This window comes from Vigna umbellata, chromosome 11 (genome assembly GCF_029865625.1).
Source record: "Vigna umbellata cultivar VRB3 chromosome 11, Vumbellata_1.0, whole genome shotgun sequence".
Classification (NCBI taxonomy): Eukaryota; Viridiplantae; Streptophyta; class Magnoliopsida; order Fabales; family Fabaceae; genus Vigna; species Vigna umbellata.
The window spans coordinates 6,711,844-6,783,932 of NC_142175.1; the positions used below are offsets into that span (position 1 = coordinate 6,711,844).

At 34.6% G+C, this 72,089-nt stretch overlaps 3 protein-coding genes and 1 pseudogene across 5 annotated transcripts; 3 read left to right on the forward strand and 1 right to left on the reverse strand.

Annotated features, from left to right (window-relative positions):
* Positions 1–18,838: 18,838 nt before the first annotated feature.
* On the forward strand, positions 18,839–19,993 carry LOC148190859 (germin-like protein subfamily 1 member 20). Its single transcript, XM_088101939.1, has 2 exons — positions 18,839–19,052; positions 19,318–19,993. Exons 1-2 carry the CDS (start codon positions 18,839–18,841, stop codon positions 19,863–19,865), a joined length of 762 nt encoding a protein of 253 aa, XP_087958065.1. The 3' UTR covers positions 19,866–19,993.
* A 12,602-nt stretch (positions 19,994–32,595) lies between these two features.
* Positions 32,596–36,336, forward strand: LOC148190860 (protein trichome birefringence-like 34). Of its 2 annotated transcripts, none has more exons than XM_088102177.1 (5): positions 32,596–33,020; positions 33,269–33,432; positions 34,511–34,707; positions 34,932–35,090; positions 35,842–36,336. In XM_088102177.1, exons 1-5 carry the CDS (start codon positions 32,822–32,824, stop codon positions 36,188–36,190), a joined length of 1,068 nt encoding a protein of 355 aa, XP_087958303.1. In that variant the 5' UTR covers positions 32,596–32,821; the 3' UTR covers positions 36,191–36,336. The 2 variants fall into 2 exon arrangements, with proteins under 2 accessions (XP_087958303.1, XP_087958302.1); XM_088102176.1 differs by having other exon boundaries at positions 32,680–33,020; positions 33,255–33,432.
* A 20,640-nt stretch (positions 36,337–56,976) lies between these two features.
* On the reverse strand, positions 56,977–60,349 carry LOC124830486 (proteasome subunit alpha type-4). 2 transcript variants are annotated; one of them, XM_088102439.1, is made up of 2 exons: positions 60,196–60,349; positions 56,977–58,031 (listed from the first exon to the last, which is right to left on the reverse strand). In XM_088102439.1, the coding sequence occupies exon 2, from the start codon at positions 58,008–58,010 to the stop codon at positions 57,258–57,260; it is 753 nt and encodes a 250-aa protein (XP_087958565.1). In that variant the 5' UTR covers positions 58,011–58,031; positions 60,196–60,349; the 3' UTR covers positions 56,977–57,257. The 2 variants fall into 2 exon arrangements, with proteins under 2 accessions (XP_087958565.1, XP_087958566.1); XM_088102440.1 differs by having other exon boundaries at positions 56,977–58,026; positions 60,196–60,338.
* A 5,440-nt stretch (positions 60,350–65,789) lies between these two features.
* LOC148190861 (uncharacterized) lies at positions 65,790–66,983 on the forward strand (annotated as a pseudogene).
* The last annotated feature ends 5,106 nt before the right edge of the window (positions 66,984–72,089 follow it).

Sequence of the window (72,089 nt, forward strand, 5' to 3'; positions counted from 1 at the left end):
AGCAAGAAGTCGATTATGACTGTGATCAAATTGATTGAGTTTCGACATTGGTTTGAAGTTTCCAAACTTGGAATATCTATTATCTTTAAACCTTGTTTTATATTCTGATTGAATGTTTTTTTTTGCTTATATCTCTATGCTTATCCGCTGTATCTATGTTTTGAGATGATAATGTGTTTGATGATTGAAATTGTAGCAACTGTGTTGTGTTAATACTGCTATACATGTGCTCTGATACAATGCTGGAATATGCTATTACATGCTCTAATATGTGCTTTAATATATACTCTGATTATACTACATTGTGCATATGTGACTTGAGATTAAAATATGCATAATGACAAGGGGAGCATTGCATTTTGTTGATTTATTTCACATGTTTTCATCTCTTAAAATCATGTGGATATTAATGACAGGGGGAGCATCATAATCTGTTTTGATTATTATATCTTATGCATCTTAAGATTGTTGATTATCTGTGTATCAATTACAATGTGCTTACCTTTTTTGCTAATGCCCAAAGGGGGATAATTATGATGATTTTTGTAATTGAAGATAATCTGTATGATTTGTGCCACATGGTTATTTATTAATCAGAGTTGTGCATCATCAAAAAAGGGAGAGATTGTTGAGATTGTTGATAGGGGGAGCACATGTTTTTCTTAACCCAATCTCAGAAATATCTCTGTTTTCGATGATGACAACACAAACTTAATAACACATGTATATTTTGTGTTTACATGTTATATGTTGTTCTACATGTTATATGATGATCTTTACTGTGTTAAATCTGTATGAGCATATATAAGAACATGATTATGTTGTTCATTGCATGTCATTGTGTTAAATATGTGTATGCATGACATATTTTTGGAAAAGGAAAATCACATGCACTTTAGTTGAAATTTAGATATGTGGCAAAATAGCAGTTTTAAGTCGATTACATTATGGGGTGAATCGATTAAAATTCACGTGTTTGCACAGAATCTTTTCAAGTGTGTTGTGAGATTTTTAAAGAAGAAAAGTTTTCAAAATTGTACTAAGTATTGTTGCTTAATCGATTGCATGTGATTTGTAATCGACTAAGTTGGTTGATGTTTTGAAAAACTGTTAAATTCTTGTCACAACTAACATAACAGTCATATTTTTAATTGTGTTGACCAAACATTAAATGATAGTCAATTGCATTAATTGTACATTCAATTAATTGTTGTGATTGTTGCTAAACTGTTATAACTGAATGGTGTATTCGATTACGTTAGTAGCAAAGTCGATTAAAATGCGTCTAATATGTGTTTAACTATAAATTGCCACTAATTTGAATTCTGCAAGAACTTATGTGATTCTAACACTTTCGTATTTTTACAGAAAGCTGTGTGATCTAGAGAAGGAAAAAGCTCCAAGAATCAAGATTGATCGTGGTGATCAAGGATTCTGAGATTTGTTGAGGAGTAGGACTTGTTGTGTTTCAAACGTCTGATCAGTCTGCACATTTTGGTGTTTACTGCGTGATCAGGATTTGTAATCTTTTGAAGATTGGCTTGGTTTCCCTGTTGTGATTACAGGAAGAAGAACGATGGTGTTCTTGACTTTGAGGATGCCTTAAAGGGTTAAACAGTAGAAGAGAGTGTTCTTTCTTCTGGTCTTGTTGTTTACTGCCTATATTAGATTAGAGGGTTAGACAGGTGTCTTATATTTTTTATGTGAGGTCTCTATAAAAATCTTGTTGTAAAAACCTTGTTGTAAAAACCTTGATCTTTATAGTGCATTTGCTTCCTATGGTTGGAAGGACTTTGGATGTAGGCTTGGTCGAACCAGTATAAAAACACAGCGTTTGAATTTTCTGATCCCTACTCTCTTTTATTCATTCGATTAAGTTCATTGCATATTCAATTAATTTTCCGCTGCATTTGCTAATCATTTACCTTGCGATTCAAGAAAAGTGTAAAGGCATCACATTTTTGTGGAAAACATTTTAAAAACTTTTGCTTTTTCACTTCACCAATTCACCCCATCTTGGTCTGAGAAATTTAGCCATTATATTTTAACACAAGGGAAGGAAAACAACTTTCTCCTCGTGGTAGTCAACAACAACCACCTATAATGCAGCGGAACAAAGCGCTTTAGTGAAACAATAGAAGAATGAATGCAAATAATGAATTAGGAAAAGGGAAAATTTAACTTAAATAAATGCAGGGCATAGGAATGAAAAAAGCCTCCTCCTAACGATAGTCAGAAATAGTCACTTGTGTAGGGAATGGAGCTACGTAGGTGGTTTCAATGAAGGAACACTAAAAAAGAATTTGGGAAGAAAATACCTAAGTTAAATCATCAATCAAGTTATCAATGGGATATAGCCCGTCGATAAAATAAATATCTACCTTACGAACGGATATATATGTCGATAATTTAATCGAAAACTAATTTTTATCGACGGAACGAGATCCTTCAGTATAAGCTTGTCGGTAATATGCATTTTTACTGTGGTGATTAAATCAATATGTTTGACTCTTTAAATGATAGAGAGTCTTTGAATTCTCCTCAGTTTCAAAAACTTTTTTGGTGTAGGTTATACAAAGCCAAAGTAATCAATATAAGCTTTAGAAAAATAGATTTTATGATTAAAAATGATAAAAGATTCTCATTGACTTATAATTGAACCTATTGCGAATATAGAAAACTTATTATTTATAAATATTATAAAAGGATTGAAAATGATAACCATAAAGATTATGTAATCTTCAATTACTACTTATATGCATAAATTATGCATCCTTAATGATGTCATGTAATATGAAAAAAAAAATACTAGCCAACATTATCCTTTTCCAATAATGTTTAAAATATCAAGTTTATTTATCAAGCTAGTCCTTTTAATTTTGTATTATTCTCTACCTAGAAACATGTCTTGCATTTTTTTTATTTTTTAACCAATCAACACTAATGAGAATAAATACTGTCAGCTAATCCTCACAACATCATTAATATATTTTTATATTTTTTTTAGTTTTATAATATAGAATTAACGTCCTCTAGCTGATGTTAATGGAGATAAAATAATGTTGACATGCCCTCACAAAATAAATAGTATAATTATAAAGTATTTTCAATCTTATAATATCTAATTAGAGTCCTTGAATCGATGTTATTGAAGATAAAATAATGTTGGTTAACATACTCCAGTCGACAATGAATATGAATAAAATAGGTGCAACTAACTCTCACAAATTAGCTACACTACTGCAGTAAAGGGAAACAACAGCGGTTATTTTTTCCCATAGGCAGCATTTCCTAAACCGAGACATATACAGGCAAGGCAAAAAGGGGTAGGCTTTTTGTCTCGGTTCACTATCGAGGCAAAAACGGGTAGGTTTTCGCCTCGGTTCCTTCTGAACCGAGGAAATATCTTAGACTCTACTGCCTCGGTTAGGACTTGAACCGAGGCAGTAAAGTGTTTTTATTTTTCTTTTTGCTTTTTCGCTTTCTATATCTTAGCATCTGGCTTTAAACCCTGACATATCAAATAAATCTCTCTTGACGAAGGCTTTGTAGCTTTAGGTCTCAGCCATTATGTATTCTTAAAAAGTAGTTTAGAAAGCTAGTTAAATTTCTGCAACAAATAAAAATTCAAAGAAATCAACAACACATAAGACAAATTGTAATTTGGGATTAAACAGAAAAGTTAAACTTTTCCAAATGAACACACCAGATTGTATTTTTGGCACATATCAATGACATTATTTAGAGAAGTAAGCAAGGAAGCACCTTTGGCATCTGCACTCTCGAGAAGGTTGATAACAAGGTGCCACCAATCCTCAACACTCCATCACTAATACAAAAATCGCGTACAACATCGAATATTTTGGGCTTTTAACAGCGAATTCGCGAACGACGTCATATCAGGAGACGTTAAATTTACGTCAAATTAAAAAAATTTGATGTGAAATTAAGGTCGAATTTTATTAATATATGACGATAACTTAACGTCGAAATTTGTCAATATTCGATGTTAATCAATTTTTTTTTTGTTTTTTTAAAATTAATTGTGATCCTTTTTTACAACTCTATGAGATTGTTAAGATCTCGGCAAGTGTACCAAATCTATCAAGTAATATAAAATGGTAAGACCAAGTATCGTATGTCAGAAGACTCACGACACTACACAATCGTATAATTACTTAACTAATTAAGACTGAGAAACTATTTTGTGGGGTTTTAAATGCAAATGCAATAAAAATAAATATGAATGCAAGTTGATCAATTGAGGCTAAAACAAGAATGAATCAATGATATTAATGATATGAGATGATTATGTTGTTTGGGTTTATATTTCACCATCCTTACTCTCATGCATATAAGAATTCACCGTCAATTATTATTGTTACTCTCTAAATTACTTAAAACTCGATCCCTCAGCGAAGAAAGTCGATCCTTAATTATTGGACCATAATCCCTTGCATCCCTAATAATTAATTCTGCATTATGAACAGAAGCTTAAGACAACCAAACCTCCTATCCCCATCCTTGGGTAATATTGCTTTTGGGAGAAATTCTCCAAATCGTGGTTTCTAGGTATTTCCCAATAACAAAGAAGACCATAAAATCATGCCATGAATAATTAAAACATAACAAGCATAGAGAAAAGGAGAAATCCCTAACAATTAATGAAAGAACCATATAATAATTCAAAACAAATTCAAATACATGAGAGTTTAGAGGTTACATCTTCCCCAACAACAAATAAAGTTTAGTTCCCCATCGTCATGGAGAACCTTGGTGAATAATGGAAGAATGAGATAAAAACCCTAGAAAGAGAAGAGGAGAGCTCCCACATCCCCAAATCTACCTCCAAAGGGGCGAAAAGTGTGTGTCTAAGCTTTAGCCATCAAAAGATATCAACCCTAGGTCGGGCAAGTCCTTAAACAGATCAAAATTGGATCATGGGCCAACGTCACTGGCGCTCAGCGCCCCTGGAAGGGTGCCCAGACATGCTGCAGTGCTGAGTGGGCTGAGGGCCCTTGAAAAGGGCAACCAGGCGCCCATCGCTGGCCTTCACTACCCCTAAAATGGCAACAAGGCGCCATGCGCCTTCTTCGACCTTTTTTCTGGTGCTTTTCTTGTCCCTCTTGAGTTCCGACTCCTTTATACTTTTGCTCCCCTTCCAAAACATACCAATAACCTACAAAATTAAGGGAATTTAGTGATAAAATCATAAAGTATAACCTCGATTCACTTATTCACATAATTAAACTAAAAACAAGAGTTCAAGCAAGCTTCTAAGTCAAAAAGAATTGATTTAGTATCAAAATTGCATCACAGATAACGTTAAATTCAACCGTTATCAAAGACCTGAAAAGCAGAAAAACAACAAATATCAGTTTTTGGTATTTTATAAAGCATGAACTATGAACGTGTAGTGTAGTATCAAAGCAAACAATAATAACCAACAACAAACAAGTTCAATCAAACAACAACAAACAAGTTCAACAAAGAAAACAACAAACAAATTCAACAAATAAGTTCTTCAAAACGAAAACGAAAACTAACCGTCAAAAGGTGGGTTCGTCGGAATAAAGTTTCGTCAGAGTGAGAGAGAAATCAGAATGCGCCTATGAAGGACAAGAGCACAAAAATAATCGGTTAAAACAAACAAAAATCATATCTCAAGTAATTAATTAACATGCATTTACTAGTGTAGAATTGGCCTTTAACGTCACCCCGTAGACGTTGGACCTCAAAATAACCAATGTAAATTATTGACCGGTGGCATTTTCGTAGATAAGTTGGGCATATAGACGTCGGTTAGGGGGGTCCCCGACGTCTATAATATTATAGACGTCGGTGCCCTCCTAACAGACGTTTATATGTCTGACAAGTAGATGAAAAGTTCTTTTTTCTGCCATATAGACGTCTGATCCCGCCATCCCGACGTCGACCCCCCTGTCACAAACGTCTATATGCTTGACAGGTAGGTGAAAAGTTTTTTTTTCGCTATATAGACATCTGATCCCGCCATCCGACGTCTAAATGGCCTGACAGAGTAGGTGAAAAGTTGTTTTGGACGTCGGCTCCCCTTACGTCCGACATCGATATAAACCACAAATATTAATTTTTAAATTGAATGGACGTCATATTAGTGAGGTCCCCGACGTCTAGTCGAGAATAGACGTCGGTGCCCCCTGTGCCCGACGTCTTGTTTCCTGTTATATCAGAAATTGAACTCGTGGTTACGCACACTTCATCGTGTTCCTTCTCGCCTTTTCTCTCTGCAGCATCACATTTCTCGGTGTGTTTTGTCTCTTTTGAACCGTTTACACTTACTTTTACTCTGATTAAATTAGTCTTTGATGGATTATCTTCCATTTGAACTGATTAAAATGAGTTTTCGTTGTGTTTTGGTGCAGTTTTTCTCGTGTCTTTGGGTAGTGTAGTAACACCTTCTCCCTTTGCTAGTTTCCTTGTAAGGAAAGCTTGTGTCTTTTGGATGTCTTATAACATTTCAACCCAAAACCAAACCTAGATGGGCCTAGTTCTCATGTCACGGAATTCGTTTTTATTGCCGGTTGGAATGGAACTAGGCAAGGACCCAGATTCAGTTTTCGGTTGAAATGCCATAAGAGATCCAAAAGATGCAAGCTTTTCTTACGACGAAACTAGTAAAGGAAGAAGGTGTTACTACGCTACCCAAAGACACGAGCTGCAATAGAAGTTGGTTAATGCCATGCCTGACGTCTATAGTGTCCTTAGATGTCGGTTTTGGTGTAATCTGACGTCTTTATAGACGTTAGTTTTGGTGTAAGCCGACGTCTTTATAGACGTCGAACTCTATAGAGTTTAATGTCCCATTAACGTCACCCATAAAGACGTCGGATCAGGATCTGACGTTAAAAGCCCAAAATAAGAGACGTTTAAAGCCCTTTCTGCACTAGTGATTTGTATCAAATGAAAGAAAGATTACATGTGATGCTCGTCAAACTTCGTTCGAGAAAAGTTTGAGAAGAGAAGAGGGTATCACGCGCTAAGATAAAGTGAATGAATTTTCAATCTTCTGCTCAAATTTTTATTGTATTCACTAACCTTTTAACGTCGAATTTAAAAGTCATTTGACGTTATATATCCTTTTACGTCGAGTTACAATTCTAAACGACATTTAATAATTCCATTTATTTACAATAATGTCACCGCTCATTTTTAGCGTTGCTTATTTAGTGGTTGGACGTTGAACGCGTGACATTATACACTATTTTTGTACTAGTACATTCACACATCGGACCCCACCCAACAAATGTGCCACCTTTATTGGACTACCACAGGCCACCATGCGAAGTCTTCTTCTCCAACGCGTCACAACCACCATCTTTGCAAGTTCCACAATGAATCTACCATGCGCTGCCGGCAATCATCACCAGTATGTCCTGCTGATGCAACCAGGCCCAACTGGCCCAAATTCTTTCCGCCTCTGCCAATCCAGCCCATGCAGCCTACAAAGCACTCTATTGCTAGCCATAGAAACACACATGGCTACTCCACTAGCACAACCATAAACAACCCTCATAGACCAGAATAATGCAAACGGATCCCCAATAAGAAATTCCCCAAACTCAAAACCCTAACTTTCTCAATCTGAAATTTAACCCCAATATTGGAATAAACTCCAAAACGTGTTTCAATCCTTGCGTCATTGTCGTATCCCGTCGCGCCTCCGCCGCACTTTCGTAGTGCTCTCGTCGCCTCTGCCATTGAGACGCCTACTGGCCGCCAATAATGAACGTTGCATCTGAGCCGTCGCGTCGCCGCAACCAGAATAAAACTAGAAAGAGAAGATGGAAAAAGAAGAACAACTAATCGCCGCACGAACTCCGCCTGTCACGCCATCTCCACACCATCGCCGTGAGGTCGTTGCCTCTGCTCAAGACACAGGTCATCCTTGCTCCAACGTTGGCTCGTCTACAATGAAGAGAAATTGCAGAAGCTTCAAACATCTAGCTTGTTCGAGATGAGGTATAATGAGAGAAAAGTATTCAAAAAGTTATTTCAGGGTGTTAGGCATCAGTTGGAATTTTAACCGAGGTCATATGGTGTATATGCCTCGGGTCCCAAGTGAACCGAGGCAGTAGATTGATAACGGTTGATTTAACCATTATTTGAGAGTAAATTTTGATAACAAATGAACCTTTTTTGACTTAGAAACATGCTTGTTCTCTTGTTTTTAGCTTATTTTTCTAAATAAGAGAGTTGAGGTTATACTTGAAGATTTTTTTCACTAAATTCCCTTGATTTTGTAGGAAATTGGGATGAATTAGAAGAGGAGTTAAATGTCAAGAATTTGGAAATCAAAAAGGACAGAAAGAGCACCAGAAGAGAAGGCTGCTGAAGGTCACAGGACACTTGGGAGCCCTCCTTTGGGGCCCTCATTGCAGGAGTCTCGCAATCACGCCTGGGCACCCTTTTTGGGGCATTGAGCGCCAATCTTCCTGTAACGTTTCACGCTTGGGCGTCCTAAGTAGGGGCGCTGAGAGGTGTCAACATTGGTCCATGATCCAATTCAGCCCTATTTAAGGATTTGCTTGACCTAGAGGGAGTATCTTTTGATAGAATTGACACAAACTCAGATTTTTCCAACTCTTTGGAGGCAGAAGTGGATGCGAAAGCTCTCCTCTTCAGTTTTTAGGGTTCATCTTTCATTCTCATTCCATTGTTCATCTAGTTTCTCCATGACAAGGGAAAACTAAATTCAATTTGTTGTTGGGGGATGATGTAACCTTGTGAACTCTCATGTATTCGAATTAATTCCAATTTATTTATGCTTCTTTCATTAATTATTAGGGTTATTCTTCTTTTCTCTATTATTCTTATGTTTAACTCATTCCTAACATGAGCATTGGTTTTCTTGATATGGACACATACGGGGAAACCTAGATCTAGAGAATTTTCTCCCAAAAGAAGTATTTCCTAGAAATAGGGATATGAGTTTTGGTTATCTTAAGCTTATAATTGTAATGCAGAATTAATTACTAGTGATACAAGACATTGTGATCTAGTAATTAAGGATAGACTTTCTTCTCGAGACATCGAGTTTTAAGTAATTTAGAAAGTGATATTAACATTAATGAAGAAGATGAATTCATATATGCATAAGAGTAAACTAGGTGAAATCTAAACCCCAACAACATATTCATCTCATATTTTCAATATCATGCATTCATATTTGTGTTTTCTTCTTGTTTTGCATTCAAAACCCTAAAATTGTTCTTCAAAGTCTTAATTAGTTAAGTAATTACATGATTGTCTAGTGTCGTGAGACTCGTGGTTTAAACTATACTTTTGTGTGATTCTTAACCAATTAGACTTTATCTTTAATTTTATCTTTTTATCTTTTATTTTTATCATTTTATCTTTAGTTTTTATTTTGTCTTTAATTTTATCTTTTCTATCTATTAGTGCTAATTGGGTACTCTATTGTTTGGTTCTCTAGTGTATGCATAGTAAAATTCGGACTAGAAGCACAAAAGTTTTTGAACCTCTTCTTGCAGGTTTGGATAACAGTCGAAGAAAAAGAAGGAACAGGACGTCCATAGAAATTTTCCCTTCTCCTAAGACTCTTTTACAGCCTTCACCTTAAAGATATGAGCAGGAAATAGAAAATATGGCTGAAGAGGAAAATGATAGATGTACCTTGGAAGATTATGCAATAGTCATTGGCCCTCGTCATTTTAATAGCATTGCAAGGCCGATGGTTAATGCTGCAAACATGGAGATGAAACCTGCTTTGATTCAATTGGTGAAGAACAACCAATTAAATGGATTATCACATGAAAATCCATATGAGCATCTAACCACATTCAATGAGATATGCAATACTGTAAAGATCAATGGTGTGGCAGATGAAGCTATTAGATTGAGCTTGTTTCCTTTCTCTTTGGGAGGCAATGCTAAGATATGGTTGAACTCTTTTCTAGAGAACAACTTTATTGAGTGGGAAGCCGTGGTTGCAAAGTTTCTGAACAAATACTTCCCACAGTCAAAAGTAAATAAAGGTAAGCAGGAAATTTCTTCTTTCAGGTAGGGCATGGATGAAACATTAGGTCAAGCATGGGACCGATATAAAGGCTTTTTGAGAAAGACGCCTACTCATGGTTTTGATGAACCTACAATAGTCATTTTATTCCTTGGAGGTCTAAGCTCACAAACTAAATTGATGCTAGATGCCTCAGCTGGAGGTAATATCAAGTGCAAGACTCCAAAGGAAGCTTATGATTTGATTGAAAATATGGCTACAAAGAAGAAATATTTAGATCGGGGAACAATTGAAGTACAGGGAAATCGTAGTGTGATTTTGCAGAAGACATTTCCTCCTAAAGTCAAAGATCCGGGAAGTTTTACTATTCCTTGCACTATTGGGAATTGTGATGTAGGAAAAGCTCTAATTGATTTAGGGGCTAGTATCAATTTGATGCCCTTATCAATGCTAAAGAAGATTTGTGGTCTTAAGGTCAAACCTACAAAGATGGTGTTGCAAATGGCGGATAGATCTACCAAGAATCCCTACAGTATAGTGGAGGATGTTGTGGTACAAGTTGACAAACTTAAATTCCCAGTGGATTTTGTGGTGATCGAGATGGGGGAGGATTTGAAAATCCCTATCATTCTTGGAAGGCCATTCATGAAGAGAGCTAAGGTTGTCATCAATGTAGATGATGGAGTTTTAATGCTTAAACACCAAGATGAAGAGGTGATTTTCATGTCTTTGATGATGGGCAACCGATTCAAGAGAAGAAGACTATCCCAAAAGATACAAAGTTGTTAAAGACTAGTGTATCTAAACAAGTTGTTGCCTCAGTCAAAGGAGGTAAGAATTGTTTCTTGTCACAAGAAAAGGAAGAGGAGAAAAAGATTACAGAGAGGATAGTCCACCAAGACTTGAAGTGAGAAGAGGAAGAATTCAAACCTGGCACACCAGTCAAGTACAGGAACATGTTATGGGTTATGAAGGAGATTAAAGTGAATGGATTGATTGAGATTAAGCTCCACATTCTAGAAGAGTTAAGAAGGTGGACCGGAAGTTGTTGAAGATAAGCTGGTGTGATGAAAGCAAGAGAAACACCAACATCAAGGCTTTGAACTGAACATTATGGCGTTAGGCTCGTGACCTTAAACAAGCTCTTGCTGGGAGGCAACCTAGTGTTTTTGAGAACTTTTATTTTTTGATTGATTTGATGTGTTTGTTATTTAGTTACATTAGGGATGCTTGTGTGGATGTATGGTGTGCATCGAGAGTTAATTATTTTAAGTGTGATATGTTAAGCTTGAGTTGGAAAGTGGAAAGCTTGAAAGAGCAAAAATTTGAAAAATTAAGGGTTGAAACTAAGGGATCATACCTAAAACCACTTAGGGAAAGAAAGAAATGAAGGGAAAAAAACTCACGCGCCACATTGAGCGCCCCTCATAAGGGCGTTGAGCGCCAGCAACACTATTTGAATTTTTGGGCTTTTAAAGCTCAGCGTCATTAGGTCCATTTCACTTTTTTAACCCTAAAGTGAGCGATTTCTTCCTCACTTCTTACTCCCGCACTTTCCAACCACCAAAGAGCATTGATTAGGGTTCTTTACTCCTTCCCTCTTTCATCCCTTCACCAAAAATCACCATTTCCACTACTCTTTGCTTCATTCCATCTACTAAGTTTGGGGTTCTTGGTGTGCTGTAGTTATTGTTCATAGAAGCCCTAAGTTTCCACAAGTCCTTTGTGCACATTTTGAAAGATTTGAACTCCACTCAGGTAAGCATCTTGCATTTTCAATTTTTACTCTTGATAGATTCGATTTTTGATGTCTATGCATGATATGTGTTGGATCTGCTGAATAAACTGTTTCTGGATGGATATTGGATGATTATTGCAATGTGGAAAGTATGTGTGTGAAGTATTTGGCTAGCTAGGGCCATAAAGTGTTTTCTGGTGTGGCGTTGAGGGCCACTGATTGACGCTCAGCGCCGACGCGGCTGGTTCATGGTGGTTGTGTTGTGTTTTCTGGTTATTTTGGTTGTGTGCAGGTGCCGCTGAGGGCCCCTTGATTGGCCCACAACGTTGAAAAAAAAAATATTTTGATGGTGATTGGTGTGCTAAAATTGAGTTGCTTATGTTTGAGGAGTTATGTTGAGAATGTGAATTGTGAATGGAGATTATAGATGACTCATTAGTGGAATGTATTGTGTTTGATTGTGGTACAGATATGGCTTCATCATCTGGAAAGAGTATTAAGCACACTGCTTATAGAGGACAGAAGAGAAAAGAGCAGATATATTCCAACAAGTTCCTCTCACACATGCATGAGAGGCACTTTCAGACGGTGTAGAATAGGGGGCTTTTGATTGAAAGAAAGGTGGGAATGATACCCACCATGGCACCTGAATTTGGGAGAGAGCTGGAAAGGAGGCAGTGGGAGAATCTAGCTTCTTACCCCTCACCTGCCAACATAGAGGTGGTGAAGGAGTTTTACATGAATGCTAGGACATTTGGTGGTGCTACTCATCAGATGTATGCAAGCTATGTGAGGGGAAAGAGGATCCCTTTTGATGTTGCCACTATAAATTCTTTCTTGGGTGCTGAATGGGCAGGAGAGCAGTGTCAGTTTGCTTTAGCCATGGAGGAGGACATTAACTATGCTGATGTGGAGAGGACCTTGTGCATGGTAGGTAGACAGTTTTAGAGGAACAGGAATGACACATCAATCCATATCAGAGGGCCTAGTTGACTCCTTTAGCAAAATATTGGATGGCATTCACTCATGCCAACATACAGTCATGCTCTCATGTGTTAGAAATCACGACACATAGAGTTGTCTTCCTCTATTGTGTGCTTTGAGGTCTTAATATTAATGTGGGGTAGGTGATAGCAAATGAAATTAAGCAATGTGCATATGCCGTCAGCAACAAGTCACCTATGGGGAATCCCTCTCTCATTACTCAATTATGTGAGCTAGCTGGGGCGAATACCTCTACTCCTCCACTTGTGCGACCCAGGAAGGAGATAGATGCCTCCTATTATACCCAGTATTGCATGTTGGATGAGGCAGGACTTCCTATACCAGCATCACATCCTCCTAGGTCTCATAGGAGAGCACCACAGTAAGATCAACAGGAGCAAGCCCAAGATGTTGCACCCTTCCAAATGAGAGACATGTATATGTCCCTAATGGAATCTAGGATGAAGGCACTGTATAGAGGGGAATAGGCTTTGCTGATGAACCTGACTTCTGCCTTTCCTAAGAGATTGTTCATGTCTTAGGAAGAATTCCAGGCTTATGTCGCATGGCCTGCAGATCCAGCTCAGGCTAATGGAGGAGCTGAAGCATCTGGAGCCACAACTATGGAGGAGGATGCTGAAGAAGGAGAAGAGGAGGAAGAGAAAGAGCAAGATGAAGAAGAGGATGACGATGATGATGATGATGAGTCTGATGACAACAGGGGTTGATCTACAGGAGAGAATCTATTGATGGATGTTGGATTTGATGAGAAGCATATACTGATGGATGCTGGATATGGAGAGTAGCATCTACTGATGGATGTTATTCTAACAGGATTTTTCTTTTGCTTTATTATTATGCATTTGTGAACATTGAATTTGGTTAATATGTACTTGGCCTAATGAGATATGTTTGGATGGTTCAACTAATATGTGTGTGATGAGTAATTATTATCTTGTGCTGCTTTATTGTGTGATTGATGTTGGGATGATGCATGGTCTAGTCTTATATACAGGTGGTTGCTCATGATTGTTAGAAACTAATGCATGATGTCAATTGTGATTAATTTGCTGGGCAGATGCTATTGAACTATGGAACTTGAGTTAACCTGTGAGAGATTGGACTCTAGAGTTTGATTGATTGAATGTTATTGCTTTGAAGCATGATTGATTTTGCCTGAGTTTCTATGATTGAACAACTTGTTTGCTTGCTACAAATGATCAAGGCCATGTTTTCTTCTCCCTTAGAGCCAATGTTAATAGGTGAACCAAACAAAGAGAAATGTTTTTCTTTAACCTTTGAACCTTGAACCTAAATTTGAAAGTTGAAAAAAAAAAAACCTTTTTGAAATCCTTACCTTGAGTTGAGTAGAGTATGTGTATGTGGTAATGGAGAATGGTTCAAGTTTGGGGTTGTGAGAAACTAGAAAGAGCTTTGTGGAATTCATAAAAGAGCATTGACCAAAAGAACAATTAAAAGAAGAAAGAAAAGGTTGAGCTCAATGAAAGTGAAGTTGGGAGTAAATTTAAAATTTGGTTTCTCACATGAAAATTAAAAGAGAGATTAATTGTTAATTTGAGTGAATGAATTATTCACTCTCTTAACTCAAGGAATTTTGTTGTCAAGAAAAACCAATTTTCTTCTTAGGCTAGCCTCAATACAAGCCACAAAATGTCCTTGTGATTATAACTTGCTTGTGAGTATGTTTGAGTTATGGTTAAATGAAAGGAAAAGTTGATTCATGGGACATTGTGATAGCAGAGTGTAAGAATGTCACCTCACTATACACTTTTAAGTGTTTGAGTGAAACACTTTTTTGAGTGCTTGAGTGAAACATTGTCTTTGGAGAGGAATAGTTCCATGCATCATAGGATAACATTCTTTCTTGGCTGTTGATCATTCATGAGTTTGCATCTATTATATGTTGTGATTAGATGAGCACCATAGTTGAAATTGATTGGCCAATGCATCAATATATCTTAACTGAGATTTGTATGATAAGCAGATATGAGTGATTACTTGTCTTGGAAGAAATTGTTTTGTGATCTGCCGAACCATTAAAATGTTATTTAGGTTGAGTTACATTGCGTTTTGCTTGGGGACAAGCAAATTTTTAAGTTCGGGGTTGTGATAACGGTTGATTTAACCATTATTTGAGAGTAAATTTTGATAACAAATGAACTTTTTTGACTTAGAAACTTGCTTGTTCTCTTGTTTTTAGCTTATTTTGGTGAATAAGAGAGTTGAGGTTATACTTGAAGATTTTATCACTAAATTCCCTTGATTTTGTAGGAAATTGGGATGAATTGGAAGAGGAGTTCAATGTCAAGAAGTTGGAACTCAGAAAGGACAGAAAGAGCACCAGAAGAGAAGGTTGTTAAAGGTCACAGATGCTTGGGCGCCCTCCTTTGGGGCCCTCAGCGCAGGAGTCTCGAGGTCACGCCTGGGCGCCCTTTTTGGGGCGCTGAGCGCCAATCTTCCTGTAACGTTTCACGCCTGGGTGCCCTTCCTGGGGCGCTGAGCGCTAGTTTTCTAACAAGCTCGCCTGGGCGCCCTAAGTAGGGGCGCTGAGCGGTGTCAACGTTGGCCCATGATCCAATTTAGTCCTATTTAAGGATTTGCTCGACCTAGAGGTAGTATCTTTTGACATAATTAACACAAACTCAGATTTTTTCCAACTCTTTGGAGGCAGAAGTGGATGCAAAAGCTCTCCTCTTCAGTTTTTAGGGTTCATCTTTCATTCTCATTCCATTGTTCATCTAGTTTCTCCATGACAAAGGAAAACTAAATTCAATTTGTTGTTGGGGGATGATGTAACCTTGTGAACTCTCATGTATTCGAATTAATTCCAATTTATTTATGCTTCTTTCATTAATTGTTAGGGTTATTCTTCTTTGCTCTATTCTTCTTATGTTTAACTCATTCCTAACATGATCATTGGTTTTCGTGATATAGACACATACGGGGAAACCTAGATCTGGAGAATTTTCTCCCAAAAGCAGTATTGCCTAGACATAGGGATATGAGTTTTGGTTATCTTAAGTTTCTAATTGTAATGCATAATTAATTACTAGTGATACAAGATATTGTGATCTAGTAATTAAGTATAGGCTTTTTTCGCTGAGACATCGGGTTTTAAGTAATTTAGAAAGTGATATTAACATTAATGAAGAAGATGAATTTGTATATGCATGAGAGTAAATTAGGTGAAATCTAAACCCCAACAACATATTCATCTCATATTTTCAATATCATCCATTCATCTTTGTGTTTTCTTCAATTGATTATATTTTTATATTTTTTGTACTTTTATAATATAGAATTAACGTTCTCCAGCTTATGTTAATGGAGATAAAATAATGTGGACATGCCCTCACAAAATAAATAGTGTAACTTTAAATTATTTTCAATCTTATAATATCTAATTAGAGTCCTTCAATCGATGTTATTGAAGATAAAATAGTGTTGGTTAACATACTCCAATCGACAATAAATAGGAATAAAATAGTGTCAACTAACTCTCACAAATTAGCTACACTAGTGCAGTCAAGGGAAACGACAACGGTTATTTTCGCCTATAGGGAGCAGTTCTTGAACCGAGGCACGTATAAGCGAGGCAAAAAGGGGTAGGTTTTTTGCCTCGATTCAAAACCGAGGCAAAAATGTGAATGTTTTCGCCTCGGTGCCTTCTGAACCGAGGTAGTATCTCGGACTTTATTACCTCGGTTGGGACCTGAATCGAGGCAATAGAGTTTTTTTTTTTTTTGCTTTCTCGCTTTCTATATCTTAGAATCTGGCTTCAAACCCTGACATATCAAATAAATATCTCTTGACGAAGGCTTTGTAGCTTTAGGTCTCAGCCATGATGCCTTCTTAATAAATGGTTTAGAAAGTTGGTTAATTTCTGCAGGAAATAACCATTCAAAGAAATCAGCAACACATAATGCAGATTGTAATTTGGGATTAAATAGAAATATCAAACTTTTTCAACTGAACACACCAGATTGTATTTTTGGCACATATCAATGACATTATTCAGAGAAGTAAGCAAGGAAGAACATTTGGCATCTGCACACTCGAGAAGCTTGATAACAAGGTGCCCACCAATATTTAACACTCCATTCTCACATCAGACCACCACCCAACAATCGTACCATCTTTATCGAACCACCATAGGCCACCACACGAAGTCTTCTTCTCTAATGTGTCATAACCACCATCTTCGCAAGTTCCACAACAAACCTACCATGCGTCGCCGATAGCCATCACCAATATGTCCTGGAGATACAATCAGGCCTAACTAGCCCAAATTCTTCTCGCCTCTGCCAATCCAACCCACACAGCCTATGAAGGACTCTGCTGCTAGCCACCGAAACCCTCATGGCTACTCCACTGGTGCAACCGTCAACAACCCTCACGGACTAGAACAGCGCTAACGGATCCCCAAAAAGAAATCCCCAAACTCAAAACCCTAACTTTCTCAATCTGAACTTTAACCCCAATATCGCAACAAAACTCCAAAACGTGTTTCAATCCTTGCGCCATCCCTGTGTCCCTTCGCGCCTCCGCCGCACTTTCGTAGTGCTCTCGTCGCCTCTGCCACTTAGGCGCCTACTGGCCGCGAATAACGAACGTTGCATATGAGCCGTCGATTTTGCATCCTCCTCATTACAAACCATAATAGAACTAGAAAGAGAAGAGGGAAGAAGAAGAATGACCAATCGCGCCGCCACGAGCAACCACGAGCGTCGCTGCGAGCCACCACGAACGTTGTCTGTCGCGCCATCTTCACACCATCGTCGTGAGGTCGTTGCCTCCGCTCAAGACGCAGATCAACCTTGCTCCAACGTTGGGTCATCTGCGGCGAAGAGAAATGGCAGAAGCTTCAAGCTTCTATCTTGTGCGGGATGAGGGATAAAGAGAGAAAAGTATTCAAAAAGATCTTTCAGAGTGTTAGACATCGATTGGAATTTTAACTGAGGTCATGTGGTGTATATGCCTCAGGTCCCCAGTGAACCGAGGTCGTAGATGAGGACTCAAAAAGTTGTCAGGCCAAAAGTCAAATCTGCAAGAATTTTCCAGGGTGTTAGGCATCGGTTGGAATTTTAACTGACGTCATATGGTGTATATGCATCGGTTCTCCTTGAACCGAGGCAGAAAAGTTCAACTAAAATACAAAAAATGCCACCGCATTCTGATAAGCTTCGGTTGCTCGTAAACCGAAGCCTATTGTGTGAGTTTAAATCCTCTTTTTTTACTAGTGCTAATATATTTTGATATTATTTTTAATTTGGTTATAAATATCTATTTAGGATTGTGATATATGATTTTGTTGTGTTTTTGTGTTCTTTTGACAGACTCTAATAGTGTCAAGATGGTAAGCGACGCTATCTTTACATCGCTAATCTCGTGTATTCTTGTAATGGATTTATAGAAAGAGGGAATCTAAAAATTTCTCGAAGAGAATTTAGTTTAGGAAAGGTTTTTATTTTCCAAAATAATTTCAAAGATAGGTAAGTATAGTCAACATTATTATCTATCTTTTTATATTTACTTAGTTTATTCATGATAGGAAAATATGGTTCAAATTCAACTTTTGCAAGACATAGTCCAATGAAAAAATTGGCCAATTTATTTTGTGAATGATTTCATGAGATCATATACATATTCAAACACTCTTCTGCTGTTGAAATAGTTGAGTGTCATTTTCTGAAGTGGTTGACAGCGGCATCAAAAAATGGTCTCTATGTTTAGCCGTGGTGAGGTGAATATATTGGATGATAAGTATGACCCAGTCCCTCACAAAAAATTTAGTATTCGACCCATTTAAAATATTGTCATGAATGTACTATATTGAGACAAAGTCTAAACTGAAATCTGATTAAGATAACGATAATCCTCTCAAAAAATAATATTACTGGAAAAAGTATAAGAAGCAAAGTCAGGTGATTAGGTAACACCGAAACACTTGCGTTTTCTTTTTCACATGGGACATCTCCTTAGTCTACTCTTTGATCAAGCACGCATGTAGTTGTTAAGGAATTGTTCCTCACTAAATAAAAAATTAATTACGGTAAATACAATCTGCAAAGCAATCGATGCTTCATCCTTATAAATACCGATCTCCAAATGAATCAAAACTCACTTCTCACAACATTACAAAGCAGAAGAACCGTTTGATACCGAAAGGGGAAAAAATGAAAGCTGTTTACTTGTTTGTTGCCGTCTTGGCTCTCACTTCTTCACTTGTCTCTGCTTATGACCCTAGTCCCCTGCAAGACTTTTGTGTTGCAATCAAGGAACGCGATGGTGGTACGTAAAAATATTCTTCAATCATATATATAGATACAATTATATATTCAAAATGATTTTATTAAATTCCTAATCACCCATTTATACAATGTAATTTTGAAAGAATTATATCTTGTTTTTACTATTTGGATATGACATAAATGAATAACATTTATTTTTTTACCAACTTTACTTTTAGATAATTTTGAATACCTCAATTTAAAAATAATTCATAATGATCTAATATATAAATCTTCTTTCTTACCATTTGGTTTGCAATTGGTAGTGTTTGTGAATGGAGAATTTTGCAAAGACCCAAAGGCAGTGAAAGCTGAAGATTTCTTCTTACATGTGGAACCTGGGAACACCGACAACCCCCTGAATGCAGAGGTGACTGCTGTGGCTGTTGATAAACTACCTGGATTGAACACGCTGGGCATATCTTTGGCTCGCATAGATTTTGCACCAAAGGGTTTAAACCCTCCCCACACCCACCCTCGTGGCACTGAGATCCTTATAGTTCTCGAAGGAACACTTTATGTTGGATTTGTATCCTCAAATCAAGATGGAAATCGCCTTTTCACCAAAGTCTTGAACAAGGGTGATGTCTTTGTCTTCCCAATTGGTCTCGTTCACTTCCAACTCAATGTCGGTTATGGAAATGCTGTTGCTATTGCTGGTCTTAGCAGTCAAAATCCAGGAACTGTTACTATTGCAAGCGCTTTGTTTAAAGCTGTTCCTCCTATTTCTGTTGAGGTTCTCGCCAGGGCTCTTCAACTCGATAACAAAGTAATTGAAGACCTTCAAAGGAGATCATGGTACGGCAAGGACTAGTTTGTCCGGGAACATCATCCATCATTTCTTATTCTATAACTATAATCAATTTCGTGTTTCTATCACACCCATGCACTGGACCTCCAACTAATTACTAATATAATAAATAAAATGCATCTTGATTGTTATACTCTAGTATTTCTTTTTTTTTTACTTTGATTTCGTTTATTCCAATGTTTGTCAATTTAATAAAACAATGTATTCTTCAAATAGTTGTGCTTGGATACAATATCAGAGTCTTTAAGATAACACGTCGTTGATTAAGTTCGGTTGTCGATGTTTTTCCTATATTGTTCCTTTTCTCCTATATATTTAGGATGTTAAAGTGAGCTATATATCGTAAACCCAATAATGAATTTCATGTTTCTATACATCACTCAATGCAGTATATTTTTATATAATTATGGGTCGTATAAGAATTAAAAAAGTGCTGGACGAAGTGAAATTTTGAACCTCTTGACATATTTATATATATTATGACCAGTAACATATTAAAACCTTGTATTTTTATCATCAAGCAAAAATATGTTCATTTGTTAACACCGTAGAAGTGTATGTAGTTTCTACTTTAGAAAATAACTTTTATTTTTAAAGTACATATGCTTTTACTTTAAAAACATTATACATTTGATGCTAATAATGATGGCATAAATATTAGAGTGCTATACTTTTATTCAAATTCAAATGGTTAGACAAAAGAGATAAGAAAGGAAAAGAAAATGAAATGAAATAAAACAAACTATTGCAAATTAAAAAATGATATGCCACAAATAAAGATAAATGTGACAAATAATAGATGTGATTGACGAAAACTGCGGTATTTGATGAATGTTCTAATATTGGAATTACACATGGTGGAATAAGAGACACATGGTTCTTGGTATGCGAATTTCACGATTTTATTATATTTAAATATATAAAATTTGAATTAATTTTATTATAGAAACAATCTTACTTTTTTAAATATTTTATTTGATGAGAGTGTTCAAATTTAATGAATTATGTGTTTTATTTAGGTAAACGATTTTTGTTACTACTAAAAATAAAAAATTGTTTATTAATTACTAAAAATATTAATGTTGATGATTTTTCTAATTGATCTAGTTTAAAGATAATTTTGGATCAAAGTTTGTCAAGCTTTTTCAATTATTATTAACAAAGATTTTTCTTGATTGATATCACTAAAATTATTTTTTGTTGATATCCATCCTTGAAATCTACCTTAGTTAAGAAAGGTGAAAATCATCCTTGAAAATGGTCTAAATCTACCTTTTGGTAGTAGTGGTCATGTGCACATACTTTATATGTATTTTTCTTGGCTCTTTTGACATTTCTTTTCTATTTTTCTCAATATTTATTCAGCACCCAAACAAAATCACTATAACATTGCACTTGAACAAGAAGAAAAGAAAATGGAAAGAAACATATTAGAATCAAAAGATAAAATATCAAACTCAAGTGGAAATCCAACTCTATGAACTTTCTAATGAACTAATAACCAGTATGAACTAAAATATGCAAAATAAAATCACTCAAAGGGACATATATATGGTCAAGTTTTGAAAATGAACATTTGTTTTCAAAGTTAACTAATAAGTAGAGGAAAAAAAGACCAAACATGACTTTAGATAACATGGAATAATTTGAACATAAAAATGACCCAAACATATGATATGACCAAATTGAAAATATGAACAAAAGACTCAAAAATCGCTAAGCACCTAAACATGTTATCCAACACATTTAGGAGAATTTAGAAGGCATAAAATAGTAGTCAAAACTGCTAAAATAGAACCTGAAAAACATTGATGATAACATTCTGGCAACTCTAATCCTTGCTCATAAATTTCTTCACAAAGGACTTTCATTTTACTATAGACACATATTTTTTTGATCTCTAAGTTAGACACAATTTAATTTTGAAAATCGTCAATATATACTACTAAAACAACGATGTTGATTTGGAATATTCAAAGATTACAAAACAAGGTTAGGAAAACGCAAGAACAAACAAAAAATAACCTAAGCTCTGATTATCAAATGATGAAATAGAGTTTAAGTTCACTTTTATGATTCAACTCTTCTTAAATATGTTTGATCATAATTAAGGGATATATAATGGTCAGTTAAAAAATAATCTAATTTGTGTTCATAAAATATTATTTTCTTCGACAAACTACATAAAATTATGAATAAGGTGAATCTCTTATTTTAGAAAATGCCACAATTCTTGTTGTTCGCAAAATATAATGACATTAAAACTGCCACACCTGTCATTTAATACACTATGCAGTGACATTTTAAATATATAAATAATTTCAATTAAAATTATAATAATTTATCTTATTAGAAAACAATTCTAGTGGAGGCAATGGCACATTAGAATGTTGTTATTCTCGTTATCTTAGGTGTTTGTAATTGTCATTTTTCCAATGAAATTATAAATGTAATACATGGTTTACTATTATAATTCAAATATTTTATTATTTTTATTTATTCATGTTGTAATATAATAAAATTTATTTTTCATAATGACAAATATATATATATATATATATATAATATTATAGAAAAAGAAAATAATTAACCAATCGTTTTCACATAACAAAGGCATGAAGAAAATGATGGGGCTACAAAAGTTGCCCCAATTAACCTCAGGGTATGAAATGTGTTTCACTTGCTCCAATTATAGATGAATGACTCGATGCATGAATGGAAAATAAAACAACTGCCCTAATGAAAGGATGAGAGGATGCTCTTGTTTGACTAATTACTCATGCTAAATTTGGAGCTTTGAAAACATGTCAACCAAAAAGAATCAACCCCAACATTTGAAAGGAAATCCTGGAACAGTTTCAAATTTTTGCTTTTTCTTTTCTTTTCTTCAATTAATTTTTAGGACAGACATACTTTCATGTCAAAATATTTTCTTTTGAATTAAAACTTTTAAAAGATAATCATCAATATTTGACTATGTGTGGGCTTTATTAGGCTTCTACCGTGACCACGACTAGGGATATGGAAAAATGGATAGAAAGGCCAAAAAATTTATGTGAGGATTTTTTGAAACAAGAATATTTTTAATAAGTTGCATTTGGTTTCTCTTTGTTCACCCTTTTTAATTTTCTTTTTTCTATTTTGGCTTTTTATTCTTCTTCCCCAAACCTTTTGCTTTCCTTTTTTGTTGTTTTTTGGCATAACAATGTTATTTCTCAAGCTTTGTTTTTCGAAATTTGTATTGGTGAACCATCGGTCAAATGCAAACATTATGTGGGAAGGTAACCCTTATTCAAGGTAATTTGAAAGAAAATTTTATTTTACTTTTTATGATTCATTTTGTAGGAATTATTTTTTTTTATTATTTTGTTGGAAAAGAAAGATGGTCACACGTTGTTAAGAAATTTTTACTACTATTGACAAAGATGTTTCTTGATTATTTTCAGTCGAGTTATTGATATTGATCATAGTTCTTTAGCTTGAGATCGGTTAGGGTTATTTTTTACAACTTTGTTGGTTAGTTTTTTTTTTTTAAATCTTATATTAATGTTGATTGAAAAATTTAGGTTTAAACTCTTGGATTGTACTCGAATTTGTAGGGGAATCTCAAGTGGGTCTCTACATTTAGGTTTAAACCCTTTTTTTTTCTTCTATTTTTGGCATTCAGGTTCTGATAAGAAAGACTCACTTAAGCCATTGCTCCCAAAAAGACAAGAAATATGTGAAAGACCCCAGCAGAAGTCTCTACGTTGCACGACTCGCGGGGTCGAAGGAAAATCAAGCAAACAACCTCAATTGATACAAATTGATTTTTCTTACCGTAGCATTGTTGAAGTTCCAATTAAACCTACCGCCTGCGACCCCTCTGGAATGGAGAATGGGAGAAAACTCTCCCTGGCGTGACAAAGAACCTTGAGGATCAACCTGAGCACACACCAAAATTATGCCTTCACTGCCTAGAACGAGAAGAAAAATTGATGGAGAATACCTAAGGCTCAAAAGGAAAGATGAAGACGGTGGAGGATGATGAAGACTTTTTTTTCAATCCTAACATTTCCAATTAAATTTTGTACCATGTCATAAACTGTTCACCTAAAAAAAATTTCACGTAATATAACACTGCTAGATCAGCATTTTAAGTGTGCATCACGTCATCATAGTTTAAAGTCGTCTGTCATCATTTAACGGAAAAGGCAAAATTGACTTAATTTTTCAAAAATTTGAATCCAATTAAGACCGTTACAAACTAGAAGACTCACTTGAGATTATCCTACAAATAAGAGAACGATCGATTAAACCAAAAATTTATCCAATAGATATTATAAAAAAGACAATCTTAGTTAATGCTAATTCAAAGTTTACGTATATAAAAAAGTGTAACAAAATTGTTGACAAAAAAAACTAACATCGGTTTCGATGATAAAAAATAATAATTGTATACATCAAAAAATATCCAATAAAAACAATAATAGTTGTTAACTAAAAAACTCTCTAGTTGTGTACGTGGTGATAATTAATTTTATATATTTTGTTTGTTTCAAATGTCACTATACACTTATGTAGTTGTTTCAGAAAAAAATTATAGATTTTGTCACCATAAAGAATAATATCACTGTCTTAATCAAATTCTTGTAATACCTGTCATTTAATATATTGTATATAAAGTGATATTTTTAAAAATTATGACAGTTTTAACAAATTGTTGTAATACCAATAATTTAATATATTGTAAAAAGTGATATTTTTAAAATTTTAAATAATGTTAATTAAAATTTTCATAATTTTATTTATTGGAAAACAATTTCAATGTAATAAGCAATGTAAGTAATTGAAGTTCAATGTTTATTCAAATAAATTAAGATAGCGACATAAAAAATTTAACTAATTTTCTCAAGTAAATTATACCTTATTAATAGAGGATGTACCAAATTAACGGTCGCTAAATATTTGGGAACATCCTATTTAAAAGTAATGTAGGCAAGGTTTGTATTTGGTTTTTGAAAGTTGTAAGCTCATTTTTCATATTCACAACCTTATCCTTCATATTTGGTGAAGTTGCACAGTACAACATTTTTTTAAATTATCTAAAAAATTTTATAGATGAAAATAAATTCGTTGATAAATTAAAATTATTGACAGATTTTATTAATAGATTTATTATCAACAAAAAAAAATTGTCTATAACTTTGTTAGTAATACATATTTCATTTATCGATAAATTTATCGATAAATGAAATATGTATTATCGATGGAGTAATTCATGGATAAAAAGAGTAGCAACTTTCTCTCTCATAAAACATTTCTTCATCTTCTCCCCTGTTGCACAACTTATCATTACTAGAACCCAAAGCCTCTAGATACATGAGAGGCAACGCCTCTTCATCTTTTTCTCCTATTCATGCCCAAACCACAAGACCACCGAGTTGCCTTGTTGGTCGAGCTACCTTTTGTTCGTTGAGACACTACACACATTCTCTAGTGTTGTAAGACCCAAGAAAATTATATCTAGAAAATGTGATAATCATGGCATTTATTATTTAAAATAAGAAAAAATAATCATTATAGAAGTGAATGGTAGAATACTTGGTTAAAGCTCCTTATTATGGATTGGTGGTCATATGTTTTATTCTTGTCGTGTGCATAATCTATATTTATTTCTTTATTTGTTTTGTGTGCATTTGTAATGTGTATTAATATTTATAATAATTGTTGTGCATTGTTTGTTAAAGTGTGAATGTTTTGTTGTGTTTATTTAACTCTAATTTTAAGTATTTCTCTTAGGTCTTATCTTAGAAAAACATAAGAAGAAGATATCATTTGTAAGTACATTTTCGGGGATGAAAACGGTTTATGGTGGGGGTTTGAGATTGTGTAATTTTTAATAATTAAGAAAGGTATACAAATGTGGTTAACTATTTTAAATAAAAAGATAAAATAGTTTGTTATTTTTATTTAAAAGGTTTTTTAATTTCTAAAAAAAATAAGATTTGGGAAAATTTTATTCAATTAGAAAAATCATTATTAGATATTGTTAGACATTTTAAAATATATTCTTGGATATTGCTATATACTAGCTACATATACAAATTAAAAGATATCTTGAGATATTATTATATATAATTAGATATTATTGTTAGATAATAATAATAAAATAGAATGTATTATTTAGGGACTTATCATAATGAATTAGAATAAAAGTATTAAGATAGAATATATTATCTAGGGATTTATTAAAATTAATTAAGTTGAAGATAATTTTATTTTATTATATTATGAAAATAATGGACTTTTATAAATATTTTAAAAATAAACTCCAAATACTTCACGAAGGATGACTTCCTCTTCCAAACACCTCCTCAAACGCACCAAGGATGAACCGGCTATTCCTCTGTCACCGTAGCAGCACTTCACCAACTCCATAGACGAGAGCTTCTCAACCCGAACAAGAACACACAATTCTCAACGATTTCTGAGTTTTAAAGCACAAGGGAGGAGTTGTTGAAAGAAAATGAGAGCCTATTTATAGACTCAAACAAAATCACTTTCGTTCTTCATTTTCAGTCATGTAACGCTTTTAATCGATTAATATGAGTACAACGACTAGTTTTAACGGTTAGAAAAGTCTAACGATCACCTTTAATCAATTAATCCACATATTAATCGATTAGTTAATCGATTAAAGAAAGTTTTAATCGATTATTACAGACGCAGTTTGAGTTTTCAGCTCCTATCCGGATTAATTGATTAAACTAGGTTTAATCGATTAATACAATGTGTTTTTTACTCTGAACATCAAATTTGAAATGTGAAAGTACATGGAATCAAAACCACTAAGAACCTAAGTTCTAAACATTAAATTACAATTATTATAAAAGCTTTTTATAATAATACAAGTCTTCAAAGGATCTTCTTGAAACTTGATATCTCTTGACTTGATTTGGACATCATCAAAACTTCATCTTCATCATTTTGCTAACATTCTCCCCCTTTTTCATGATGATCAAAAACCCCTTTGATTTTAAGCTTTTAGTAATAATCTGGAAACACAACTTATGGAAGAAAAGAGCATTAATGAATAAACACAAATAAGCAAATAAGTTTTAAACATTTTCTCCCCCTTTTTTATCATAATTAAAAAGTTGTGTTTAATGTTCTCCCCCTAAGATAATATTCCCCCTTAATAAAAGCAAGTATGCATATGAGATAAATATATTTCAAATTTAAAGATTCATTCAAACATACATAATAGGAGATTTAAAGCATATAATTTTTGGATAAAGAACTTAAAAATTGTTTAAACATACATTGAATCATACAAGATAAGAATTTTAGAGCATACAAAAGTATGACTAGTTTTTCAAATATGCAAAACTGGAACGCATTTAATCGATTAAAGTTAGGTTTAATCGATTAGCTTTAATCGATTATTTTGAAGAATAATTTATTAAAAGCGCTATTTTTCGTAAAAAGTTTAAAAATGGATCAAAATCCAATCCTAAGAGATTTCTAAAATTCTTAGATCTCTTCTAATGTTTACCCCTTTAGATATGTCTCCAATTTCGTTGTGTAATGATAATCCTCTAGGTTTTCTTTAGTTCTTCATTTTGAGGATTATTCCTTGGTTCATTTGTTGTCTTTTGCAAGTCTTCATTTTCACCTGCATCTGATTCATCTGACACAAGAGGTTTTGCCTCAAGGTAATGTCATCAAAGACAACATGCACAGATTCTTCTATTTAAATGTTTTTCGATTGAAAACTCTATATGCTTTGTTTGTTAGAGAATATCCAAGAAAAAAGTAGATTCAACAGCCTTGGAATAAAATTTTCTTAAATTTTGTTTTCCATTAAAAAAATTAAAATATTCTTAAATGTTAAACATTAGGTACCCAACTACTTTGTAGGGGTCCTTTGGGTTAGATTGAAAATTTTAAATCATTTTACAACCCAGACATATTTACCACTTGGAACATCATAATGCTTAATTTTACATTTGTTTGAAGTATGACCATTTTTCATACAATAAAAGCATGATATAACATTTCTGTTCCTATAAATTGTTCGTTTTTCTATCCAAGTTCTACGAGTTCTATTATTATGTTTATTTTTAATTTTAAGAACATACTTATTTTTATCAACCTTTTTACTTTCTATATTATTTTTGCTACATTCACCTAAGGTTGTTTGTTCTAGTAATTTCTTAAAATTGTCACAAGATGCACATTCATCACTATTAGTAAATTTACCCTTTTCATAAAATAAAATTTTTTTAAATCTTTATTTTCTTTAAAAATATTTTCAAAATTTAATTTTAAATTTTTATTTTCTTCAAGTATATTTTCAAATTTTAATTTTAATTCTTTGAAATCCTTTTTCAATTTCTCATGAGCTTTATCTAATTTTTCAGATTCTACTATTAAAGCAGCATAAGTTTCATGCAATTCATCTTCATTATATTGACAATAATTATCAAAATCGCTAGATGTACTTACTTGGCTTCCAGCAGTGTCATCATTCGCCATTAAACAGATGTTTACTTCTTTATCTGAATCGCTCAAATCAGAAATTGTTTCATTGTCATCGTCCCATGCGATGTAGGCTTTCTTTTTCTTGAAGATTTTCTTTTCTTTCATTTCTTCACCCTTCTTTTGATTTGGGTGGTCAGCTTTTAAGTGCCCACTTTCTTCGCAACCATAGCATCTATAATTTGAGGAAGATCCTTGATTTTCTCTCTGTTCGTATTTGAATCTTCCTATGTCTTTTAATTTCATGAACATGTTGAGCATTTTTATTATGAGTCTCAAATTTTCTTCATCTTCTGAGTCTTCATCTTCTATTTTGCTCTTGCTCTTTTCTACCTCGTATTTGAAGGCTAGAGTCTTTTTCTTAGTTTTTTCTTCTTCTTCATATAGTCTTCTGAGGTAAAGTTCATGCTCTCTCAACTTTCCAAATAAAGCCTCCATAGTCATTGTGTTGAGATTTTGTGACTCAGAAATTGCAGTCACTTTCGGTTGCCACGAACCTGTCTAAAGATTTCAAAATTTTTATGTTAAGCTCATCATTTTTGAAAGACTTACCTAGTCCAATGAGATGGTTTACGATGTTGGTGAAGCGTTTCTAAACGTCTGATATTGTTTCTTCTTACTTCATGTTGAACATTTCGTATTCCTAGATTAAGGCGTTCTTTCTCGCTTTCTTTACATCATATGTACTTTTGTAGGTTACTCTCAGCACTTCCTAAATTTCTTATGCAGTCTTACAAACAGAAATCCTGTAAAACTTGTCAACGGTTAATTAAAGCAGATGAAATGATATTACGAGCTTTTACATCGTTTTGAAATCTTTTCTTATCATTAGTAGTCCACTGAACACGAGGCTTTGGTTCCTGCATATTGTTAGTAGGAACAAAAGGGCCAAATGCAATAGCTTCCCAAATATCAACATCAATAGACTTAATAAATATTTGCATTCTAACCTTTCAAAATGCATAATTTTCACTTGTGAATAGGGGTGGTCTATTGATGGAAGCACCCTATGAAAAAGTTTGATATGATCATTTGAATAACTATCAAACCAAGCTCTGATGTCAATTGTCAGAGCGGCTGCAACGGAATGGTTAGCGTGGGATAACAAACCAAGAGGGGTTTTAATACAAACGTGTTCCTTTTAAATTTCTACTCAATTAAACTTACTAATCAAATAATAATAACAAATAAAGAGAGTAAGGTTGAGAGAAATTTGCATAGATGATTTTATCCCGGTTCGGATCTTACCAATCCTATGTCCAGTCGCTTATATCAAATCAAGATAAACAGTTCACTACTCACAAAACAATTAAAAATTACAATCACAAAGAAACAATTTGTAAAAGTTTAGAAAACACCTTTCTTGAAGCCACAAGAGATGAGACACACTTCCCTTAAACACACCAAGGGACGAACACCTCCTCCGAATACTTCACGAAGGATGAACACCTCTTTTGAGTCTTCACAAAGGATGAAACACTTCCTCCGAATACTTCACGAAGGATGACTTCCTCTTCCAAACACCTCCTCAAACGCACCAAGGATGAACCGGTTATTCCTCTGTCACCGTAGCAGCACTTCACCAGCTCCACAGATGAGAGTTTCTCAAGCCAAACAAGAACACACAATTCTCAATGATTTTTGAGTTTTAGACCACAAGGAAAGAGTTGTTGTTGAAAGAAAATGAGAGTCTATTTATAGACTCAAACAAAATCTCTTTCGTTCTTCGTTTTCAGCCATTTAATATTTTTAATCGATTAATATACTTGTTAATCGATTAAAATGAGTACAACGGCTTGTTTTAACGGCTAGAAAACTCTAACGGTCACCTTTAATCGATTAATCCATATATTAATCGATTAAAGCAAGTTTTAATCGATTATTATAGAGGCAATTTGAGTTTTTATCTCCTATTCGGATTAATCGATTAACACTAGGTTTAATCGATTAATATAGTGTGCTTTTGACTCTAAACATCAAATTTGAAATGTGAAAGTACATCGAATCAAAACCACTAAGAACCTAAGTCCTAAACATTAAATAACAATTATTACAAAAGTTTTCTATAACAATACAAGTCTTCAAAGGATCTTCTTGAAATTTGATATCTCTTGACTTGATTTGGACATCATCAAAACTTCATCTTCATCATTTTGCCAGCAAATTAATTTCATACATAGTTGTTATATTAGACACTTTCTATTTATATAAAAAACTCTGGCCATTAGAAAAAAAAGAAATAGAAACTTTGAGGTTGAGAGTGAAAGCTTGATTGAGTGAAGGTTTGTGAGAGTTGAGTGGTGTTTTTGAAGGGCATTGTTTATTATAGGAAAAACTCGTAATGGGAAACCCATGTAAGAGGAGCTTACCGTCTTCATTTTTGTTTTCTTGTTTTCTTTTGTTGCCTTGTGGCATGTATGTATAGATGATGAATTGAGTTAAATTGTTGTTTGTTATGATTGTCGAGCTATGTGTGTTTGTCCAAGTTGTTTGTGATGATTATTGAGTCGTAAGTATTATTGGTCATGTTTTTCTGTTTCGTTGTTGAGATGTGTGGTTGGTTGTGTGATGTTTGAACATGATTGTATTGTGTTATGTTGGTTGTATATGTGTGAGGTTAAGACAAGTTATTATGGGATCATTTCGTCGTACCTAGTAAATTCAACAATGACTCTTTTGGTCGTGCAACGCGGAAAAGTGATCCTCTTTAGTCGTGTGATATGGGAAGAGGATGAGTTTGAGTGCCAGTTCTAATGAATGGGTGGTATGGTAGGATACAGGGGATAAACCATGGGTATTTATGGTAACGTGTTTTTGTGTGATGTGAATGTAGTTGACTTTATAGATAGAGAATGAATAGTTGGTTATTGTGGATAGTTGAATAGTGTTTTATATAAACTATGGTGCTTTATATAAACTACTGCTACTACGACGACAACAAGCCCCACAAGTACATACAATTATCTGTATTATATCAATCCATCAAGAAAGAAATATTTTTTAATAAAAAGTCAGAGAAAATAAATCTTGAATTATCATTCATATATTGGATTCCAAAATACTAAAAGAAAACATCTCTCTGGGTGAGACGAAGGACTGGAATCATTAATTTCATCGAATCTCTACTCACATATACTATTTTCATACATATACTATTCACATATTTTTATGATCATGTTTTAATTTTCTATATTATGCAATTATCAAAATCTCTTAAATTTTTAAAAGAAAAAAATTAAATTATATTAACATTATCAAATATAACATTATGTGATATTCTTGTTAGTTGACATTGTACATAAATCATTGAAAACTTTGCTTAACTTTTACCATTAATCATAATTATATATTATATTGATTATGTGAATCAAATTGTTTTAAGGAATAAATAATAAAAAAATAATTTAAATTATTATATTTTAAAAAGTATAATCTTTGATTTTGAATATAACTTAATCATATTCTATATAATTGTAATTGACAAAGGATTATCTTTACAAAAATTATAATTAAAAGGGATAATTCAAAACACAATTGGAAAAAAAAAAAACTTTGTTTCATATTGCAGCAAAATCTTTTGGATATTTTAATCCCTTTTCTGTTTTCTGTTTGTGTTTGTTTAGGGAAAAGAAATGAAAAGGACCATAGGGCTCGATCTTTCTTCAAGCAATGTTCTTGGTTGAGAAAACGTCAACAACTCAACCTAATGGTTTCTCGTTTAATTGGTCTCCGTATTATGTCAAACTAAACATTGAAATAATCCATATCCATATCAAGTAGTGTTGGTAAAGTGCAAATGCAGCGAAAAACATTCTCTAACTAACAATTTCAAATTAATTAATTAGTGAAGATATCATTCCACTCTTCAAAACTAATTACAAACATTTCATATAATATATTTGATATATATTTTACATGTGTTTCCCATATGTAAAAAAGAAATAACCAGCCTATAAACATGTATATTTAATGATCAGGTATAACCTCATTAACCATAGGTACGTTATTTAAATTATTTACATAACAAAACACCCCCCCTGTATAGAATACAGGACTTTTGATCTTTTTATAAAGAATAATTTTCAACCATAAATTTTATATGAAAAATCTTTATTGCTCTAAGTGGGTGATATAAATTAGGGTTTTTCCCATGAAAATATGAATTTCAACAACATGCAAAAGCTTCTAAATGAATCATGATCCACCTACTACTTCTCACAGTTTAGCACCACATGATAAAGCTAGAAATCTTCTAGCTCACCAACATATGAGATGAGAAGAAAGATCAAAGTGAATGTAAATGGCAAAGGCACATCAGATAACAGTAGGAAGCACTTGGGGAATAAGAAACATTTTTCAATCCCTTGTAGCCATCTTAGTCACTACTCTTGTTGTCACTGCCATTTATCTAACACAAGAAGGAGATCAATGGTCTGATGAAAGAACCAAGTTACATTCATTATCAAAATGTGACTTGTTTTCTGGGAAGTGGGTTTTTGATAATGAATCATATCCACTCTACAAGGAGCAACAGTGCACGTTCATGTCTGATCAATTGGCTTGTGAGAAGTTTGGAAGAAAGGACCTTGGCTACCAGAATTGGAGGTGGAAACCACACCAATGTGACTTACCCAGGTCTTTCTATGACAGTTTTTAAATTTTATATTACATAATATTTATAAAAGTAAAGAAAATCTTAGGAGATTATATTCTTAATTTTTTTATATTTTTATAGTGAATGTTGTTATTGTTGACATTTTTGTTTTTGAAATACATATTAGTTCTTTTATGGCTACTTGTATGCTTGAATATTAAGTTTGAGAATGTGTTTTGAGTTTTGTGAATGTGGCTTGTTCTTTGTTAATAAAGGTTCAATGCTACAGCATTGCTTGAAAGGCTAAGGAACAAGAGGATGGTGTTTGTGGGGGATTCACTAAACAGAGGGCAATGGGTTTCAATGGTTTGCCTTGTGGAATCTTCTGTTCCCACAACTCTCAAATCCATGCGAACCATTGCAAATGGGTCCCTCAACATCTTCAAGGCAGAAGTAAGTCTTTAAAAGTTCTTCCATTTCAATACATATAGATACCTTTCACGTGTTTTTCCATTTGCAATCCAGATATTGACACGAAAATCAGACACATCACAAATATATAGACATTTCTAGATATATAATCTCGAAAATCAGACAAGGTTAACTATAACAATCTAAACATATTATCTCTTAATACAAAAGTAATCTAATTCATCTATCTAAAGGATAATATAATTCATTTAAGATATTTCATAATGTTCTTAATTATTATTATAAAAAAAGTAAACTTTAAGTCAAATTCAACTTCACAAAATCGGTTTAACGTTCACCTTTTAACATGTATCAAAGTCAAGAACATATTCTAGCGAGATTTGTGTTTGATGAACATATCATATCCACTATTTGGTCGTTATCGGGTCATCTATTAATGTTTAATCCTGCATACGAAATGTACATACCTCAACATGAGAAAGATGGATTGAAAGTCACACATCGACTAGAACTAAAAACAATTTACAATATATATAATTATAAATCTTATCTTATAAGTTAGTTTTATAAAATTGAGTTAAGTTTAAAATTTATTATTTAACAATTACCTTTGAAAAAAATACACAAATTAACAACTTTAAAATACTTGTCTTGACATGATGACGATGTTATAAAGTTAAATAAAAACATTTCCAATAATACATATATAACCTAAATATTTCTATCATACGGTATCTATTCTTTATTTTTATAATCATGATAAAAACTTACACATTAAGTTTATAAATTTTAAAAAATTATTGTATTTATTCTTAAATTATGTTGAAGTCATGTAAGAATCCTTTCGTAAATCCAAAAGATGAAAAAAAAATGTCTTTTTAAATTGAATATTTTACCGATACACACGGTGAGTATGATAATGTGTACGTCAAATAGATGACATACCATTTATAAGACCTGTCCAAGCTTCATCGTTAAACCACATTGAAGAAAATAAAAAATACTTTCATAATCTTATCATAATTTCAAGTATAGTCTATGTGAGATGATATCAACTAGTTGGTCATTAATTATTTGACATTATTATGATTTAATGAAGGAGTACAATGCAACGATCGAGTTCTATTGGGCTCCATTATTGGTAGAGTCAAACTCAGATGACCCTGTGAACCACAGGGTAGCTGAACGAACCGTAAGAGTGCATGCCATAGAGAAACATGCTAAGTACTGGACTGATGCAGACATTTTGGTCTTCAACACTTTCCTATGGTGGAGAAGGAAAGCAATGAATGTTTTGTAAGTAAAAACTCACCAACCCATCATTGTCTTTTCATCAACTCCAATTTCCAACACTCTCACATGTCACTTGTTCCAGTTCTTTTCACCAATTTCGTTCCATCTGCAACATGTCTTAACCACAACAATTTGCGTATGTTTGACTCACTTTTAAGGCTAAGAAGTTGGTTAAGATGGTAATTAAGTGTCGTAATCTGAATAATGACAGTCTAACCTATGAGCAGGTGGGGTTCATTTGGAGACCCAAATGGGGTGATGAAAAGGGTAGGAATGGTGAGAGTGTATGAAATGGCCTTGAGAACATGGTCGGATTGGTTGGAAGTTCATGTTAATCGCAACAAGACCAACTTGTTCTTTGTTTCTATGTCACCAACTCACCAAAAGTAAGTGTCACAAACTCCATCTTTATTCACCATCATCATGAATAAGCTTATCACCTACCTCAATGTTATAATCTGTATAATGCACGTTTGTTAGTTAGGCTAGAATGTTTAAAGCATTTTACAAGCAATATTTTTAAGTACAAAACTAATTTGAAGAAAAGTTATTTTGTGTAAGAAAACACTCAAAACAATTTTTTTTTTTCATTATGTTTCCTGTGTACAAATATTTAAAACTGAAAACAAATTTAGATATTTTTCGTACAAAAAAGAAAGTTTGGAATATTTGATGAAATTTTAGCTTTGTATACATTTACTTCATTTATTTAACTCCAATTGAATCCTAAACTTAAGTCATTCATTTAGGATATCCTAAAAAAAGAAAAAAAAAACTGATTTAATTGATGAAAATGTGAAAATAAACGAAAAAAAGTAGTGTATACAGTATAGAAAGTTTCAAAAGTGGGTAAGCTAAAACCAGGAATACATAGTAGATAAAAGGATAAAATTCACAACTATTCTTACAAAGCTACAGATTAACCGTAATTTTCACTTAATTGTGTTTTTTCCTTATATATATTGAGGTTTTAGTGAATGAGTTTCAATTGTTCAAATTGAATATCTAAGTATCACCATGTAAACATTTATTCCTTTATGCATCTTCTTTTGATTTTGTCAATGACATTTCAACTAATGATATTCTATAATCACACTATGATCCAATAAGTGGATTTTTAACATAAAAAAAATGCAGGGCACATGAATGGGGAGGAGCTAAGGGTGAGAATTGTTACGAAGAAAGAGATAAAATTAGAGAAGAAGGGTATTGGGGGAATGCTTCATATCCAAGTATGATGAGAGTGGTGGAAGATGTGATTGAAGATTTGAACGGAAGAGGGTTGAAAGTTGAATTGCTAAACATCACACAGCTCTCAGAGTATAGGAAAGAAGGGCACCCATCAATCTATAGAAAGCAATGGGACCCTCTGACCGAAGAGCAGTTATCAAACCCAAAAACTTATGCTGATTGCATACATTGGTGCCTCCCTGGTGTACCTGATGTCTGGAATGAGCTTCTTTATGCTTATATTCTCCATCCATGACTAACTTTTCCAATTTTCTTTTTGCTTTGTTATTTTTTTCATTCATGTGCTGGGGAGAGTTCAATTGTAAAGAATGCTCTCCTAATCTTTCAAATCTCATTTAACTTTGATTACTAAAATACAGATATAGTTCTCATTTCATTTTTTATGACTGTAATTTTTTTATATATATTATAAAAATTAATAATAATGATTAAATTAATTATGTTGAACAAGAATAAAGAACATATGTACAAATTTCTCTTCAATGTTTTATAAAAAAATAAGTACATTATGTTAGACAAAGATAAAGAACGCATGTACAAACTTCTCTTTAAGTTTATATTTATGTTTTATCAAATTTCAAGTATATTATAATTATCTTTTAAATAATAATTAAAATCATATTATCATATTGTAACATCCCAAAAAATACAGTAATTACCATAATTCAGAATTAATTACAATTAACAGTCACATCAAGCAGTTTTTACATTAAAAAAAAACGAAGTTCAAAAGCCAAACTACTTAAGTACAGAATTACAAGAGGTTAGGACGAACGGTTTTTCAAAACTTAAATAACCGAACGTCCAATTCAAAAGTGAACATCAAAAACTAAAAAGGACGGACGTCCTACTGCTCCGCTTTCACTTCAACTTCGACTAAGTTATCCTCCTCGATGACATCTTCCAGAGTTGCCTCGCCTTCTGCTCACATCCACACGGATGATCATTGCAAGACAGGACGAACGTACACATACGATAGACAACACAAGGAAAACGAAAGGGTAAGCTTATATAATTTAATTCATACATCAACATATACATTTAACATTTCAATTCACACACAACATGTAACTTAACATATAAATATATATATATACTAGACAGACCGTCCGGACTGTATGAATCTGTGTAGCTATAGGCGTCCTCGCACCCGAGTGATGTAGTAACTGGGATACACTCAACAGCTGCCACTCGAGGTTAGCTCTATCCAAAGTACCCCTAAGGAATAGAACCTCCTGCCATTCCCACACATGACTACTCTCCTCTACGTGAAGATGAGTATCACGGAATATCAGGATGGACCAAGCCAGCATTAGCATAACCACAGTCATACTTTACCAAATTCCATAATCAACATATATGAGTCGTTCCTCCCTGGAACGCTCGTCCAAAATCCATAATCATAAAATCATTCCATATAGTGTTCACCTTTTCAAACTTCATACTTTGTGATCATTTTCATCTTTAGTTTCAATTACTCAAAATAACGAACGTTCAGTTTTCTGAATGAAGAGGACGAACGTCAAAAGCAAGATTTAGAAGGACCCGTTACCAATCAGAATAACTCGACACATGATTATTTGACGAACGTCATTGCTACTCAATTCAGTTAAATGAACTGACTCTAGAGTGATACAATCAATATTCAGAATATTTTAAGTACCAAGATGTTAGGTCAACTCAACTTGGATGAAGATACAGCAAGACGAGTACTTAACTACATTGGGAACCTTTCGTTTAAAGGAATCGACTGCCAGTCAATGATCGAACGCGACAATGTACATTTACTAAGTATTCGGACGAACGCTATTTACATCCGTTAAGAAATCAAAGGTAAGGACGAGCGTTCGGTATAAGACCGAACACTACATTAGAACGAACGCTGGGTAGATGACCGAGCACCAATTATGACGAACGCTTGGTACAAGACCGAGCGCTACTTAAGACGAACGCTTGGTATAAGACCGAGCGCTACTTATTTTAAAGTATATGAGGTAATTTAATATTATTTAAATTAAGGTATACGGTATCACTACGTTGAGCCGAACGCTCAAACATAGTATTTTAAATGAGGACGCTCGTTCTCGAATAGAATTCTTTCCGAATGAAAGAATTTCATTTTTAAGTCATTTACTAGGAAACCGAACGGTATAAGATCGTACGATAACGAGCGTAATTTATCATAGGGAGTAATTTCCATTCAGATTTTTCATCTATCTTAACTCAATATTTCTCATATAATTCATACTTTATAACTTCATATCCATCATTATTTCACATACTTTATAGAATTCATCATATTAACAAATCAAACTATACAATAATCATCCATCTTTCAATCCATACATATCAAAATCAACATGTAGTTCAACCAACAGGAATCATATTCATTCAGTACAATAGTGCTCGTTCATGCATACTCAATCAGCCCATATCATGCATTCATACAACATACAAGTATAAATTAAATTAATAAGCTTCCCTTACCTGGATCAGTGAGTGAAACGTCCTAATGCAAGGGTATGGTTCGCCCTCTTACAGCTTTCTATCCTCAGATTCACTTAGTCTAATCACCAAAATCAGAAATAACTCAGATATATAACCTATGCATGAAACCAGAACCTGGTTTCGCATGAAACCTAATGGACGAACGGTCAGAGACGAGAACTTACCAGCTCAGATCCCAATCTGTTCGGTCCAGAATGACGCTCACGTCTCAGGAAATGTTTCTACGGTTCTGAAACGTGATCGGAGAGGAAGGTGATGAGTTACAGTAGAGAGAAGGTGAACTGGTTCTAGAGAGAAGGTGGAGAAAATGGAGAAATCAGTTTTGAGGAAGAAGGTGAGTGCATGCAGAGAATGGGAAGGAGTGTTTCAGAAAATTCAGTTCTCTTCCCCAAGTCAACCTGACGTTCTCTCACACGCGGACACCTGTCTTCCACTACTGTTTTCAGAATGTTCCAACGTGACACATGGCAGACGTGCAGCAGAGAATGTGAGTGCGTTTTAATGATACTGAGCAATGACGTGGGTGCATTAATTGAGATTTGACATATATTTGCAGCGTTAATTATCTAGGGTCTCACACATATACTGGGAAAGTGTCTCTTAATCCATTGTGTGTCTTTAGTATTGTTTTATATATTGATCATGTCTTAAATGTTGTTTTATATATTGATAATTTTTTTAATAAATCATATGATAACTTAATCTAATATCGATCTTAGAAAATTACCGAGCTTTGAATAAATCGTCAATTAAATCAACGACAACGGGAATGAGACATCATTGTTCTTGAAAACTATTGCATTTAAGGCCCGGTAAATCTTTCTTCTTAACCAAAACAATTGGTAAAATAAACAAGCTATTATGGCGGACTATGTGGTTCCTTCTTGTAACATATGATCATCTTCTTGATTTGCTTTTTCTTTTTATTTTTATTGTGAGGCTAACTATAGTGTCTCACTTTCTAAAATTTGTTTGACATTTGATAAAAATTCTTTTCAATTTGGTGTTTTCTACCATGACTGATAAAAGGCAAGGTGAAAGGATCAATGTAATGTTGTCAGTGAAATATGAATTTCAAAATGACAATGAATGACATGGATAAGCTCTATATATGTATTATGTCACTGATGAATTCATTACAGTGAAAAAAGGTTATCCAATTATAGCAACTACAAAGATAAAAAAAATGTTTAAATGCTTACTTCGTCTCCATATTAACAGGTAAATTTTTGTTTAGTATCCGATTTTAAAAATGAAAACATTGAGTCCATATGTTATGAAAAGTATATGAATAAGGTTCACAGAAATAATAAGTTCAACAAATCATCAAAGAAAAAACTAAACAAGAGAGAGAAAAAGTTAGATAACAGAAGAGAGAAAAGAAAAAGTACGATCACATCAGCATGGATTTAACGTCGTTGCTGTCAATTTAACGGACAAAACCTTATTCATACACTTTTCATAATATAAGGACTCAATGTCTTCATTTTTAAAACCAGGTACTAAACAAAAATTCATATCTTAACACGAAGACGAAGTAATCATTTAAGCCTAAAAAAAAGTAAAACACAACAAGGTACACATCTCTCTTCTTTAAGATTCTATAACTAATTGTTGCATCACAAAATCTCACATGCGTCCTCCTAACTCTTTTTAGCTTGTTTTGGAAAACTTATTACAAAAACTATCATATGTTTTGGAAATCTTTTCCAAAAAGCTCATTCCATAATACATTTCATGGGTTTTAGAAAGTTTGTTTCGGAATGCATTTCAAAAAGCTTGTTCCAAAAATTGAAGAAAGCTTGTTTCAAAAGATTTTTATAACAGATAGTCCGAAAGTCATTTTTACAACTGGTGAAACATTGTTTCGAAAAATCATGTGGGTTTAGTTAAAAATTATTAAGTACATGAAGAAAAAGCTTGTTATTAAATTAAACACTAAAGAGAATAAATAAATGCATTGGTCTAGGGTGATTTTTATGGTTAGCCCATATGCTTCATCCATTTATTAGCTTTTTCCTGCACCCCCATATATTCTTCCTATACTTTTGTATTTGGAAGAAAATCCCTTTTTTTATCCTTTTTGAATAGTATTTGAAAGTAAAAAAACTATTTTTAGACTATGTAATTCAAAAGTTAAAATGACTTTAGATTTTATAATAAAAAAACTATTTTTTTAGAAAAAGGAAAAAAAGATTCCTAGATTGTAGAAATTGAAAGTAAAAAATACTTCCAGAAGTATTTGGAACTATTTTTTGTTAAATATTTTTGTTTTTAGAATTTCATGATTTGAAAGTAATTTTTTATTTTAAGATTATAAAATCTGAAAGTCATTTTCTACTTCAAAACTGTGTTGCACAATCCGGAAAATGCAAAATGGAAAATTTCTTTTATATGGGGGTGTAGGAAGAAACATATAGACGTGAAGGAAGAAGTTGTCCGTCAATTTTAATCTTTTTTGGTTCAGCCCACTCTCTAATACTAAATCAATCGAATGAGAGAGTGTTTCATCTTACACCTCCTTACAATTTTAACTTTTAGACATCTCATGTACTTTTAACTTTTTATAAAAATTTCATTTTCAGTGTTTTATCTTGCATCTCCAATATTTCATTTACACATCTTTTTCTCTTTTTTATTAAAGTAATCATAAACATCTTTAACACTTCATCCCTTAACAAATTTTTAAAATTTTATTTTTTATTTATAATTTAATAACTATTTAATTTAATTTAAAAATCTAATATAATTTAGTATTTTTTCATATTTTAATAATTATTAAAGGGTTAAATATGTTTTTAGTCCTTAATCTATCAAGCGAATTTGTTTTTAGTCCCTCTTTCAAAGTAAGGTACATTTTAGTCTTCCTCCTTTAGGAAACTATAATTTTTAGTCCTCCAAATCCAACGGTATTAAAAAAAAGCTGACCTAGCTAATGGTGTAATGTCACGTCATTTTTTTTTCTGAGTCAATCTCCCTCCCTCACTGGTGCCGTCTCGACTCCGTCTCCAAGTAGTTCCTCCTCTCCAACCTAGCCATCCACGGCAAGACCCATCTGGACTCATTCTCGGTCTCTACCGCCCCCTACGGCCACTGGCAACAGTTCTTCCAGGAACTCTGCAACGCCTCCGATATCTAATTCCTGATCACCTCCCACGCCAACCCTCACTTCACCTCTCTCCCCCTTCCTCTCCCACGCTTCGGCCCCCACGATCTTCTCTGCACTTCCTTCACCCTAGAGCGACCCTCAGATTAGCGTGTTCTCGTTTTGCTCGATGACTTCGCCGTCAAATCCTCACACTCTCTCTTCTTCAACTCCCTCAAATCTCGAGGCTTCGATCTCCATTTCCACCTAGCCGATGACCCCCAATTTTAGAATTTGTTGATTCGGGTCATGATCCAAAACGTAATCAAGAAGAAATTTTCTGAGTTTCTGGGTTTGATTTGGGGTTTTTTGGGATGTTGCGTTTTCTGGGTTTTGTCTTGCATGTGAGGAGGAGCTTCGCCGATTGGATGTTCGACGGTGTTGCTTAGGGCGTAGGGAAAAGTCTCACGGTGTAGGTTTCCTAGAGGATTGTAGGTTTGGCGATTTTGATGGTTATGTTGTGAAGGCTCGCGACGACAGTGAATGGTTGCTCATGGTGGTGGTCCGATGCGAGCTTGTAGAGGATGACGAAGGGAGAGTGGTGGCAGAGAGATTGAACTCGTAATGGCACTACTTGTTAGGTGGTGGCGCGATGAGATTGCTCGCGTCTGGGTGTTGATGATGGAGGTGCGTGATGGAGGATGGCGGTGGCTAGCGTTTCTGCAGCGGTAGTTTCACGGCAACATGGTGGCTGGCCGGCGTGACATTGTGTTGGCAGTGTGGCATTGACGGCGAGAAAGATTGAAGTGGTAAAAAAGTTGGGAAGATTTGCTCAGGTCAGAAAAAAAAATGGCGTGACACTTCACCGTTAGCCAACTCAGTTTCTTTTTAACGCCGTTAGTTTTGGAGGACGAAAAATTAAGGTTTCCTAAAAGAGGAAGACTAAAATGTACCTTACTTTGAAAGAGAGACTAAAAGCAAATTCGCTTGATAGATTAAGGACCAAAAACATATTTAATCCATTATTAAAATATAGTTTGTATATTATAATAATTATATTAAAAAGATTAAAATTAAAATAATTAAAATAAAAATAATAAAAGTAAAAATAAAAAAGCAAAATAATAATATAAAATCTGATTTAATATATATAAAAATATAAAAATATTAAATTAAATTATTATTAAATATTAAATTGAAAATAAAATTTAAAAAAAATCATCGAATATTGATATCCAGTTATCGGATTTCCAGTTGTTTTTTATTTATAATTTATTAACTATTTAATTTAATTTAAAATTTTAATATTATTTAATATATTTTATATTTAAATAACTATTAAAATATAATTTATATTATTATAATAATAATGCTAAAAAATTTAAATTAAAGTAATAATAATTAAGAAATCTAAAAGTTTTGAAATCTTATTTCATTAATTTAATATTTTAATCTAATTTAATATATTTATATATATTAAATCAGATTTTATATTATTATTTTTATTATTTTTGTTTCTTTATTTTTATTATTATTACTTTTATTTTAATTATTTTAATTTTAACTTTTTTAATATAACTATTATAATAATACAAATTATATTTTAATAATTATTAAAATATTAAAATATATTAAATAATATTAGATTTTTAAATTAAATTACATATTTATTAAATTATAAATAAGAAACAAAGTTTTAAATTCTTTTATTAAAAGAGTGTAGAGTTGAAGAAGAGCATTATTACTTTAATAAAAAAGAGAAAAAATTAAAAAAATATTTACTAAGGTTAAGAAATGATTCTTTTTGAAAAAGTTAGAGGTGCAGAATGGAGATGAGATGTTAAAAGGTTAAAAATGAAACTTTTAGAGGTGCAGGATGAAATCTTGGAGGTGTACGATGAAACACCCATGAGCTGAAGTTTGCGGTTACACTCGGGCCTTGATTCTTTTAGAAAAAGTTAGAGGTGCAGAATGGAGATGAGATGTTAAAAGGTTAAAAATGAAATTTTTAGAGGTGCAGGATGAGATCTTGGAGGTGTACGATGAAACACCCATGAGCTGAAGTTTGCGGTTACACTCGGGCCTTGATTCTTGGGTTTTAGATAAGTTTCACATTGGCCCATTATGTAGTTCTTGATGATGTGTCAGTCCTAGCTGTGAACATCCTTTCAGATAAGTTTGAAGTTGGTTTAATACCCTATTTTGTCTCCAGTTTCGCTCGAAAATGTCAAATTAGTCAATCCTTTAAAAAGTACGTCAATTATGTCCTCACTTAATAAAATTTGTATCAATGAAATCCCTTCCGTTAAATTCGTACAAACCGCGCTAATTTTTCTCTCTCTTATACTTTTTCTGTGCAACACAAGTTTTAACAGGTTTTCTCTCTCTTTTACTATTCTTCTTCTCTCTCTTCTACCAATTATACTGGTTTCTTTTTTTCTCTATCTAGTGTTTCATTAATTTACACACATTATTCATTAAATAGATTTATAAATGATGCACACATTCTCTTTAATACTAAAATAGATATTCACATATTTTACTTTTCAAATCCCGTATATTCATTCACATTCCCTTAATTTTTTAATACATATTAATCTCCCTAATATTCTCTTTAATACTAAAATAGATATTCACGTATTTTATTTTTCAAATAAATGTATATTCACTCACATTCCCTTAATTTTTTAATACATATTAATCTCCCTGATATTTTTAGTAAATGATCACCACTTTTTACATTTTTAATAGTGTTACACTCATTTTCTCACTTTATTCATAAAATTATATTTTATTTTATTTTACTTACATGAATTGTTTACTTTTTTATATTTTAAATCTTATTTAAATATTAGTCGATGTGATATTTTTAAATAAAATAAGGAAAATTAATACCACTTTTTTAAAGTGTTGTTTATTAAAAATATAAGCATATGAATCTGTATATTAAATTCAGAAAGAACACGACTGTGTGATTTAATCGGGTTTAAGCAAAATTTCCTTATATCTCAAAATTCTCGGAGTTCAATCCTTAGGAATGAAAATAGAAACAAACTCCCAAATTCCAACTTTAAAATATATAAAACTAGTTAATACTTTTGTTAAGATGATTTGAAAATAAAACGCAATATACAGGTTCAGTTTATGTAACAGTGCAATAAGAAATAAAAGAGAAACGCAAGGTATGAGGGCTTTTAATATTGAAAACGAGTGTGTCTCAGTACAAGCAATAAGAGGCACTAAAATAAATGACAATGGAGGTAGTAGAATAGTATGAGTAACTCTGCACATTATCATAGGCCATTCCTGAAAAGGAAAAGATGGAGGGAATTTTAAAAGGGTTTCTAATAGAAGAACAGAGAAGAATATTCAGAGAGAAAAAGTAGTTGCAGAGAAGAGGGGTCCACACCAAGAGCGTAATCAACCCCGAATGGAATCCTCCCATTTTGTATTCTCCCTCTTCACACGTGTTCCTCTCCTCAATATTATGTCATCCTCTCTGCTTGACACGTGGCCATTTTGTGCAACCGCAACCGCTTCTACCTTCACCTTGTTGTCATGCTTTGTGCGTGTTATAATACCCGTTCTTGAAAAGCAACTTTGTCCTCAAGGTTGAATTGAGGATATGCTTTCTTGACTTCTTCTATGTTTTCCTAGGAATTGTCTGCCATATGCAAAGAATCCCATTGGATCAACACTTCTTCTACTTCTCTTCCATTTCTGTTAGCCACTCTTTTACCCAAAATCTGGTAAGGTTGTAGGATTGGTCCAAATTCATTTGTAGTAAGCGGTAATGGAAAATATGGTTGTTTATAATCTCCTTGAAATTTCTTAAGCACTGAAATGTAGAACACCGGATGTATTTTAGCTGACTCTAGGAGGAGGAGTCTGTAAGCTACCTTGCCAATCCTCGCAAGAACTTCAAAAAGTCCAAAGTACCTTAAGCTCAACTTCTAATTCTTTCTTAAAATCACGGATTACTGCCTATAAGGTTGTAACTTTACTAAAGCAAGATCCCCCACATCCAAGAAAACATCTCTTCTTTTCTTATCTGCCTGTCCTTTCATATAATTATGAGAATGCTGGAGTTTAGCCTTTAATTTGGTCAATAATGCATCACAGTTCTTTAAAACCTCTTGTAGATCTACAAGATCAGTATCACTTTGCTCATACTTGATTATGTTTGGTGGTAATTTTCCATAAACAGCTTGGTAGGGAGACATACCAATACTATGGTGGAAAGATGAATTATACCAGAATTGCGCCTAAGGAAGCATCTCTAGCCATTTCTTAGGATGATAAAAGACAAAGCATCTGAGATACATTTCCAAAGTCTTGTTTAAGTTTTTCGTTTGGCCATCCGATGGCGGAGCTCATTGCTAAGGTCGTGCCTTGATATTTGAACAATAACTTCCAAAAGTTGCTGATGAAGACCTTATCACGATCAGACACAATGGATTTTGGAAATCTATATAGTTTGACAATATTTTGAATGAATGCTTCAACTACAATTTTGCTATTGAATCCTTGTTTTAAAGGAATGAAGTGTGCAAACTTTGATAGTCTATCGATGATCACCACGATATTGGAATAACCGTGCGAAATTTGTAAGCTGGTGATGAAGTCCATGGCAATGTCTTCCCAAATCAGATTTGGAATAGGTAATGGATGTAGTAATCCAGCAGGTAATGACTGGTTTACCTTAGCTTGTTGGCAAATCGTGCATTCCCTCATAAACTTCCTTATATCGTCTCTCATCTTAGGCCAAAAGAATTGAGCACTCAATCGTGCCATAGTTCTTGTAGTACCTGCGTGACCTTCAACTTTGGAGCCATGGAATTCTCCTATGATCTGGTTTATCACTTTTGCATTAGTTGGCAACATAATTCTCCCTTTCCAAGTCAAAACGTCGTGTTGGACTGCATAGTCACCCTTCTTTCCGGAGTTGTTCATACACTCCTGGAAAATTTTTATCAATTCTTCATCTTTTCTGGTTGCTTCTGCAATTGCTTGCAGCTAAGTATTTAGAGGTTCTGACCATGCCATTGTAAAGCTCCTAGATAACGTATCAGTAGGGATATTCTCCTTTCCTGGGGAATATTGTATGGTGAAATCAAACCCTATAAATTTGGGGAGCCACTGTTGTTGTTCAGGGTTTTGTAATGTTTGCTCAAGTAATTCCTTCAAGCTCTTCTGATCTGTTTTAATAATGAACCTGTGACCAAGTAAATAGTGCTTGAATTTAGACAAGGATTCAGTTATAGCATAGAATTCCCTTGTATATGCAAATTTCGTCTGCATTCTAACGGACAACTTCTTTGATAAATAAGCAATAGGGTGCTTATTTTGACTCAGTACAGCTCCTATACCCAACCCTGAGGCATCCGTTTCTAGTACAAATGGTTCAACAAAATTTGGAATTGTTAGAACATAAGCAGTGGTAAGGGCTAACTTCAATTCTTCAAAAGCTTTATTTGTTGCTTCACTCCACTTAAATGAATCTTTCTTTAATAGATCAGTCAATGGTGCAACAATTTGGGCATAATTTTTTACAAATCTCCTATAATACCCAGTTAATCCAAAAAATCCTCTCAACTGCTTGAGGGTTGTAGGTTTCAGCCAGTTTTTTACTGCCTCTAATGATGAGTCAATATTTTCTTGATTTCACTTAGCTTATTGTACTGGATTTAATTAATGAGGTGTGCTTAAATGTCCAGTATTTTCCCATTTCTACTAATTGTTCTTAATTTGACCAGAAATGCTTATTTTAATTAATTTGAATTATCTGAGGCTAATTATTTGCATTATTAATTGAAGGGAAATTGTTGGATAATATTTTGGGACATTTAAGGGCTGCCACATAATTCAAGACTCTCCACAAGGAAGTATGCACAAGAAGGAGGGCTCAATAGGATTTGACTGATTTAATACAAAGTCCAGTTGCCACCCACATGGGTTTTATTTTTGATTTCAATTAAAGAGATGGGCTGGAGTGTCACGGCTTGGGCTGGAAAGAAGCACACCACACGGACTCAATCAAAAAGAAGGAGTGACGTTCAACAAATTAAGGGGTGTCACGGTCTTGGCTTGGTCCAACAGTACATGGTCACGGCTTGCATATTTCAGCGATGGAGAGGAGAGAATGGGGAGCGTCCAGTGTGGATGGGCTTTACGTGTGTGCTTGGAGAGAATAGATGTGCAGCACCCAGCAGCTTTGAAGAAGCATTTGGGCCCATGGGCAATTTGTTTGGAAACGTCCAGTAGTTGTTCTAGCAGAGAAGAAAGTACCAGGCCTGGGAGGTGCACAAGGAAGGGAGGTCCAACTGCCACGTCCTGGAATGAGAGTGAAGAACGGGATCTGGACCTTCTAAAAAGAAGCACACGCTAGCAGCAGGGAGCCCAAGTCTCCACTGGTCATTCAACCTTCAATTAAAGTGTCCAGCCGCCACCCAAGGGAAGAGGGATGATTATATTCTGAATTGAAAGCACACGCGGGAGGTCCTGGAATGGGCAATGAGAAGATGTGGTCCAACCGCCACCAGGAGAGCACCCGCCAACGAGGAATCTTCTTTCTCTTTAGGAAGTAGCGGACACCACAATGGAGGGTTACGATTGAGTTCTTATTTTCATTTCCTTGCTGGAGAGGATGGTGCACACGGGAGTGAGTTGGAGGGCAGCAGCTCTAGGTTTTTTTTATATTCCAACAGCACATAGGAGAGATGGACGATGATGTTCACAACATGATGATTTAATTTGGGAAGCGCACAAGTGATTAATAGTTTGGGAGGAGATGTTGTTTTCATTTTTTGCTTTAGGAAGCACAAGTGCTGATTTCATTTGAGAAGGTGGTGTCACGACTTGGGAAAATGCACAATGGTGATTTTTATTATGGAGAGAAAAGCATTTCATTTTTCTTTGAGAAGCAGCTTACTCATTTCATTTTGATGCTACTGTTCATGCTTTATCTTTAGAGCTTTTCTGTGTTGAGTTGCCTTTTAAATTCTTTATCTTACTCGTTGCATTTCCATTTTATTTTATTATTCACGCTCTCTTGCATTGAAATGTTATTCAACTCACACGGTGTTTCATTATTGGAGTGCTGCACGGTGATTTTAATTTTGGAGAAAAGCACACTTTATGTTTTCTTTGAGAAGCGAAGCCCGGTGTATGTTTTTTTTATTATTCCAAAAGCACAATTTCTTTTCTTGTAATGAAGCGGTGATTCATTTTTCAATTGCTTTGGAGTGGTGTTTTAAGCGTTGCTTATTTTTCAGTTGCAATATGTTTTCTTTCTTTATTAGTTTAAGTGTTGCATTTCATTTTATTCCAAGCTGCAATGTGCATTTCGTTATTAGCCAAACGTTCTTTTTATTATTATTACTATATTTTAATTAGTTCACACATCTTGCTTTAGGACCGTTCATTCTATTGTTTTCGTTCACTATGCTGTCTATAATGTTCGGTATTCATGCTTTGTTAATTTATTTCAATGTTTTCAATTATGTTTAGTTTTATTTAATTTCCAGTTTTAATTTAGTTCATTTCTAATCATAAAAACACTTTCAAAACCCCCCACTACGTGTTTGACCTAAGTCCTGAACCACATTTGGTCCCTGAGAGACGACCTAGGAGTCACTTCCTAGCACTATACTGCATTTTAATTGCACATCAAATTTGATGGGCCGCGACAACCTCATCATCTAGCTTTTCAGTCTCCATAGCTATTCCATTTCCTGCCATAGTGTGACCGAGATACCCTATTTGCTGCACTCCAAAACTGCATTTGGAGAACTTAGCAAATAATTGGTTCTGTTTGAGTATCTTTAACACGAATTCCAGATGGTGTAGATGGTCTTTCCAACTTGAGTTGTAGACCAATATATCATCAAAGAAAACCAGTACAAATCTTCTCAATACACCCTTAAAGATTTGATTCATTAGACTTTGAAATGTTGTTGGTGCATTGGACAACCCGAATGGCATAACCAATCATTCATATAATCCTTGGTGAGTCCTGAATATCGTTTTGTGTCTTTCCTCTGGTTTCAATAAAATTTGGTGGTAGCCAGACCTTAAATCCAGCTTGGAGAATTAGCAGGCTCCGTACAACTCATCAATAAGTTCATCCACAGTTGGAATTGGAAAATTGTCCTTAATTGTTATAGCATTCAAGGCTCTATAGTCCGTAGAAACCCTCCATGTACCATCTTTCTTCTTGACTAAAATAATTGGAGATGAAAAAAGACTGTTGCTTGGCTGAACAATACCCTCTTTTAACATGCCTTCCACCAATTTTTCAATTTCTTCCTTTTGACTGTGTGGGTATCTATAGGGCTTCACCTTGACTGGATTTGATCCTTCTAACAAAGGAATAGAGTGAACGTGACTCCTTGGTGGAGGTAGTCCACAGGGTTGGCTAAAGACAATGCTGTAATTCTGGAGTAAAATCACCAATTCTGGCTCCATGTGCTCGGGCAGTTCCAAGAGAGGAAAATTGTGATTGTCTTGGTGTACCATCTGCAGACTATATATCTCAACTAAAGCATTAGTGTCAATCATTCTCCTTATATGATGTAGTTGTGTTGTTTCTGGTAGCATGTCTTTATCTCCTTGTAATGTGGTGAAACGACCATCCTGCAAAAACTTGATTTGTAGAGAATCGTAATCTGCTAAGTGAGGGCCAATTGTCTATAACCAATTTGCTCCAAGGATGAGGTCAGCACCAGATATTGGCAAGAGAAACACAGGTAATGTGAAAACACTGCCCTGTGCTATTAATGTCAATTTTTGTATTAAGCCCTCTGATTCCATGTAATTCTCATTCCCAACCATTACTTTTAACGAAGGTGTCTTCACCATTGGAAGTTTCAAAAATTTCGCCACCCTAGGTTGTAAGAAGTTATTGGAGCTGCCTCCATCAATTAAAACTTTGACTGGCATGGTGCCAATATGCGCTACAAATCTAATTGTCCCTACTCTGAAACCACCTTTCAAGGCATTCAAAGATAGGTGATGATCCTCATTTACAGTTGCTTCCATGTCTTGAGAAAACTCAGTCTCCGATTCCACATTATCTGATTCGTCTTCCCTCAATTGTAGGACAAAACATTGCTTGGTTGCGCACTTGTGATTAAAAGAGAATTTCTCATCACAGAAATAACATAAACCCTTCTTTCTTTTTAATTGCATTTTTGCTGGGCTTATTCTTTTGACATTTGTGTTTCTTAATGGTGGTCATGGTGGATTAGGTAACAACGAGGGTAAGGATGATTTGGTAGCTGGTAGGATGTTCCTTGTGGTGTTTTGACTCCAGGAAGTTGTTACTTTCGGAGAATTCATGTATCGAATGGCGTAATTAGGAGTAGGTTTGGTTCTTGGCATGTATTTCTCTTCATACAATTTACCTAATGCTACTGCTCGTAATAGGTTTGTTGGAGTCAAGGTAATCACATCTCTTCTAATATCAACATTTAAACCACTCATGAAGCAATTTAAAATAACTTCCTCAGTTAAACCCGTACATCTATTTGCAAGCGACATAAATTTCATATAGTAATCTGATACCGATCCTTGTCGTTGTAGCTTAAACATTTCTGCCATAGGACAATCGAAGGAAGAGGGCCCAAATTGAGATTCCAATGGACGCGTCAATGTTGTCCAAGTTGTGACCGCTTCAATCTTCTGCAAATTTGGAACCATGGCACCACATCTCTCTCAAAATGCATAGAAGCTATTTCAATACACTCAGCATCAGGTGTGTTGTGATAGTTGAAGAACTTATCCGCTTTGAAAATCCATTCTAAAACTGGAGTGGAGCCATCGAAGTGCGGAAAACATAGAGAAATGTCCTTGACCGGGTTCATAGAATTTAGCGAATGAACTCTGACTGTGGAATTGGAGTTCGAAGGACTTCCAAATGTCTGGGTGGAATTTTGCAATAGTTGTTGTAAGACGAGTTTGAGTTCATCCATCGTCGAGTCTTGATTTCGATTTCGTTCATCTATCGTGCTCTACAGCTTTTCCACAGTTGTTGTTAGACGTTGCAGATCATCCGTCGTCGCACGGATCTCATTTTGAAGCTCTTTCAATCTTGTGTTCTCAGCCACGGAAGACAATGAAAGCACCAATGTAACAGTGCAATAAGAAATAAAAGAGAAACGCAGAGTATGAGGGCTTTTAATATTGAAAACGATTCTGTCTCAGTACAAGCAACAAGAGGCACTAAAATAAATGACAATGGAGGTAGTAGAATAGGATGAGTAACTCTACACACTAACATAGGCCATTTCTGAAAAGGAAAAGATGGAGGGGATTTTAAAAGGGTTTCCAATCAAAGAACAGAGAAGAATATTCAGAGAGAAGGAGTAGTTGCAAAGAAGAGGGGTCCATACCAAGAGCGTAATCAACCCCGAATGAAATCCTCCCATTTTGTATTCTCCCTCTTCACACGTGTTCCTCTCCTCAATATTTTGTCATCCTCTCTGCTTGACACGTGGCCATTTTGTGCAACCGCAACCTCTTTTGCCTTCACCTTATTGTCACGCTTTGTGCCTGTTATAGTTTCCAGCTATTAGTGGCTATGAGAAAAGGTTTAAAACGTGTTTTTTGCATGTTTTTTATCCATATTTGGTTACTATTTATACTGCTTCTACCTACTGTGGATTGTAAATTCAAGGGTCACTATTACAATTTGAGGAAAAAAAGAAACGAGTATAATTGGTAGAAGAGAGAGAAGAAGAATAGTAAAAGAGAGATAAAACCTGCTAAAACCTGTGTTGCACAGAAAAAGTAGAAAAAGCATAAGAGAGAGAAAAATAGTTAGTGTCATTTGTACGGATTTAACGGAAGGGATTTCATTGATACAAATTTTATTAAGTAAGGACGTAATTGACGCACTTTTTAAAGGATGAACTAATTTGACATTTTCGAGCGAAACTGGTGACAAAATAGGGTATTAAGCCGTTTGAAGTTTGAACAAAGTAAATAACTACAAATTTGTACTTTTCTTGACAATATATTTGCTTTCTTTGTCCCTTAAGAAATAAGTGAAAGTAAAAAATTGTTTTTGATTTTGCAATGACAGAATTTTATTTTTTTGCGGTTTAGTGTAATGTTTTCGACATGTAGGTTTAATATATCTTTAATTTTATATATTTTATTTAGGTTTAATTCTACCCTAAACTTGAGCTATATTGAAAATATGATCAAGAAATTATTTGACTCATTTTGTTCAAAACTAAATTATTCAATCAAAGCTTACATTTGATTGAAACTACATGTATCGGGTATAATGTATATTGAACGGTTACTAATTGTTAACCTTTCAGTCACTACCACAATAATAGTCAACCAGGCCATCATCCACTGTATCAACTAAGGTCAACCGTGTTAAATGGTGTTGGGTGATAATTGGGTCAACACTTAAGGTATTATTGGGCCAGTAGTCCAGTAGAAGATAAAATAACCAAAGATATTTGATTAAAGATATTGATAAGTTGTTTATGAGCAATCGACCAAATCTAATGTCGAATCTAAAGGTAAGTCTATCTTTATTTTATTGAGCCTGTATAATTTTAGGATCCATGAGGTGACTTATAAATATAAGGTCAGGGTGTTCAACTGAGTTCATAGTACTCAATTACAATAAATACAAAACATTCATTTGTGAGCAAAAGCTCCTTCAACAGACACCTAACTTGAGCGTCGAAGTGCCTTTGCAGGTACCACCCCTCCTTGGTTAAGATTGAAGTCCACCGAGCGGTTAATACTGAAGGCAACCGAGTGGCCCAAACTGGAAGTAGACAAGCAGAGCACACAACTCAAGCGTCAAAGTCACATCAGAAAGCTTAGTGTCTCGGTCCCACAAAATCCCTACCGAAACATTTTGGCGCCCACCGTGGAGTCGAGAGAAGTTGAAGAAACCCAATGGTGACCATGAGGAGCATGGAGGAACAACAACACACTAGAGATTTGATAGCACGGATGCAAGCACAGATACAGGCATAGGCACGAACCATATAGGCATAGGCGCAAGCATAACAAGAGTTGCAGTGGAAGCACATAGAGGAGATTGCGGCACTAAGAGCAGAGCGAGGTCGCGCCGAACGTTCAGCTCAGCACTCGGTGTCCACGGCCGAACGAGGTAACAATCATCATAATGAAAATGATGGAAGTTGTAATCGGCAGCCATCTCAGCACACCAACCCGAACGGTAGAGGAAGGAGAGAAACCGTTCGGCCCTCTAGTTTACTCCCTTTTACGGCGACCATCATGCAATCTCCAATGCCAGAGAAGAATCCTCTTGTATTATTGAAGTATGATGGCTTGACAGATCCCGACAATCATCTCAGGATCTTCACCAATGCAATGGCGTTCTACACGGACAGTGATCCAGTCATATGTAGAGCCTTCTCCTTATCACTTAAGGACGAGGTGTTAGAGTGGTACAACACTCTTCCTCCAAACACAGTGGACTGCTTCGCCACCGTGGAAGCCCTCTTTAGAAGGCAATACGCCTTCAATCAGAAACAATAGATAACACCGGCGGAATTGGTAAATACTAAACAGGAGAAGAAGGAAACCTTGAAGGCCTTCATGAAAAGGTACAAAGAAACCGCACGACGAGTTAAAGATGTTAATCATACTTTTATCATCAACAATTTTCCTTCATGTTTAAGACCGTGATATTTTGCTGAAAGGCTATATGCCCGACCACCAAAAACTATGGACGAATTTCAAGAAAGGATCGCTAAGTTTATTCGTATTGAGGTCATGAGAAACTCGAGGAAGAAACAAGAAGAAGTCTCTACAAGAGGAAGCAAGAAAGAAGGCAGGCAGTCATTCAACAATAACGACAAGAATGGAGGTACTTTCACAAGGATTTCATCCGAACACCCAGGTATAATCATTACACCCCCCTCAACACACCTAGGGTAAAAGTTCTTGAGGAAACTCTTAATACCGAACTTCTTATCTGAAAGAAGTCTTCTCCAAAAGACGCTGGCGAAAGGAAAAGCTATCGGTTTCATCTAAACCGAGGACATACTACAGAGGAATGCAATGTGTTGAAAGATGAAATAGAAAGGCTCATTCGAGGTTGCCATCTGCAGAAATTTGTAGAAGAAAAAGGAACCCGAATAAGAAGTACTCCCAGAGAAAAATCTCAGTGCAGGGAAACCGAACGGTTCTATCAAAAAGTCGATTGAAGGCATAGGCATAGTTGCAGCAGCAGTCACAACCACAGTCACAACCCTGACCGCAGAGTTCTTCGGCATATCAACTGGAAGATATGATAAAAAGTCCTTCCTAACATGTGGAATGCAACAAATCTCAAGTTTACTTTAGTTGAACATTACTATCATGTTTATTTCAATTTCCTCATACATAAACTTTTGTTGTTTAAATTCTTTTGCTGGAATAAATGCTTATGACATCATGATCACGTTTTATCACATGTAGTCGGCCAATCGGCCTTACAGGGTCGTCCACAAAACTCAAGGAACGTTCCAAATCGAACTCCTAGGTTCAAAATCGAACAGTAAAGACAGTCCACCATGGACTATAAACCGAACGGTAAAGACAGTCCCCCATGGACTATAAAACGAGTGGTAAAGATAGTCCCCCATGGACTATAAAACGAGTGGAAAAGACAGTCCCCCATGGACTATAAACTGAGCGGTAGAGATAGTCTCCCATGGACTATAAACCGAGCGGTAAAGACAGTCCCTCATGGACTATAAACCGAGCGATAAAGACAGTCCCTCATGGACTATAAACCGAATGGTAAAGACAGTCTTCCATGAACTATAAACCGAACGGTAAAGATAGTCCCCCATGGACTATAAAATAAGTGGTAAAGAAAGTTCCCCATGGACTATAAAACGAGTGGTAAAGACAGTCCCCTATGGACTATAAACCGAGCGGTAGAGATAGTCCCCCATGAACTATAAATATAGCGATAAAGATAGTCCCCCATGGACTATAAACTGAACGATAAAGACAGTCCCTCATGGGCTATAAACCAAACAGTAAAGACAGTCCCCCATAGCTATAAACAGAGCAGTAAAGACAGTCCCCCATGGACTAAAAACCGAGCGGTGTAGACAGTCCCCCAGGGACTATAAACCGAGCAGGGGAGGCCAGTCCCCTATGGACTATCATCTGAACGATAAAAGGCTCACTCACAGGTATTCAATCATTCGGCTTCTCAGGTATTCGGTCATTCGGCCTCACAAGCATTCAGTCATTCGGTCTCACAAGTATTCGGCCATTCGAACTCAAGTATTTGGCCATTCAGCCTCGACTGGTCGGCCTTCCATTGCCTCAAGCGTTCAAACATTCGGCCATTCGACTTCATAACCCAAATTATTTAATGTTAATTTGATTGACTACATTTTCCTAATCACATGTGGATTCGAATTGTTTTTCCTCTTTAGTACAGGTGACAACATCCTACATACAAACCGTTCGGTCTCTCTCAAGTTCATAAGTCCTACAATCAATCATGGCTAAAAGTCGAACGATTAGCTCGGACTTGGGGGGCATGTATCGGGTATAGTGTATACCGAACAGTTACTAATTGTTAATCGTTCAGTCACTACCACAATAATGGTCAATCAGGCCATCATCCACTGTATCAACTAAGGTTAACCGCGTTAAATGGTGTTGGGCCATAATTGGGCCAGCACTTAAGGTATTATTGGGATAAAAGTCCAGCAGAGGATAAAATAATCAAATATATTTGATTCAAGATATTGATAAGTTATTTATGAGCAACCGACCAAATATAATGTCGAATCTAAAAGTAAGTCTGTTTTTATTTTATTCGGCCTGTATCAGTTTAGGATCCATGAGGTGACTTATAAATATAATGTCAGGGCCAACACCTAGGTACATTCGACTGAGTTAACAATACTCAATTACAATAAATACAAAGCATTCATTTGTGAGCAAAAACTCATTCAACAGACTCCTAACTTGAGCGTCGAAATTGAAGTCCACCGAACGACCAATAGTGAAGACAACCGAGTGACCCAGACTGGAAGCAGACAAACGAAGCGCACAACTCAAACATCGAAGTCACGTCAGAAAGGTTAGTGTTTCAATCCCACAAAATCCCTACCAAAAACACTACATATTTTTTAAAATAGGAATAAATTCGTAAAAAGATAGAAAAAGAAAATCCGCGAAATAAAAATTAAAGTGTAGTAAAATTATAATTTACTCTTTTACTTTAATAATGTTATTTCATGTAATAGTTTCTTAGATGAAAATAGTTTCATGTAATACTTATTCTCGAAATAATTTACTCTCTACTCACTAATTATTGCAAACAAATAATAAAGTAAACACTTTTCTCAAATGAATAGCTCTAGTCTCGATAGGTATTTGGCTTATTTATTTTAGAAAAATAATCTCAATTTGTCAACTTCATCAGAAATATTTTTGAAATTAATATAAACTAAACACAAATTTCGTAAAAGTACTTACGAGCTGATTGAGTTGTTCTCCTATAAACTTTGATTCAAATAACAAGTACCAAATCATGGAAACACAGTGGTTAACCAAATGGAACTCAAAGGCCATATATCTGTCTTGAAAATCTCAGATGTAGGAAGATCCAAAATGTTTAAGCTTGAAATGTGTTTGACCCAATAGCTGCCATATAATGCCAAAAGCACCATAAATGAACTAGATAGGCAAAATTGAACTACGCAGTGTCTGTTGCAGGTTGGGTTACACCAAACTTCACCAACAGCTTAGTGAGGGACTCTGGGGAGCAAACTTCATACTTCACTTTACCAGAGGGTGACAGAAAAACCTCAGCAAGTTCAAGCTTTTCTGAAGTCAGACTTGTGCTGTCCATGGTTTTACTTAAAACCTTCAGTGCAAGTTGAACTGCTTCTTCTCTTGTGATATCATCCTTGTAGTCCTGTTTCAGTATTGATTGTGCTGCCTGGTTATTTGCCCCAATGGCTCCAGCTTTCCAGCCACCATAATTTCCACTAGGGTCACTCATGTAAAGCTGAAAGCCAAAGTTTTTGTCCCATCCTGCAAACAGAAATGAGACCCCGAATGGCCTAAGACCACCAAATTGGGTGTAACCTTGCTTGGTATCACAGAGAGATTGAACTAGCTGCTCAACTGGCATTGGCTCTTGATAAGCATAAGTGTAGCGTTGTGCTTGGACCCTTGCAGTATTGATCAGAATGTTGGCATCGGACATTATCCCAGCCACGGCACATGCAACATGATCATCAATCTTGTACATTTTCTCAGTGGAGGTTGAGGTTTGGAGCAGCTTGGATGTGACCTTTTTTTCACCAACCAGCACAACTCCATCTTTCGATAAGATCCCTATTGCAGTACCGGCATTACCAATAGCTTCCATTGCATATTCCACTTGGTAAAGACGTCCTTCAGGAGAGAAGATTGTTGTTCGGCTATCATATCTTCGAGACATTTTGATCTAACTACTACTGACCTATGCAAAGTTGCAAACATGGAAAATGAAAGGAATTAAACAAGTCGGTTGAAGCAGAAAGGAAAACATTCTAGTACTTTTTTCTTTCTCTATACCCCCTACAAGCTAATAGGAATATTATAGATTTTAAAAGATTTTAACAACGGAATTATCTAAACTCCTGAGTTACCACCAACCCTCTCGCTCTTTCAACAAAAATCAGTTCTCGCTGTCCTAAAAATCACTAGAGCCTCTCTAACATACATTTGTTTTTACAGGAAAAAAAAAATATTAGATTGACAATATAGGCTTAGATAGCACTAAATTCCTACTCTGCATTACGAGAATAAGTACTACTAAGAAAGAAGTGTCAAACACATGATTTATATCCAAAAAATATAGAGCTGCCGGACTCCGTTAGGAAAAATAGAAGGAAGTAAAAGACAAGAATATCAGGATAAGATTTCAAATTCCATATATAAAAAGGAGTCTTTTCATTACGTAGCATACATTCACAAAATAATTCGGATATGTTCCCTGACCATTCATGATATGGAAACAGTTGTGGCATTTGAGGCTATAGTGGCTTTATCTCACCTTCAAAAAAATGAGTTTTTTTTTTCTCTATAAACAACATAAATTGTGAAAATCACATACATTAGACGACTTCATGTTTAAAACACAGTTGAATTTCTTAATATTATCTACAAAATAAAGTTTATAGTACCTATAAATGTAGTTATTGCTGCAAGACAGAGAATAATAGAAAGATAAAAGTAAAATATTCTGCAGACAAGTGATAACACAATTAGGGAAGGAATTGTGGGTGATTGATTATTTCCTGAAGCTGACAAGGTAACCTGCTGGTTGTGTTCTACTGTGAGCTTCTGTGGGGTTTACTTTGGTTAAGTTGTCAATTGAATAGGAAGTTTTGACATACACTACTATTTAAGCTGTAATTGTCTTCCCTATTTCAAAATGTTTACGAAACTTTTGATAAGAATACTGATAAGCCTGTCGAAATAATCCATATGAAAACCATAGCAGTATCCTGCAAAATATCTTTTATACTCCTGGCTAGGAACAGCTTTTAAAATGCTAAACTTCAGTAAGAAACTTTAATATAAAAATTCGACAGCAATAAGAACCTTGACATTTTTTAATGGAAAAGTTATGCGAGTTAGAGATATGAAGAGGGCAAGGAAAAAGGCACGAAAAGAAGGAACGTTTCTCACCCCAAAATGTTCCTAAACCTGATGCACAAACACAAAACATCGAGTTTCAAAAAACAAACTAAGAGCTGCATTATTTGTCAGGATATTAGGATATAAACTTTCTAAGACTAGCATGATGCACAAGTGACATTCGTTTTGGTTGTTGAGTTGGTATCCCACACATAATGATTTAAACAATTAAAGCAAATTTATTCTGAATTATTTGTCAGCCACAAAGATAAAGTTCCTAAAGATATGACCATACCAATTTAGCAAAAATAATATGTCCTGCCCATTGAGCGGCAGAAGCCGCATGAACTTCCATTCAGGATAAAAAAATATGACTAAGTTGTAATACAACTTAGAAGTCAAGGCCAAAATGAGTGAACAACTAACATCATCCGAACTAATCATCATATAATGGTTCATTAACATTGCACCTACCCAAGAACACATCAGACATTAAAATTCAAAATAATATTGTATCACAGCTCATCACCAAAAGTACCATTGTAGGTTTACTCTTCCAAGATAGGCAAAAAAGAAATATTTCAGTTTGAATGCCCAGTCAAACTCCCAGCAAGGTAAGCCTCGGCTTTTGGAAAGAAAAAAGTAAAAACAAAATCAAACAAATGCAATTTTGTGGTTGATCCAACCCAATCTTACATATAAAAAAATACATTAATTATGTCAACATTAACTAATAACATAAACTGCTTCAGAAAATTACCAATCTAAGTGAAAGGGTTACATTTAACTATCTCAACAAATTACAAGGATCGAAGTTTTAAACTACCGACAAACAAATCTACTGAACAGTGTAACCAAAAAAATCTCATGGACTCAACTAATATCAAAGGAAACCAATTATTCGACCTATTTGAGAACCCCACAACCTAATTAAAAAGGAGAGAGATGAGAATTGAAACTAGAATTAAAAGAAGATTTAAGAAGATAAAAAGAAAACTCACGAAATCGGTGGCGAAGAGGAGGCAGTGATAGAGAGAGAAAAAGGGCGAGTGAGAGAGAGAGGAAGACTCCAATTGAAGACTCGAATTGCCTTCTGCACACGAAAACTTAGGAGACACTTTTTTCCTTACTTTTGTAGATTTATATTATGTTTTCTTTTTCTTAATGAGATGAATTAGACAAACTTATCAGACAAGAAATCCTGGGGAGGGTTTTCTTTAAGAAAAACTCATTTTTATTAATATCTATAGCTGTGTATAAAATTTATTTATTTTTCATAATAAATTCAATTAAAAAATTTCTAAATAAACCTCCTCATACCTTATTGTATAAACTAGATTTCTATTATTAAAGTTGAGTTTTACTAAAAAAAAATGAATTTTATAATTTTAACGCGGAAAAAGCAAGTCAAAATTTTATTTTAGTAGACTCACTTTTTACTTATTTTCAATTTTCTGAAAGAAGACGTTAAAAATAAAATATATAATAAACAATAATTTAAAATAATTAATTTTATATGCTAATATTAATTTTAATTTGACTTACAAAAAGATAACATAAGTATAAATAAATAAATTTAAAAAAATAACATAATTTCTGTCATACCTCGTTAAACGCACCCAAAACCGCTCCTGTCAGAATCATTAAAACGCACCCAAAACTTCTCTGAACGGATGCCAGGTGTCAAGCAACGAGGATGAGAAATCAGATAGTGGGATGCAAGTGTCAGTAGAAGAGCGGACGCTCGTTTTGACGTGGGAAGAAAATGATTTTTCTGAAACTTCCGTCCCACTCTCTTCTGCATGCACCCTTCTTCCCAGACTCTGAACTTCTCAATTTCTCCTCCTTCTCTCTAAAAGTTCTTCCTTCTCTCTACTAAAACTCACCAATTCTTTACTCCGATCTCCGTTCAGGCACAGTAGGAATACTCTCGGCGTCCCAAGCTTCAAATTGAATCGAACAGTTTCGAGTTCTGAAACTGGTAAGTTTTCTTGTCTTTAGCTGTCTGTTCTCTAGAACATGCAACTCAAGTTCTGGTTGCATGCTGTCATCTTACCTGAACCAATCATGGTTTCTGTTATTTGTTTTAGTTTGAAGAGTTGGTTGAGCGTTGAGGGTAGAAGAAATTATAGTCAGGCAAACCATACTTCTGCCTCTAGGACGATCGTTCACGCTAGAGGTAAGGGAAGATTATTTAATTTAATTTTGTATGTTTTACTGTGTTGCATGGACGTTCTTTGAGTTGCATGAAGCATGATTTTGTGATATTTGATTATTTGATATATGATAATTATTATGAGCTGATGTATGAGGAATATGAAATGTGCTATGATATGAATGTATGAAATTATAAAGTTATATGCTGAGAAATGAGTTTGAATGTAAATGAATTCTGAATATGAACTTTCCCTATGATAATGTACGTTCGTCATTGAACGGTCCTTGATCGTTCGGTGTTTCTAGTAATCTTGTTTGAAACTTGATTCTTTCATTTGGAAAGAGTCCTAGTTGAGGACGAGCGTCTTCTTGTGATAATACTGTGCTTGAGCGTTCGGTCAAGCGTAGTTGCATCTGAGTATTCAGTGATAAACTTCATTATTGTAAATATATGTATTTGTATATTTAGTTATTCTTAAACACTATCTCCATCGTATCTTATTATGTTTATTGTTATTAATGTTTCTATTATAAGTTTAATTAGTGCTCGGTCTCACACCAAGCACTCGTAATGAGTGGTGCTCGGTCTTATACCAAATGCCTATATTCGTTTATAGTTGATCAATCTTGATAAAATAGCGTTCGTCCAACTTCAGTAGAATTTCCTTTTACCGTGTTCGGTCATTGACTAGCATTGGGTTTCTATATGTGAATTATTCTAAGTATGGTTATTTAACGTCTTGACGTGTCTACATTCATTGTCTTCGGCCTAGAGCCACCGTACTTGATATATTCTTTGAGTGTTGGTTTGAGCTCACGAGAGTCAGTTTATTTAATTGATTCAGGTTGCAAATGACGTTCGTCATATATTATATAATTGTATTTGGTTTATTCCTAAATCTAGCAGTAACCCTCTAGGTCTTATTCTATTCTGGAACGGGATACTTCTCAGTCTCGTTCCTAGTGTTCATCCTCGTTCTGAGTGAGGACTGAACGTTCGGTATTGGATGTTCTTGGAATTGGTGATAAAGATGAAATTAAAATGATGGATGGAGGAGTACAAGAGTTGGATGAAATGTTGTGAATTTTGAACGAGCGTTCCGGGGAGGAACAACTCAGGGATGATTACTGAATTTGTAAAGTATGAATGTGGTAATGCTTAGTTGGCGGTTCATCCTGATGTTCCGTGAGTACTCGTCCTCACGTAGAGGAGGGTAGGTCATGTGTGGGAACGGCAGGAGGTCCTAGTCCTTAGGGGTACTTTGGACAGATAGGACTAACCTCGGGTGGCAGCTGATGAGAGTATTCCAGTTACTACATCACCCGGGTGCACGAATGTCGTAGCTACATGTTGAGACTTTGACAAGTGTACCAAATCGTTTCAAGTAATAAAACCGGTAAGACCGGATATCGTTTCCCAAGAGACTCGTGTCACCAAACAATCGTATAATTTCCAACTAACTTAGACTAAAGAATGCTTCATAATTTATGTTTTTGTGCAATTAAAGTAAACATGAAACATAATTGATGAAAGTGATCTTAGATACTCAAACACTTGGAAATGGAAAGATTAGAAATGATATGGAATGATATTGTTGGGGGTATGATTTCACCTACTTCATTCTTATGTATAGAAAATCACTTCCTCTTCATTAATATGCCAATGCCAATCTACTAAATTACTCAAACCCAATCCCTTGGTAGAGAGAGCCTAGACTTCCTTATTAGGCTACAATCCCTTGGAAGACCTAACAATTATTTCCGCATTAAGAATTGAGATCTAAGACAACCAAAGATCCTAATTATATCCCTAGATACTATTTCCTTTAGGTGTTTAATCCAAGTCCAGATTTACTCAACATTTCCCAATATCAAGCAAACCCTAAAATCATGTAATGGGTAACAACTTCACAACAAGCATTAAGAAAAGGACTTAAACACTAACAATCAATGAAAGATGCATATATTCATTCAAAACATAGTAGTTTACATAAGATTTCAGTGGTTACATCAATCCCCCAACAACGATGAAACTAGCCCTCCATGAAAGGAAAGCTTAAGCTTACAACAATAGTGGAAATGGAAGAAGGAAGAAGACCCAAGGGTGAAGAAGGACGGTTCCCACAGCTCCTAGCTCGCCTCCAAGAGCTCCAAATGAGAGAAATCGTGTTTGGGCAGCAAAAGATCCAAATCCCTTCGAGTTTCAACCCTAAATAGACCAAATTTGCCACATCAGCATTGCCACCGCTTAGCTGTACCCCAGCTGCACCCCAGCGGCAGCATTCCAGAGAGCTGGCGCTCAGCTGCACGCCAGCTGCACCCCAGCGACAGCATTCCAGAGAGCTGGCGCTCAGCTGCACAAAATCTGTGCCGCTCAGCGGCAGCAAGTCGGATCGGGTGCGCTCAGCTGCACAGAGTTGTACCGCTCAGCTACAGCAAGTCTGGCCAGGTGGCGCTTAGCTGCATGCCAGCCGTACCCCAGCTTCAGCATTTATCTTTTCTCTCAAAACTTCCTCTTTTACCTTCATTCTTGCTTATATGGTTCTTCGGTTCTTCAGTTCTTCAGTTTAGCATACAAGCTTGGATGTAAATGACCAAAACATACTAAAAATGGGGATTAGTGATGAAATTGAATCATTAAAGTTTAAGATGCAACCACTTAAGAAACTAAATGAAAACTAGGATTTACAAGGCAAAAAGCTAAGAAAGAGTTGATATTTTCTCTCAATTCGACACTGAAATCATGGTAAAATATGCTATTATCACTACACAGATTTCATACAGTCCGGACAGTCAGTCTAGTAATAGGCCTTGCTTGAAACATATGTTGAAATGTATTTGATGTGTTTGAATATGCGAAATGTATGTGTATACTTGAATTAAATTACATAAGCTTACCCTATATTTCCTGTGTTGTCTGGTTTTATACGTTCGTCCTTGTCATTGCAATGATCATCCGTGTAGATGTGAGCAGAAGGAGACGAGCTGCTGAAAGAGGCGATGGAAGAAGAAAATTTGGTAGAAGTAGAAGTTAAGACCGAACAATAGAATGTTCGTTAGTAGTTTAGTTTTCGTAGTAAGGTGGTCGTTCGATCACCCTCTCTTTTGATTATATTTGACCGTTCGGTAGTTCCTTTTGTAAACCGTTCGGTCAGACCTGTACTGCTGTATAGTTTAATTGTGACTCTTTATGTAAGGCCGTTCGGCCATAACCGTGCGCCCTTTTTAATTTTAAGACTGATCTGAATTATTATTAAATGTAATCATTCTATCATATAGTTTATCTGTATTTTTGGGATGTTACAATTTCAATTTTGGTTAAGTAAAAAAATATAAAATTTTATACACTACTATAATATTAATATTGTAACAATCCAATTAAAGTATATTACTTTTAATTTGTTATTAAACATTTTATATCAAACTAAAAACATGCAAACTGATGAAGTTTTGTATCATCATAATTCACTATAACAACAACTTAGATTTTGTCAAAAAATTAAATTTTTATAAAGTAATTAGTTCATTATATTGTAGCTAAAAATGTAATTTATCACACCAAATCCCGTTATAGGAATTTCTTTCATTTCTTACCGCCTAAACTCTTTAATCTATGAGTTTAGTAGAGTTACAATAAATTTATTCTTTGTACTCTTACTCAATACAAACAGTACATTGTCTAACTTAACATTCCTTCTTGGGAATAATCACATAATGGTGTTATACCATTCATTCCCTTGTTTGAACATATTTTAATAATTCGAAAGCATAACCTTCAACCATCATTCTAACCTTGAATAAAATCTCACAATTTCAAGCTTCAAGTGTGAACCAACCATCACCAATTCGCTTAATGAATTTCCTTTTTGCTTAGAAAACTACCCATAAAGGTATATTCACTTAGCAAAAAGATGACTCACTCGGTGACTTAGGCCATGGAACAAAAAATCATAGAAATTCGTCCAACAAAACAATACATAGCAACCCAAACCTCTCATGCCTCTCTACAATTTTTCAAAATGGTTCTCACCCAGCAACAATTTCACTCGCCCAACGACTCGGATCTTGGAAGCTTGTTTATTCAAGCTTGCCCAACAAGCTTTGACTCGTTCAACGAGTGAAAAGGTATGGAGCTCTATATGATTTTAGTTTTTCACTCTCACTTAGTAGATGTTTGGCTTGCTTAGTTGATGATTGGCTCATCCAACTAGTATATATGAAACCATAAACGAAATAGGTATATTAGTTGTTAGTATTGAGGAGCTATATTTAGTCCCACGTTGCTTAATATTATGAGATGTTGCTCTCTATTTAGCTATATAAGCAACCCTCTGTAAAGCTTGAAAGATACATCAAAATAAATACACATCCTAATGTAGTTGTGGACATAAGCATTTGTACGCTAAACCACATTAAATTCTTGTGTCGTTTGGGAGCAATGACAATGGAAGAAGGGAAAGTGAAGATTGAGAAATTTGATGGCAATGACTTCGAGTTCTGAAAGATGCAGATAGAGGATTACCTGTATTAAAAGTTGTATCTACCTTTAAGAGGGCAGAAGCTAGACGACATGGAGCACTCAGATTGGGATTTGTTAGATCGACGAACACTTTGTGTGATATGGCTGACATTAGCCAAGAAAGTTACGTTCAACATCATGAATGAAAAAACAACCACAAATTTGATGCATGTGTTGTCAAATATGAACGAGAAGCCATTTGCAGCCAATAAAGTGTATTTTATTCGTAGACTTGTCAACCTAAAAATAGGTGAAGGTAACTCGGTTACTCATCATATTAGTGAATTTAATACAATTATGGCACATTTGGCATCAGTGCAGATAACTTTTGATGATGAAATAAAAGCATTTGTTTTAGTATCGTCTCTTCTGGAAAGTTGGCATTTGTTTTTGATGATGATTATGCAAGAACAACAAGTTGAAGTTTGATAAAATTCGTGACTTAATCTTAAGCAAAGATGTTCGCATGAGAACTTTAGTGGAATCTTCCAATTCTAATTCTGGTTTAGCAATGAGTGCTGAAAATAGAGGAAGAAATAGCCAAAAAGATCATAATCAAGGTTGAGGTATATCAAAGTCTAGAGGGAGACGACAAAGAAAACTATGGAATGATATCGCTTGTTGGAATTATCAGAAAAGGGTCACTTTACAAATCAATGTTGGGCTTTAAGGAAGAACAACAACAACAAAAAGTAAGATGATGATCAATTAACAAATGCAGCAATCGATGAAATTGCAGATGCCTTATTATGTAGTTTAGATGGTTCCATTAACTCATGGATTATGGACTCAGGTGCATCATTTCATGCTACACCTTCCTTATAAATATTATCTAACTATGTTTCTAGAAAGTTTATGAAGGTTTACCTTGTAGATAGAAAATCTCTTGATATTATGGGAAGAGGTGATATTAACATCAGGACCTCTAATGGAAGCATGTTGACTTTGAATAATGTCAAACATATTCAATCCTTAAAGAGAAACTTAAGGTCGTCAAAGCTCACTCGCCTGTTGAAAGTTGTTACTGTTGAAGGCTGTCGCCGTTGGAGGCCGTCGTCGTTGGAGGTTCGCTGCCGTCAAAGGTTCGCTGCCGTCACTCACCGTTGTGATTAACGTAAAAAAATGCCTCAAACGGCTCCTACCAGAGAACCCTCCCATGGAGGCTCCGGTGGCTGAAAGGTGGTGGTGGGGGTGAAGATGGACTCCCCCAACAAGGAATTGCTCACGTGGGCTTTGGTCAAAGTCGCTCACCCTGGTGACACCGTGGTTGCTCTACATGTTCTTGGGAACCAGGGTACCTGGGGAATTTCAGTTCCTTTTTCTTTTATTGCTTTGGGTTTTTGTTTTTTTAACGTGAATATTGTTTGGTGAAATGGGGTTCTGTAGAAACTGTGAATGGAGACGGGAAATCTTCGCTGCTTTCACTTGTCAAGGCGTTTGACTCTGTTCTTGCCGTTTATGAAGGATTCTGCAACTTCAAATAGGTATAATTTCTCAATCTTCGTTCTCTGTGTGGACCTTTTTCAATTTCTATAAACGGAAGATGCAAATTCATCTGTTGTCTTCAAATCGGGTAGGAAATGCGGGACATAAAAAATGAAACTTCCTAGTGGAAACAAAAGCGTAATTTTGAAGTTTGTGGAAGTGCTCTTATTTGAGGTCCTTGAACAAAACATACTGAATTTTATGGTTTTTGTTTTTTTCTTTTTCAGGTCACCTTAAACTCAAAATATGTTGTGGTTCATCAATGAAGAAAATTTTGGTTCGAGAAGCAAATGGTTATTCTGCAACTCATGTTGTGGTCGAAACAACTCATGGTCTGCATAGAATCAGGTCATCTACCTTTGTAGCTAAATACTATGCTAAAAAGTTGTCCAAGGATTGTTGTACTCTCGCTGTTAACAATGGGAAAGTTGTGTTCAAGCGTGACAACTCGCCACTGAGTGTTAGCTGACTTATAAGGTGTCAGATTGTTCTTAGTTTTGATTGTGGGCATTCTCACGGACATGGCATTATTCTCAGGCTTGAGTTTGTTTTGTAGGGATTGATCGTTAGCATAGAAATAGTTTGATCAGTTCGATTCATTGGACACTCAGTATAGTTTGCTGCAAGGAAATCCACTTACATTATACTATACTTAATTGAATTACATCACAGTGAACATAAAAGTAGTTAACTGAATTGAACTACACTTTAAGTAAACTAAAAATAGTTCAGTTCAGTTATTATGAACTATTTTTTAGTTCAGAGCAGTTTTCTTAAACTAGTTTATAATTAACTATACATTTTTATAGTTCAGTACAATATAGTATACTTTGCCCACCCCTACGTGGAACATGATGATGAGGTCTTGATTATGGATTAAAGCAGAGTAACTATGAGGATGACATAAAGGAAAATATTCATTTGTGTGATTCAGATATAGGCGCCGAGTGGAAGCTTTTTCTTTCTCAATGAATGTTGTGGTCGACAGTTGGCTTTCACACTTAGCATTGACGTATGTAAATTTCAGCTAACTTGAAGGAAGTTCATCATAGTGCCTTAACTAGAGAGAACTAAAGCTTAGAGCACACATAATTAGCTTATGGGATACGTTTTTAGCTTAGCTTATTTTGTATGCTAGTCATTAGTGATAGCTTGCATCATACACTTCCCTTAATCATGCTTAGTATATACTTAGCTTGTAAGATTTTGGAAACTTCTTTTCTTATAAATAAAGGGTTGTATTTGTACATTGGAAAATTTTGGCATTAATAGAAAAAATATCTATCCAAATTGAGAGTGAATTGTTCTCTCTTATTCGTGAGTCTCATCTAGAGTGAGAGCTTTAAGTGACTACTCAATCCTTAGTTATCTTAGAGCACCTCCAAGTGGCGTGGCAAGACTCCATTCCAAGCACCATTCATTCACGTCATTCATCTTCCAATTCGCATAGGAAATCTTCAATCACATAGGTTATATTTCCTTCATTAATTTTCAATTCTATTTTGTGAATCGTCGTTCATGTTGTGTTTTTTGTTATTTGATTCTTGAATCAACACGTATAGCATACATAATTTAATCTTAGGTTTATAGTATAACAATTGTGTTTAAATATATCATTTTACTTAAGATTTCTCCAAAAAGGATAAAATGAGTTTTGAATGAAATTATATGTTAAAGTTTTGAAGCCTTATTAGACAAAAGATATAAGCAAATAATGTGCATTAGATGTTGATAACGTTGTCGTTGACGCGATCAAATTAATACTACTAAATTATAGCAACTTCAATATTGCTAAGACAGTAGCCAACAAAATAAAAAGGGTAAAGTCGTCTCCCAACAAACACAAAATTGATTATTAACAAATTAGTTCTTATAAAAACTATACAAAAGGTTAGTAAAATAATAAAGAAAATAAAGATAAAGAAAAAAAAATTAAAGAACAAAGTAGCAGAAGCTAGAAAGAACGAAATTTATAAAGAGATTTAAAAAGATAAAAAAACAATGATAAAGAAAATAGGTTGATTTCATTGCTTTTTCAAAATAGGATTCATCATTGGTTATCTAAAGTTTATTGTTCAATTAATTATTATCTTATATTTTCAAATTAATCAATGTAAATTCGCCATTAATTTGTTGGCGTTCTCACTCTTAACCAAAGTACATTCTCAATTAAAAGTAAGAACTTTGTAGATTAATTATAGTAAATTTAACGAAAGTACATTTTCAATTAAATATTACTATGCCTAATCATGTTTATTTTTTTACCTCTTATATCAAGTAAAAAGCTAATTAACCAAAGTACATTCATGATTAATTCTTGTTAAAGTTTTTACCACTAATCAAAGTATATTTTCAATTATTGACAAAAACTCATTTAATCATATGAAAGTTTCTAACTTTAATCAAAGTAAATTCTCAATTAAAATTAAAAACCCTTGGAATCATATGATTGATATGTTATGTAGATTTGACACCATGCTAAATTGATATAATGTAAAAATCATTACTTTTACTTGATTAAGAAGCAAAAGACATAGATAAAAATAAATCACAACAAGAATCAAAAGAACAAATATATTTATTGATCTAACCTCATAATTCAGTTAATAAATTACAACACAATCAACCCTACAGGCTTAACACTCCATGGAATGTAGAAATAACATGAAAATAGAAGAAGAGAGGGTGGAGAACATGAGAGAAAAGAGGGAGGACGAAATTTGGACCCCCCAAAGGGTTACTTAGCTACCCTAATGTGTTTCCCTAAGTCTCTTTATATATAAATTGGATTGGGCTTTGTTTTAGGCTTTTCTGTTGTTGTAATCTTCTTTATGATAATGTAATCTCCTTCAATCATCTTCTAAATAATCCAATATTGATGACTTGGGCTCAAGCCCAATAGACAACCATGAGCCCATCACTAATAAAGTCATGCACAATCAAGAAGAGTTGTCATCTATGAAGCCTTGCACCCAAGGATCCTTGACTAAAGGCATGCTTAGAAAGCTTCAAGAGGACCTAGAAGACCTGTCCAAGCCACCCAGCCCAAGAAACTACTTCATTTGGAGCCATGAAGAAAGTGACTTCCGGATTGGGCCACGCTCAGCCCAATCTAGCCACCGCCCAGCGCTTCATGTGAAGCCCACGCCAGCAGCACATGCGTGCCAAGAAGCTGGCCTTCCAGAAGTTGCTTATGCATGACCCATGTGACGCATATGTTGCCCATGATCTGTGATATTCGGCTGATCATCAGCTGCTGGTGCTAGGACCGTGAATAGCCTAAGCTTCGCTATAAATGATCATCGTTTATCTTTGTAAAGATACTTTTGAATGAATATGAGAAAGCCTTTGCTGCCTTGAAGCCAGCCCCCTTACTCTGCCCAAAAGTCACCTTCCTTGAGCTTCCCTTTTCTCTCCTCTAGCTTCCTTCCAGGGATGGAAGGCCGTCTGAGCTAGCTTTGCCTCCACCGATAGCTCCTTCCTCCACCAACAACCTTCACTTAATTCATTACTTGCGTTGCCAAAGGAAATCCAATGCGCAACATCATCTCTGCACACGGTCCAAACCACATTCCACTGCTTCATTATCACCCATAGCTGGGACATAACTCATCAAATATCTTCAAAATATATGTGATTGCTGTGGAGATCTAAAAATATTTGAGATGATATATGTTAGATTAAAAAAAATGTGGTAAATATTATCTTTTGGTATTTATTGATATAGTTAAATAAAGTAATTATTTAACAATATCAAATAAAATATCTTAAGACATATTTTTCCCAAATTATCTTCAATCATAAACATTTATGAATTATCAAAGCCCTTTTAGTAGAAAAAATAGAGAAAACCGCAAGATCAAATTTTGTTGCTTATTCCCTCTTCTTGGCTTTACCAAATTTTTCACTTTTTCATGTTATGCTTGGATTGACTTCTTATGGTCTTGATTATTTTTTATTCTTGAATTTATCTTTAAGGTGTCATGACACTTTACCCAATTTATTTCCACATCTCAATGAGCTCAACTTAGCTGCAATTCCACTAACACGCATCAAAATATCCAAAAAACATTTATGCAACTAAAAAACTATTTTTAACATGTTTTTGTATCTCATGCTAAATAAACCCAATTATAACAAATCCTAATTAAAATATTCTATCAAAGTATAAAAATCAATTAAAGAATCCAATATTAAAGACCAAATAAGGGGATAAATATGTACTCATTAGATGCTCTAGCTTGAAGAGTTTCATTAGAGTCTAGTTTATGGAATTTACCTAGATGACTTATAAATCATGTATGTGTTGAGTGTTAATGATATTATGTAACATATTTTGTTCTAAAGCATTCTAACTTAGGTTTTGTGTAGCTGAAGTGAAACCAAGTTGATAAGTCGTCTATAAATATAGGGATAGATCATCTCATGACCCTATTGACAATATAAATGTTACTAAATTGAATATTTTCTAATGACTAAGAGAAACTAATATTCTTACCTTTAGTCCTAAGTGAGTTGGAATACTAAAATAAGATGATCCAATACAAGAAAAAAGTGCTAAACATGTTTAATCTATATTTCATATGATGATATTGTCTTGTTAGTGTATTATTTGATGGACTTATTTAGTGAAAATATGATGATATTGTCTAATGAATTTGTTTAGTGAAAACATATTTTTCATTAAAAATTTACAAAATTAAACATTTTGAGATTATCAATGTGACATTCTCA

What these genes read in the sequence shown, in the direction of transcription:
- LOC124830486 (XM_088102439.1), bottom strand. Translation starts at nt 58,010, where the DNA reads ATGTCTCGAAGATATGATAGCCGAACAACAATCTTCTCTCCTGAAGGA.
- LOC148190859 (XM_088101939.1), top strand. Translation starts at nt 18,839, where the DNA reads ATGCTTCATCCTTATAAATACCGATCTCCAAATGAATCAAAACTCACT. An exon ending in AATCAAGGAACGCGATGGTG is followed by an intron (nt 19,053 to 19,317) that starts GTACGTAAAAAT and finishes TGCAATTGGTAG; the next exon opens with TGTTTGTGAATGGAGAATTT.
- LOC148190860 (XM_088102176.1), top strand. Translation starts at nt 32,686, where the DNA reads ATGGCAAAGGCACATCAGATAACAGTAGGAAGCACTTGGGGAATAAGA. An exon ending in CACCAATGTGACTTACCCAG is followed by an intron (nt 33,021 to 33,254) that starts GTCTTTCTATGA and finishes TTGTTAATAAAG; the next exon opens with GTTCAATGCTACAGCATTGC. An exon ending in TCAACATCTTCAAGGCAGAA is followed by an intron (nt 33,433 to 34,510) that starts GTAAGTCTTTAA and finishes GATTTAATGAAG; the next exon opens with GAGTACAATGCAACGATCGA.